This window comes from Aquarana catesbeiana, linkage group LG07 (genome assembly GCF_042186555.1).
Source record: "Aquarana catesbeiana isolate 2022-GZ linkage group LG07, ASM4218655v1, whole genome shotgun sequence".
NCBI lineage: Eukaryota > Metazoa > Chordata > Amphibia > Anura > Ranidae > Aquarana > Aquarana catesbeiana.
The window spans coordinates 343,251,195-343,323,283 of record NC_133330.1 but is presented as its reverse complement, the minus strand read 5'-3'; the positions used below and the strand labels follow the sequence as shown (position 1 = coordinate 343,323,283).

At 49.1% G+C, this 72,089-nt stretch overlaps 1 protein-coding gene across 2 annotated transcripts; it reads right to left on the bottom strand.

Moving 5' to 3' along the window:
• Positions 1 to 33,196: 33,196 nt before the first annotated feature.
• On the bottom strand, positions 33,197 to 60,045 carry LOC141103900 (riboflavin-binding protein-like). Of its 2 annotated transcripts, none has more exons than XM_073593964.1 (6): positions 59,891 to 60,045; positions 53,633 to 53,790; positions 52,823 to 52,922; positions 43,722 to 43,850; positions 43,372 to 43,480; positions 33,197 to 33,830 (listed from the first exon to the last, which is right to left on the bottom strand). In XM_073593964.1, the coding sequence occupies exons 2-6, from the start codon at positions 53,769 to 53,771 to the stop codon at positions 33,603 to 33,605; spliced, it is 705 nt and encodes a 234-aa protein (XP_073450065.1). In that variant the 5' UTR covers positions 53,772 to 53,790; positions 59,891 to 60,045; the 3' UTR covers positions 33,197 to 33,602. The 2 variants fall into 2 exon arrangements, with proteins under 2 accessions (XP_073450065.1, XP_073450066.1); XM_073593965.1 differs by having other exon boundaries at positions 53,633 to 53,787; positions 59,891 to 60,042.
• Between the last annotated feature and the right edge of the window lie 12,044 nt (positions 60,046 to 72,089).

Sequence of the window (72,089 nt, the reverse complement as noted above, 5' to 3'; positions counted from 1 at the left end):
ATGTTAGCGGTGGAATAAAGAATGAAGCGAATGTGTGGAATGTGTGGAATGTTTGTGGAAGAAAATGTTCCCCCAAGAATCTACAGAAGGTAAACTCAGCAACTGATAGAAGACGCAAAGGCAGCGATCACACCTAGGTGTTCCGGATCGCAGGCGCTGATCCGGTGATATTGAAAGTAAAGGGATCGCAAGTGTGTCCCGCGTTTTGCGACGATTCAGGAATCCAGAACACCTAGGTGTGAACAGGTGTAGCGCCCTGTCCATCGTACGACAACAACTTCCTGTACAGACGTTCCCCCAGCAGGAATATTACACCCATACCCCCCCATCAGGAATAATACACCCATACTCCCCCCAGCAGGAATATTACACCCATACTCCCCCCCAGCAGGGATATTACACCCATACTCCCCCCCCAGCAGGAATATTACACCCATACCCCCCCATCAGGAATATTACACCCATACTCCCCCCCAGCAGGAATATTACACCCATACTCCCCCCCCCCCAGCAGGAATATTACACCCATACTCCCCCCGCAGGAATATTACACCAATACTCCCCCCAGCAGGAATATTACACCCATACGACCCCCAGCAGGAAGATTACACCCATACTTGACCCCCAGCAGGAAGATTACACCCATACTTGACCCCCAGCAGGAAGATTACACTCATAATCCCCACCAGCAGGAATATTACACCCATACTCCCCCGCAGAGACCACTGAATCCGCCGCAGAGACCACTTTTCATCTTAAAGAGAAACGCACATCGTTCCTGAAAATACTGGGGTTAGGGTAGCAGATAACCCCAGTATTTAACGTCAAAGTACCGACATACAGTCACGTTAATTTACGTGAAGTGGTTTAGAGTGTCAAGGCGCCAGACACACAGCGATCTATGGGAAGCTTCCCAGCTTGCAATCAGCTGATTTGCCCATGTTTAGGGAGTGTCCGGGGAGCAAGCGATGCGCCCGCAAACACTCCCACTCTCTAATGACTTGTCTCTGGCCTCCTGTGCTTTATTTTTATTGGCAGGGACCAGAGGACGGTGGGCGGTACTTTTTGCGGCACCCCACTTCTGGTTTCCCGGCTCACTGTGCTGTGGACTGTCTGAGTCCGACCGACTGTGCGAGTTTCCAACGCGTGGTGGATTAGGAAAGCCTGAGCTCAGCTGAGTGGCGTGATTCTTGGCAAGGTAAGGCTAATTTAAGTGTGCCGCAGGACTCAGTCTCTCTCTCCTGACAATGTCCGCCTCTGACAGCCGCGATCCGCCCCTCCACTCCGCACACACTTCCCTGATCGACTCGCACTCATTCTCCAGTCTCCACTCAGACAGTGCACACTGAAGACTGGGCCAAGGCCAAGGAGGATGAGTGGTGCCCGGCTGGACTGGGCACTGGAGCAGCAGGGTGTTAGTGAGTACATCTGTCCTGTGTGGTGTATACAGCTATATACACCCACCTTCTTCCTTCCTATATATAGAGACTCTCTACATACAGGAAGGAAGAAAGTGGGTGTATATAGCTGTATACACTACACAGGACAGATGTACTCACAATTTGTAAATATCTGTGTAGCGTATACAGCTATATACACCCACCTTCTTCCTTCCTGTATATAGAGACCTTCCTCCATCACCACTGACGGCAGATATACATCATCTGTTCTGTTACTGTATATATAGCTATATACAAGACAGATGATGTATATCTGCCGTCAGTGATAGAGGAAGGTCTCTACATACAGGAAGGAAGGTGGGTGTATATAGCTAGCTGTATACAGGACAGATGATGTATACCTATATACCCTGATCTGTGAGGCTGAGCTATATATCTTGTCCTGTGATGCCGAGCCGTATACTCTGTTCTGTGATGCTGTATACTCTGTCCTGTGATGCCATATACTTTGTCCTGTGATGCCAAGCTGTATACTCTGTCCTGTGATGCTGTATACTCTGTCCTGTGATGCTGTATACTCTGTCCTGTGATGCCGTATACTTTGTCCTGTGATGCCGAGCTGTATACTCTGTCCTGTGATGCTGTATACTCTGTCCTGTGATGCCGTATACTTTGTCCTGTGATGCCGAGCTGTATACTTTGTCCTGTGATGCCGAGCTGTATACTCTGTTCTGTGATGCCGTATACTTTGTCCTGTGATGCCGAGCTGTATACTTTGTCCTGTGATGCCGAGCTGTATACTCCTGACACTATGGGTGGAAGCAAGTGGAATACAGGGGACGAAGTGGGTGGATTCTATAAGAGGTGGGGGTTATGTAAAGTGGAAAGGGCCAAAAAGGAAGGGTGGGGTCTGGCACCCCCCCATCCTAAAACTTCAGCTGCCACTGTGACCAGGTATTGGTACTTTTCGCAGTGTGGAAGGCGCCAAGCCCTGCTGGAAGATGAAATCAGCATCTCCATAAAGCTGGTCAGCAGAGGGAAGCATGAAGTGCTCTAGAATCTCCTGATAGAGGGCTGCGCTGACTTTGGACTTGATAAAACACAGTGGACCAACACCAGCAGATGACACGACTCCCCAAATCATCACTGACTGTGGAAACTTCACACTGGACCTCATGCAACTTGGATTCTGTGCCTCTCCACTCTTCCTCCAGAGTCAGGAAATTCTAGAGCTCTTCATGCTTCCCTCTGCTGACCAGCTTTATGGAGATGCTGATTTCATTTTCCAGCAGGACTTGGCACCTGCTCAAACTGCCAAAACTACCAATACCTGGTCACATGATCATGGGATCACTGTGCTTCATTGGCCGGCAAACTCGCCTGATCTAAACCCCATAGAGAATTTGTGGTGTATTGTCAAGAGGAAGATGAGAGACACCAGACCCAACGATGCCGATGAGATGAAGGACGCTATCAGAGCAACGTGGACTTCCACAACACCTCAGCAGTTCCACAGGCTGATCGCCTCCATGCCACGCGGCATTGATGCCGTAATTCATGCAGAGCCCTGACCAAGTACTGAGTGCATACTATACTGTACATGGACAGACTTCTCACTAAGACAACATTTCTGTATTAAAAATCCTTTTTTTTATTGGTCTTATGTAATATTCTCATTTTCTGAGATACAGAACTTTGGGGTGTCACTCGCTGTAAGCCAAAAGCCTCAAAATTTAATAATCGATCACTCTGTGTGTTTCACCTTCATCCCCAGGGAATCACTGGACGCATGCTTGTTCTGACTCAGTGACTCCAGTAATGGCAGCTCCCTATTGGAGGACCCAGCACAGATACATCCAATCAGATCAAGCAATCAGAGTATAATGGGGGAAAAGAAACTTTATTCACACAAGTCAGATGTGGGAATACATCAACCAGCCTACTACAGTCAAGCGTCTTCTATATCCAATGAGATCACGCAGAGTCCTGCCCCTAGCGCATTTTCAGTCCAGTAACCCCTCCCCCCCATGCAGAATCAGTATGACCGCCTTCCAGTTGGACCCGTTCACTGCGGTGGGTTTCAGGAAGAAGTGCATTGATGGGCCCGGGGGGGTTGGAAGATACCAAAAGCTCTTGTGAAAAAGGACAAGAACATCTCGCTCACATTAATCATGAATACAGCCACCTCCAAGCCGGGACACCCTCCATCCCACCCCACCCCCCCTCCAGGAGGGAGATCCAGGGGCATAAATACATATATGGCAGGGGGGGAGGGGGATGAACTGTGAAGAGCTGGTAGAAGTAAATGTAGCCGAGGTCTTTGGGAGGCTTCTCGGACGCACAGACCTTCTGGTCATTGTCGATCACCCACCTGGGGAAGACAGGAGGACAGTCAGATGGAATATACAACAAACATCAGGAGTCAGTGAGAGGAGAACGTGTCACAGCTGAGCAGATCTCACCCCGAAATCAGACAAATAATACAGAAAATTTCAATATTTCCAACATTTCTTTGCATAGAGATTTTTTATTCGCTGGCAAAATACTGTGTATGTCTTTACACTTCGACTGCTAAAAAAAAAATGGCCATTTCCTAGCACAGCCCCTCCCACCTTGCATATCATAGCCCCTCCTCTTCTGGGATGGTCCAATTACTGTCTATGCCGGCCCAGCTCCTCCACTCCTCCAATTACTGTCTATGTTTTTTTTTTTTTTTTTTTTTTCTACATTAGTTAGTTCTCTGTGCAGGTTGCCCGGGCCGGCGGCCCCCCCTGCTGGCCGGGCCCGGTACAACAGGGCCAGTTGTACTGGCCTATCAGCGGCCCTGATGCCGGCCCAGCTCCTCCACTCCTCACCTCCCTACATAGACTTATATGGCAGCTGGGGGGGGGGGAGAGTATTGGGGAATAATATAAATTGTCACTTCAGCTCAGAGTCCACTGACATCACATCCAAGATGGCGGCTCCCAGCAGCGGTATCAGGAATTTGGGATGATTACACAAGAGAGGATTTCACGAGTAAGGCCGGCCATACATGGAGCGAATTTCTTTCCTGCAACCATGGGTTGTGCGACTCGGGTTTTTTACCTTCATGTATGGAAACCTTTAGAACCACTTAAAAGACCAACTCTCTTCTGGTGTAGAAAGAGAAAGTGGCGCAGACATAGAAGTCCCTCGTTCTAAAAGTGGAGCAGAATGTAGAAATTCTATGAATTGTGCCCACAATGCCCCACTTCTAGAACACGAGAGACACTTTAGTGAGATCTTTAGGAATTTCAGGGATTGTGTTCTGCACTTGCAATGTTAGTGAAGGGATACATACTGCAAACATGCGCATGTATTGCAGAGATGAGCTGATTATGGGGGTGGGGGGGAGGGGAGGGGTCTATACATGAACATAAAACCCACAGAAATGAAATAAAATCCATCGGATAGGAAATCAGAGAAGGTCGGGGTGCCTCACCTTCCCTCCTTCTTCATATGACACACATGGTGGCTGCGCATGGTGGACGTGCCCATGTGACTGATGAACGCAAATAATTCATATCCTGCCGGGAAATAAAGGAGGAAACGAAATGTTAATAAATTCCTGACTTTTATTATCCTATACACACTTCCTATCCTCTGTCCAAGTCCCTGAGATCAGATACACATCATAACCAGAGAGCATTGGGGGAAATAAGATGCAGTATAAATGCTCCCTAACCTACCTGAATCACCCACTTCCTAGGATTAAGCCCATTGGGTGAAACCATTTAGAAGGGGCGGAGTCACGTGACATGGGAAGAGCATGTCTGCCTGACAAATCTGACATAAAAAAAAAGCAAAGCGGCGTGTAAGTTGTGTGTTCGAATGTGTAGAGGGGAGGAGTATTCCGGTGAACCTGTGCAACCGCCAGGGCCGTTTTTAATATTGATTGGACCATGGGCAAACATTTTCTTGGGCCACCCCCCCCAATTTTGCTTTCTACCTGCTCCAAGTCATACAATTAATAGCAGATCAGTTTACTGAATTAGATCTGGCAGCTAATGCGATTGGTTGCCAGAGGTTACAGTGTATCATTACTGCTCACTGACTGGCTGCTAGAGGTTACAGCACACATTATGACACACTGAATATTTACTAGAGGTTACAGCACATGATTTCTGCTTGCTGATTGGTTTCTAGAGATTACTGTCCAACAATACTGCCCACTGGTTGGTTGCTAGAGGTTACTGGACATCCTTACCACTCAATGATTGGTTGCAAGAGGTTAGTACACATCATTACTGCTCACTGATTGGTTGCTAAAATTTACAGCACATCATCTCCTCACTGCTTGCACCCCATGGACTTCAGGAGGTGTGGGGACCCATCAATAGACAGAAAATTCCTAGGACTCCTGGAATCAGTGGCAATGCTGGGGGAGGGGGGTGTTCAGTGGCAATGCTGGGGGGGAGGGGGGGGGGGGGGTGTGATCAGTGGCAATACTGGGGGGGGGGGGGGGGGGTTGATGGGATCAGTGGCAGTGTTGGGAGATTGGGATTAGTTAGGAGGCAGTACACTGTGGCAAATTCTGAATCATGTTGAGCAAAGCTGGAAATCTTTGGCAAGTATATAGTGGGGGATTCTACACGGACCACCAATGTGAGGGGAAATTTGCATTGACCACCAATGTGAGGGGGAATTTGCACTGACCACCATTTAACGGGGATTTTACACCACCCACCAATATAAAGAGGGGTTTCTACACTGACAAAAATGTAATAGGAACATTTACAGCAACCACCAGTGTAAGGGGGGACATACAATGACCTCCATGTAAGGGGGGGATTTACACTGACCACCAATGTAATAAAGAATTTACACTGACCACAAATGTAAGGGGGACCTTCACACTGGCCATTAGTGTGAATGAAAGGATTGTACACCAAGCCCCAATGTAATGAGACAATTTACACTGACCACCAATGTAAGAAGGGATTTACACTGACCGCCAATGTAAGGGGGACCTTCACACTGGCCACTAGTGTGAATGAAAGGATTGTACACCAAGCCCCAATGTAATGAGACCATTTACACTGACCACCAATGATGTAACTGAGACATTTAGCTTGTCGGGAATGCATGCAAACTCGCTTTCCTGGCACCACAGAAACGTGCTGTCATTTAGCAGATACACAGCAGTGGCATTAATTGTTAATGACACCCTCACACATCTGCTGAGATGTGCGTATTCACATGCACCAAAATTCAGGGTGCTGTGTTTTGAAAAAGTGTTACACCTCCAATTTGCTTAAGGACCACAGTTGTAGGTAGGACTTTCAAGCATGCCCCTCCCCCCCCCCCCCCCAGTGGGCAGCATTCAGCAGAAATGATGGTGGATATGACCTCAGGGGGGCATGATATACATATGAATGCCGCCTCTATTTACATATCAATGGCGCTGGTATGCCGCTATTTACATATCGCTATTTACATATTTTTATTCCTGTGCTGTGTCTCGATATCTCAGTGTGAAGTTCTGTTACTAATGCCATGTACAGATGGCTCACCTGCAGACCCTGTGTTTACATGTAAATAACCTGCATTGAGCAGGTTATTTACATGTAAACACAGGGTCTGCAGGTGAGCCATCTGTACATGGCATTAGTAACAGAATGTCACACTGAGATATCGAGACACAGCACAGGACTAACTTCAAGGGACAAGGGAATTTAAACTGGGATAGTTGGCAAGTAGGAGACAGCTGCTTTGGGCCCCACAATAATGATGGGGCCCAGGGCAGCTGCCCCTTTTGCCCTGCCTTAAAGACGGCCCTGGCAACCGCTGCATGCGCCTGCCTGGAACGCTGCCTTTTATACATGTTCACTACACCACCCCAGTGTTCTCTATACAGCATATATACTCTGTTACTGGCGGGCACATCCTGCTAGAAGATGTATATAAAAAGCGAAAAAGCAGAGTGATAAAAATGTAACAGACATGGGGGGGGATTTACTAAAACTGGAGAGTGCAGAATCTGGTGCAGCTGTGCATGGGAGCCATTAAGCTTCTACCTTCAGCTTCTTCTATTAAAGGGACATAAAATCTTCTTCGTATGGAACGTGTGCTACACACATAGAAAAGATAATGGTACCTCCATCCTATAACTTCACATACAAAAAAAGAACATTTGATGGAGGCACTTAGAACTTTCATGGTACGGTGCAAATATATATTGCATCAAATATATAAAAAATTCACCCATAAATGGGGGGGGGAATAAAGAAACAAAACAACAAACAGATTATCAGTCCATAAAGGACAAAACACAATTCTAGCAAGACGTGGGACCTCTAATACAGATTGGGCAATCGGTGAGGAATCCTCCATTACATGGGGGGCCTCAATCATCAGAATTCCACCATCCTGATAGAATTGTGTCCTTTATGGACCAATTATCTCTTCATTGTTTTGTTTCTTTATCCCCCCCCCCCCCCATTTATGGGTGAATTTTAATATATTTGATGTAATAAATGTTTGCAATTTTAAACCCAAACATTGCGTTAGTGCTTTCATGGTATGGCATGAACTAAGTGCCTCAATCAAATGTTCTTTGAAAGGTGGGTGACAGATGATGACAACAGGCAGCAAGGTGGGTGACAGATGACGAAGCAGCAAACACGGCCATTTCCATCTTTCACATGAGGTCCAGCAGCAGGGAGGCTCTCCGACACCGACTCTGCGGGCAGATCGCCCCTCGGAGAGATCCATGGCGGCTTCAGTATCTAAATCATCAATGTGAGAGATGATCCAATCCAGGGCTCGCTCCAGGCTGTTATTCTGTACAGAGGAGAAGACAATGGAGGTGAGACAAGGGGGAGCAAATGGGGAGAAAGAAAGGGAAGGAACGGGAAAGGGGCCCACATTTCATGTTACACCCATATCTAAGGTGTAGAATAGAGCGTGGTAGTATTCTCCACACCCCCCCCCCCACCCCCCCCCACCACCACCACCACCACCACCACCACCGTTAAAGCTGAATTCCAGCAATACGGCTACTTTGTAAAAACTGCAGGCATATCAAGAGTTTAGTCTGATGAGGTGCCTGCCGCCTCCATAGATTTCTCTCTATTATTCTCATCTGACCGGATTATTGTGCTCCAGGAAGATTATTTCCAGTTCTCCAAAAGACGTTGCTCACTGTGCTCTCAGTTCCTTCACAAGCAGAGTCACTGGAACTGCTAGGCCGGCCCCTCCCCTCCTTCTGCCCATTCACAGAAGCCTTTGTATTATGTGAACCCATTCACAAAATACAAAGGCTTCGTTGAACGGACATCAGGAGGGGAGGGGCAGGCAGAGCTGCTCTGTGTGCTTTACTACTCTCACAGCCAGAGTTTATCCTCCGGGAGTGCAATAAACCGGTTACATATAAGTAAAAGAGATAAATTCCGGAAGTGACATGCACCTCATTGGACTTGACTCATAGTATGCCTGCACTTTTTTCAAAATTGCTCTATTTTTGGAATACAACTTTAAAACCCGGCCATGCCCCAACAGCTGCATGATCCGAACATGTGACAAAACAAAAAATTCAGGAGAAAAAGACCCCTGAAAAGAAGTCACGGGAGGACCAAGCAGCTTATATAGGGAAACATTTTATTGCACAATTAACAAGGACACAAAAAGTAGGTACCCACCACCAACACCTAGATTCTATATTAAGCAGTTCCCGCCTGCCGGTAGAATGGCACGGGTGGGCAAATGGGCGTACCTTAACGTCCCGCCCTCCCTGTGCCTCCCCCTTCCCGTGCCTGCTGCGGTTGGATTCGTTAGGGGGGTGATCAGTCCCCAGGGGCAGACCAATGATTTATGGTCTGGACCTGATGATCAATCCTAACGAATGAAAACCTTCCCCTGTCTGTGTAAGTGTAAACACAGACAGGAGGAAGTGATGTCATCTCTCCTCGTGGAGTCTTTTCGATTCCAGTGAGAGGAGAGACAACATCTAACCGTGAATTGCACCAACAGTTCACTAACACCAGTACACATAGGTACACTTGCCCCACCCCTGATCACCCCCGATCCCCCCCCCCCCCCCAGTTAACCCTTTCACTCCCTGTCACTGTGTCCCCAATTGCAGTTTTCAGATTTTTCACTGATCACTGCATTGGTGTCATTTATGACTGAAATAAGTGTTCGGGCAGTTAGTAGTAGCCCCCGTTAGGTCTAGGTTACCCCCCTAATAAAGGTTTAACCCCTTGATCGCCCCCCAGTTAACCCTTTCACGCCCCTGTCGCCAGTGTCACTAATCGATCGCCATATTTGTGTCACTGGTGACGCTAGTTAGCCAGTTAGATTCACCATCAGGTTTTTATAACCTCAGGTACCCCCATATATTACCTAATAAAGGTTTTAACCCCCTGATTACCCCCTAGTTAACCCTTTCACCCCCTGTCACCAGTGATCACCATATTAGTGATAGGGGTGACGCTGGTTAGTTAGTTTGTTTTTCATAGCATCAGGGCACCCACCATATATTACCCAATAAAGGTTTAACCTCCTGATTGCCCCCTAGTTAACCCTTTCACCACCTGTCACCCCGTGATCACCATATTAGTGTTACGGGTGACGCTGGTTAGTTAGTTTGTTTTTCATAGCATCAGGGCACCCACCATATATTACCCAATTAAGGTTTAACCCCCTGATCACCCGGCGGGTGAGATCGGTTAGGTTTTAGCGTCAGTCAGGGTCTGCGTCGCCCCAGGCAGGGTCTGATTAGTGCCAGTAGCGCTAACACCCATGCATGATACGCCTCCCTTAGTAGTATAGTGTCTGATCAGATCTATACTTGCGTCTCCAGCAGTTTAGAGTTCCCAAAAACGCAGTGTTAGTGGGATCAGCCCAGATACCTGCTAGGACCTGCGTTTAGCCCCTCCGTCTGGCCCGGCCCAGCCCAGCCCACCCAAGCGCAGTATCAATCGATAACTGTCACTTACAAAACACAACACACATAACTGCAGCATTCGCAGAGTCAGGCCTGATCCCTGCGAACGCTAACAGTTTTTTTGGTAGCGTTTGAATCAGTCACCGCTGACAGTCAGGAACTCTTTTTCCTGTGAGTCTCACTAGTTGTACCACTAAATTTAGAGCCCAAAATGGCAAATCGAAGGTACACTAGTGAAGAGGCCTACACGTTTCTGAGCATGACAAATAGTGAAGAGGAAGTCACTCATCTGTCAGATTCAGGCTCAGAATACGATCCTGTAGAGGACAGCGGCTCCATGACAGATAGCTCTGACGACAGAGTTGTGGTCCCTGCTAAGGTCAGGCGTACCAGACCCTGATCATCTTCTTCTGTCGTTGAGGAGCAAGAACCGTAGGTCCCTCGTATGGAGCAGAGCAGTACTAGCGCCGCTATTCCTTCTGGTGAACTGGCAAGCACCAGCGGCCTAGTACACCCTGGTCGTACATCCAGCACTGCAGTATCACATGGTGACGTGGCGAGTCCCATAAGTGCAGTTCAAGCTGGTGAGGTGGCAAGCACAAGTAGTGTCCCGCTGCCACCAAGAAGACAAACACAGGCCCGTCGTGCCCATAGTGCCCTTCCTGCTGCATTCGCCAATCCGAATTGGGTACCCACCACTTCTGCAGCACCTGTACTTCCCCCATTCACTGGCCAACCCGGCATTCAGGTGGAAACAGTTGATTTTTACGTCACTTGATTTTTATTCACTGTTTTTCACAGAAGATCTCTATAGATCTATTGTGGACCAAAGTAATTTATATGCTGGTCAATTCATGGCCGCTAATCCCCATTTGACCCTTGCCAGAGATTGGAAACCTATTACGGTCTCCGAATTTAAGACCTTCCTGGCCCTATTCCTCCTCACGGGCATAACTAAAAAGAGTGAGTTGCGGTCATATTGGTCCACTGACCCGATTCACCATACGCCCGTGTTCTCTGCCTCCATGACCAGGACACGATACGAGCAGATCTTGTGATTTATGCCCTTCAATGACAATGAACTCTGTCATCCTCGGGGTGACCCTGGATACGATCGGCTCTACAAAATTTGGCCCCCCGTAAAATCACTTTAACCAACGGTTTGCAGACTTGTTTAGGGGGTCTGGGCGGTTGGTGATTTGGGGTTTCAGTATAAACTATTACTCACAGAGCCAGTAATAAATTATTACTCACAGAGCCAGGTATAAAAAGATCATAGTTACCATTAGGGAAAGGAGCCACTCTTTTGCCCTGGAGCATCAGATCGAACCCCTTCACAGGCGGGAAGAGGAGTGGGCCTGTACTGCTTTCCCTTTCCCCTGCAGCACCTCGTCGGTTTTCATGTGCAGCCGCCGGTCACCTGGCAACCAGGACGCAAGGAGAGGAGGAGGGACAGAGAAGCCGAGGCCACCACCTTCCCTATATGCGGCCGCAGCACCTTGCTGGCTTTCAAGTGCGGGGGGCGGTCTCATACCTGTCGGAAAGATTTGAAACACGTTCTATTTCTAAGGTCCGTCAGAATTTTCGAAATAGAAAGTCCGATGGAGCCCGCACACGATCGGAATGTCCGACGGAACGATTCCTTCGGACCTTTTCCGCCGGAAAGTCCGGTCGTGTGTACGCGGCATAAGTGGAAAAAAAATCGCGATTCTCATTTTTCCCCAGAATCGTTCAGCTCTAAGTGGCAGTAAAAGGATTAATGACGGTCTCTTTTGTTCTGCGTCGCAGTGCGATCGTTCATATAAACATCGGCTGGTTCAAAGAGGACAACCAGAGCCCAGGCTCCTCCCACCTGAGAGAGAACGCCTGGCTCCCATTGGCCCAGGAGGGGGATTAACCGTCTCCTTCAGCGCCCAGGACGGTGGAATCATTTCACGTGTTTTCTAGTTTTGGCCGGACAGCGTCATTTCTAATTCTCTGATTTGTTTACAGAAAGCAGGCGGAGGCGGCGGAGAGAGGAGAATCCGGAATGTCAGCCTCTCTCTTATTTGCATGTAACTGGAGGGAACTCGTTCTGTGTGCTGTATACAGTATATCCTTTTATTGTAGAATGTGATGCACAACCCCCGTCTATAAACATGCGTTATCCGCACACCGCCCGCCATACACTGACATTGTGCACAGGACGTTCAGACCGGCAGAGACACAAATAGAAGGAGGTTTATAGTTTGCGATGACAACAACTCCGTCTTCAGTGGCTGTAGGCCTCACATACTATGGATGAGGATTATATGATTGTAATTAGACATTTATAGAGAGCAAGTGAGAGATGATTGAGATTTTCAGAATACTTTATTAATCCCAAAGGGAAATGATTAAAATACAATTATACTCAACGAAGAACAAAACTAAAACCCAATAAAAACGTAGCATTGTACTGCAGACAAACGTTCCGGGTTTAGGACGTGAGCGTACCGCCCCCCCGCCAGGCACCCGCTAGGCACCCGCTGTGATTGCACACAGCAGGAGCCTGTCAGCAAGTTCCGGGCCAATGATTCATGGCCGGGACCTGTTGTTCAGCTGTGTCCAATCACAGCCCAGAGCTCTGGGGAACGATGTAGGCATAGGACACACCCCCTGCCACGCCCCCCTTAACCGCTTGCCGACCGCCACACACAGATGTACGTCAGAAGAATGGCACAGGCAGGCGAATGGGCGTACAGGAACGTCCCTATAAATGTTTCCGCCTTTAAGGCGGTGCGTGCACGCGACCACCGCAGCGTGCCCGCGGGTCCCGGGAACTCGATGTTCTCCGGCGGCCCGCGATTGCGGTGTGGAGAGGTAGAATGGGGAGATGTAAACAAGGCATTTCCCTCGTTCTGCCTTGTGATCGGGAGCAGTGATCGCTGTCATGTCCTAGATAGCCCCCCCCCCACAGTTAGAATCACTCCCTAGGACACACTTAACCACTTTATCGCCCCCTAGTGGTTAACCCCTTCCCTGCCAGTGTCATTTACACAGTAACCAGTGCATTTTTATAGCACTGATCGGTGTATAAATGTGAATGTTCCCAAAATAGTGTCAAAAGTGTCCGATGTGTCCGTAATGTCGCAGATAAAAATCTCAGATCGCCGCCATTACTAATAAAAAAAAATAATAATAAAAATGCCATTAAACTATCCCCTATTTGGTAGATGCTATAACTTTTGCGCAAACCAATCAATATACGCTTAAAGCGACACAGTGCCGAATCACAAAAAGTGCTCTGGTCAGGAAGGGGGGGTAAATCCTTCTGGGGCTGAAGTGGTTAAAGGAGAATTATACAAAAAAATAATTAGTTAAACCCACGTGTTATATATATATATTTTTTTTACCACTACTATTCCTTTATACTGGCTCTTGCAATTTAAAAATGCAGCCATTTAGAATTTGGATGAAAGGTTTAGCGCCGGGAGACACTTTTTGAAAGATAAATAGTGCATTTAATATACAACTATAAAGATCAGACCAACATAAGGGACAAACGAGGAGGAAAGAGGGACAAACAGACTTTGTACCAAATCAGGGAGGGTTGGGAGCTATGCCAGTGTAGAGCACAACTCCCAACATTCTGAGATTGGAATGAGGGACACCTACTAACATATGTATGTAGGCATAGGACACGCCCCCTGCCACACCCCCTTCAAGGAGAATTAACCAAAAAAAAGGTTAATTAAATCCACAAGGACTTTTTTTTAACCACTAATATTCCTTTATATTGGCTTTTAAAACATACAAATGCAGCAATTTGGAAATCAGATGAAAAGGTTTAGCTCTGGGGAAACACTTTTTGAAAGATAAAAAGCGCATTTTATATACAATTATAGAGATCAGACCAGAATGAGGGACAAATGAGGGGGAAAGGGGGACAGAGGGACATTGCTCCAAATCAGGGACAGCCCCTCGAAATCAGGGACAGTTGGGAGGTATGGTATAGTATTAGCAGTGATCACTGTATTAGTGTCACTAGTGATGTCAGTTAGTCAGTCCCCCCCACGCGTCAGTTAGTGTCAGATTGCTCGCTGCACTATTGCAGTCCCATTATGACGCTATAACTTTCGTGCAATCACAGTGGTGTAGTGGGCGGCACAGTGGTGGAGTGGGTAGCACTTTCACCTAGCAGTAAAAAGGGTCGCTGATTCAAATCCCGACCACGACACCATCCGCCTGGAGTTTGCATTTTCTCCCTGTGCCTGCGTGGGTTTCCTCCGGGATCTTCGGTTTCCTCCCACACTCCAAAGACATGCTGGTAGGTTAATTGGATCCTGTCTAAATTGTCCCTAGTATGTATGAATGTGAGGTATAGACCTTAGAGTGTAAGCTCCTTGAGGGTAAGGACTGATGTGAGTGTACAATGTATATGTAAAGCTCTGCGTAAATTAACAGCGCTGTATAAGTACCTGGGATAAATAAAATGCGATCCAATCATTATACGCTTATTGGGATTTTTTTTAAATCAAAGACAGAATACATTTTGGCCAAAATTTATGAAGAAATTCGATTTTTTACATTATTTTATTGTCAATGTTTTATAGCAGAAAGTAAAAAATAGTTTATTTTTTCAACATTTTCGGTCCTTTTTCATTTATATTGCAAATAATAAAAACTCCAGAGGTGATCAAATACCACCAAAAGACAGCTTTATTTGTGTGAAAAAAATGACAAAAATTTCATGTGGGTATAGTGATGCATGACAGCGCAATTATCAGTTAAAGTAGTGCAGTGAAGAATAGCGAAAAATGGCCTAGTCATAAAGGAGGCAAAACCTTCCATAGCTGAAGTGGTTAACAAACAAAACTAAAACACAATAACTACTTGCCCTCCGAATAATATTTTTTGCCCTGACGCTTGCTGAGGGTTATTGTTTACCCTGACGCTTGCTGGGGGTTATTGCTTACCCTGACGCTTGCTGGGGGGTTATTGCTTACCCTGACGCTTGCTGGGGGTTATTGCTTACCCTGACACTTGCTGGGGTTATTGCTTACCCTGACACTTGCTGGGGGGTTATTGCTTACCCTGACACTTGCTGGGAGGTTATTGCTTACCCTGACACTTGCTGGGGGTTATTGCTTACCCTGACGCTTGCTGGGGGGTTATTGCTTACCCTGACACTTGCTGGGGGGTTATTGCTTACCCTGACACTTGCTGGGGTTATTGCTTACCCTGACACTTGCAGGGGTTATTGCTTACCCTGACGCTTGCTGGGGGGTTATTGCTTACCCTGACGCTTGCTGGGGGGTTATTGCTTACCCTGACACTTGCTGGGAGGTTATTGGTTACCCTGACACTTGCTGGGGGGTTATTGCTAAAAATTATTATTGCTGGACCTCTCACATACTGGGGGCAATTGCTGGCCCTGACATTTTATGAGGGTTGTTATTGCTGCCACCCAGGGCTTTTCTTCAGCGGGAACGCAGTTCCGGCGCCTCCAGCACTGACTGTAGGTAATGGTAAGGGGGGCAGGGGTGTGCTGCAGGGTCTATTGATGCTGGCTGCTGAGGGATCTATTCTACCTGGAGGGGATCTATTTTTGCAGGGGGGCACTTACTCTTACTGGTGGGGGACCTATTGTTTCTGGGGGTGGGTCTTATATCGCTGAGGGGTCAGTTATGGCTGGGAGAGATCTACTGTTGAGGGAGGGGACTATTATTGCTGGAGAGTCTATTGATGCTGGCTGTGAGGAGCTCTGTTGTTGCTGGAGGGGGATTTTGTTTTGGGTGGCCCATTCTTAATGTTGGGATCTATTGTTGCTAGAGGGGGCTTTATTGTTACTGGCTACAGGGGATCTATTTTACTGCTTTTCTTGTTATCGTTAACAAATTCCATTCAAATTACTTATCACCAAAAAATAATACTTGGTTCTGTATTCTCTAAAAGGGCAGTAATGGGAGGTAGGTAGAGGGTGCTCGGAGGTGGGTAGAGGCGGAGAAAAGGGGTAACTCAGAAAGGGGGAGTTCCTGCACCTATTCTCTGAGAGAAAAAGTCCTGCTGCCACCAACCCCAAAAAGGGGGCTAATTTTACTCTCACAATCTTTTCAGAGTACCCCAAGCCCTATTTTATCTAAACCATAGGAAACGTGGCATAATAGAAGCCCTAAATAGCAGCCAATTTTTTGTCTATGCCCACAAGTGCATGGTAGATGGCTCACTATACACAATGCATATTTCATAACCTTAACCTTTGCCTAACCCTAACCATAACCTTAACCTTTCCCTAACCATAACCCTAGCCCTAACCCTAGCTATAACCCTAACCATAACCCTAGCCATAACCATAACCATAACCCTAGCCATAAGCCTCGCCATAACCATAACCATAACCGTAACCCTAGCCATCACTGCAGCAGGAAAAGGAATTGTGTCACACCATGTATGTTATCATTGGTCAAAGCCAAAGTCGCAACAAAGTTGCACTCATTCAAAGTCGCATCAAGTTGCACAGTAATGTTGTAATTGTTAGCCTTGCCCCCCCCCCCCACATAATTCCGGCCTATGTACCAGGTCCTGCGGCCTCCTGGGATACTTACATCACATCTCCCAGGATGCTGCAGGATCAGCACACAAAGCGGTTGGTGGGGCAGTCCGGAGGGCAGGCTGGAGGTGGGACTGGCACGTCATTGGAGCTGGCTGCTTACACCCGCAAGAGGCAGAAAGCTAAAGAGGACCAAGATGGCAGAGCGGGACTCGCTGTGCGACACCTGAACAGTGGATCATAGCGGGACAACACTGGATTTGCTCTGCAGGTGAGGCTGTGCTTTTAAAAGCAATACAGGTAAAGGAAAGAAAAAAACATGGGGGGTGGGGGGGGTGGGAGGAGTTTAGTTCCACTTTAACCACTTCCCGCCCACCGTCAAATGTGGAGCGGTGCGGCTCTTGTTCTGGGACGACGTCATATGGTGGTGCCCCAGAACGGCCCTCTCGCGCACCCGCCGGGGCGTGCAGCACGACGATCGCATTCACGCCATCTTCCTAGGACATGGCGCAACCCCCGATCTCGGTAAAGAGTAAGTGACGCAGTTCTTTACCCATGTGATCGGGTGTGTCCAATCACATCCGGTCACATGTAAATAAGGAAGTGCCATTGATCGGCTCTCCTCGCCTCACACTGCCAGAGTGTGAGGAGAGGAGAGCCAATAAGAGGCATCTCCTTGCAGGGGAGGACAATATAGGTAATCAGGGCATTGATTACAGTGAAGTCCCAGCAGTGCCCATCAGTGACACCAATCAGTGCCCATCAGTGACACCAATCAGTGCCCATCAGTGACACCAATCAGTGCCCATCAGTGACACAAATCAGTGACGCCAATCAGTGCCTATTAGTGATGCCAGTCAGTGCTGCCTTTCAGTGCCCATTAGTGCCTGATCATCAGTGCTTCCCATTAATGCTCATCAGTGCCGCCCATCAGTTCCGCCTATCCGTGCCACTTATCATCGCCCACCAGTGCTGCCTGTCAGTGCCCATCAGTGCGGCATATTAGTGCCTCCTCATCAGTGCCAATCAGTGAAGGAGAAAAATTACCTATTTACAAAATTTACTGACAGAAACTAAGAAGAACTTTTTTTTTTCCAAATTTTTGGTCTTTTTTCTTTTTTTTTTTGTAAAAAATCAAAAAACCCAGCAGTGATTAAATACCACTAAAATAAAGCTCTATTTGTGTGAAAATAATGATAAAAATTCCATATGTGTACTGTGTTACATGACCAATCACCCGTGGCTCTTTTTTTGTAACACAACTCACTGCAATGCACTACGATCGTTACCATTCATCATAAGCACACATTACCACAATGCGGAAACAATGGGCTCCTAATGTCTGGGAAATGACTTACTACTGCCACCTTGTGGAGGTTTGAAGTTGTATTTTGCTATAAGGGGATCTATAATCCCCCCCCCCCCCCCCCCAATTATCAGGGGTCATGAGTGGGTGGAAGGAACAAACACTTAGCGCTCGCTCTTACAGCCTGTTAGAATGAGGCCTAATCCATTAGCAATTAATGGCCCTGATGGTATCCAGCTGGTTGGGCCCCTGAGCCCAGGATATTCAGGATATTCCGGCCATCGCACCCAGCAAATGGCAGATTAAGCTCCTGGTTAACAGCTGCGATTCTTCAGAATGTGGCAGCATAGTGACAAACCTGCTGCCCGGGCCAAAGTGGCTTCATGCGGCTTGTTTACCAGTCTCATGTCATGTAAGTTGATCCCCATGCATGCGCGGCGCCGAGGTCACACAGAGACTCGAACAATCACAATCCAGGGATGAAAACATCAGGATATTCCATTTTATTATTATTTATTATTTATGGGGAGACAGACTACATGGATTGTAATAGGGCAGCTTCCGTCAGGGCCTCTTATACAGTATCTCACAAAAGTAAGTACACCCCTCAGTCACATTTGTGTAAATCTTTCCTTCTATCTTTTCATGTGACAACACTGAAGAAATGACACTTGTCTACAATGTAAAGTAGTGAGTGTACAGCTTGTATAACAGTGTAAATTTACTGTCCCCTCAAAATAACTCAACACACAGCCATTAATGTCTAAACCGCTGGCAACAAAAGTCAGTACACCCCTAAGTGAAAATCTCCAAATTGGGCCCAAAGTGTCAATATTTTGTGTGGCCACCATTATTTTCCAGCACTGCCTTAACCCTCTTGGGCATGGAGGTCACCAGAGCTTCACAGGTTGTCACTGGAGTCCTCTTCCCCTCCTCCATGATGACATCACAGAGCTGGTGGATGTTAGAGACCTTGCGCTCCTCCACCTTCCGTTTGAGGATGTCCCACAGATGATCAATAGGGTTTAGGTCTGGAGACATGCTTGGCCAGTCCATCACCTTTACCCTCAGCTTCTTTAGCAAGGCAGTGGTCATCTTGGAGGTGTGTTTGGGGTGGTTATCATGTTGGAATACTGCCCTGCGGCCCAGTCTCTGAAGGGAGGGGATCATGCTCTGCTTCAGTATGTCACAGTACATGTTGGCATTCATGGTTCCCTCAATGATCTGTAGCTCCCCAGTGCCGACTCCAGTGACAACCTGTGAAGCTCTGGTGACCTCCATGCCCAAGAGGGTTAAGGCAGTGCTGGAAAATAATGGTGGCCACACAAAATATTGACACTTTGGGCCCAATTTGGACATTTTCCCTTAGGGGTGTACTGACTTTTGTTGCCAGCGGTTTAGACATTAATGGCTGTGTGTTGAGTTATTTTGAGGGGACAGCAAATTTACACTGTTATACAAGCTGTACACTCACTACTTTACATTGTAGACAAGTGTCATTTCTTCAGTGTTGTCACATGAAAAGATACAAGAAAAGATTTACACAAATGTCACTGAGGGGTGTACTTACTTTTGTCAGATACTGTAGGTCTTCATATCACTGACCTTTCTGTAGAACCCTTAGTAATATAATAATCTCTCGTACGTCGGTCGCTTCCATCCCTCCATTCCAATCTTTGCTGTATAAATGACAAATTTAAAAGAGAAATAGAGGAAAAGACGGCATTTCCTGGCTCTGCAGTTTTTATTGTATATAGAATAATGTTGTCATCCACCCCCCCATTCTGGGGGTTCTGCCCCCCCCCAGCCAATAATCGTCCCCAGAAGGTGCCACAGGTCCGAACTCTGCAGCCTTCCCACATTGTTCTTATTCTACAATTGCTGGCCTCAGTTGCAGCCCACCGCCCTGCCCACTACCTGTCAGACCCGGAGCACAGAGCCGGGGAGGAGTCTCAGGGCACATTCCTTGGCTCTGTGCTGCAGGTCTGATAGGTGGTGGAAGGCCGTGACAGAGGCCAGCAACTCCATCATTCATATAGAGAAGAAAAATGACCCAGGCAGGCGGTCACCGCTTCTCCACCCCAGGCACCACCCCAGGCACCGACCAGCAGAATAGCAGATGGGATGCCAAAGTTGCATGAGTACAGTTCAGGCAGGGGGGGGGGATTTGTGGTGGAGGTGGTTTTGCCATGAGGGGTGGGGGGTTGTATTAGAAAGAGGGGATCATTTTCCTTGGGAGGCACTCTGTGCATTACTTACTCATCACCCCTGCGCTCTGTGCATTATCTACTCCTGATCCCTGCGCTCTGTGCATTATCTACTCCTGACCCCTGCGCTCTGTGCATTATCTACTCCTGACCCCTGCGCTCTCTGCATTATCTACTCCTGACCCCTGCGCTCTCTGCATTATCTACTCCTGACCCCTGCGCTCTCTGCATTATCTACTCCTGACCCCTGCGCTCTGTGCATTATCTACTCCTGGCCCCTGCACACTGTGCGTTATCTATCCCTGACCCATGCACTCTGCGGGTTATGTACTCCTGACCCCTGCATTCTCTGAGTTATTTACTCCTGACCCCTGCACACTACGCATTATGTACTCCTGACCCCTGCACACTATGTATTATGTACTCCTGACCTCTGCACACTATGTATTATGTACTCCTGACCCCTGCACTCTGTGTATTAGGCATTCCTGACCACTGTACTCTGTACATTATGTACTCCTGACCCCTGCACTCCATACGTTATGTACTCCTGACCCATGCACTCTGTAAGTTATGTACTCCTGACCCCTGCACTCTGTGTATTAGGGCACTCCTGACCCCTGCACTCTATACATTACACTCTCCTAACCCCTTCACTCTGCGTGTTATGTACTCCTGACCCCTTCACTCTGCGTGTTATGTACTCCTGACCCCTGCACTCTGCGTGTTATGTACTCCTGACCCCTTCACTCTGCGTGTTATGTACTCCTGACCCCTGCACTCTGCGTGTTATGTACTCCTGACCTCTGCACTCTGCGTGTTATGTACTCCTGACACCTTCACTCTGCGTGTTATGTACTCGTGACCCCTGCACTCTGCGTGTTATGTACTCCTGACCCCTTCACTCTGCGTGTTATGTACTCCTGACCCCTTCACTCTGTGTGTTATGTACTCCTGACCCCTTCACTCTGCGTGTTATGTACTCCTGACCCCTTCACTCTGTGTGTTATGTACTCCTGACCCCTTCACTCTGCGTGTTATGTACTCCTGACCCCTTCACTCTGCGTGTTATGCACTCGTGACCCCTGCATTTTGCATGTTATGTACTCCTGACCCCTTCAATCTGCGTGTTATGTACTCCTGACCCCTTCACTCTGCGTGTTATGTACTTGTGACCCCTTCACTCTGCGTGTTATGTACTCCTGACCCCTTCACTCTGCGTGTTATGTACTCGTGACTCCTGCATTTTGTGTGTTATGTACTCCTGACCTCTTCACTCTGTGTGTTATGTACTCCTGACCCCTTCACTCTGCGTGTTATGTACACCTGACCCCTGCACTCTTCGTGTTATGTACTCCTGACCCCTGCACTCTGCGTGTTATGTACTCCTGACCCCTGCACTCTGCGTGTTATGTACTCCTGACCCCTTCACTCTGCGTGTTATGTACTCCTGACCCCTTCACTCTGCGTGTTATGTACACCTGACCCCTGCACTCTGCGTGTTATGTACTCCTGACCCCTTCACTCTGCGTGTTATGTACTCGTGACTCCTGCATTTTGTGTGTTATGTACTCGTGACCTCTTCACTCTGCGTGTTATGTACTCCTGACCCCTTCACTCTGCGTGTTATGTACACCTGACCCCTGCACTCTGCGTGTTATGTACTCCTGACCCCTTCACTCTGCGTGTTATGTACTCGTGACTCCTGCATTTTGTGTGTTATGTACTCGTGACCTCTTCACTCTGCGTGTTATGTACTCCTGACCCCTTCACTCTGCGTGTTATGTACTCCTGACCCCTTCACTCTGCGTGTTATGTACTCGTGACTCCTGCATTTTGTGTGTTATGTACTCCTGACCTCTTCACTCTGCGTGTTATGTACTCCTGACCCCTTCACTCTGCGTGTTATGTACACCTGACCCCTGCACTCTTCGTGTTATGTACTCCTGACCCCTGCACTCTGCGTGTTATGTACTCCTGACCCCTGCACTCTGCGTGTTATGTACTCCTGACCCCTTCACTCTACGTGTTATGTACTCCTGACCCCTTCACTCTGCGTGTTATGTACTTGTGACCCCTTCACTCTGCGTGTTATGTACTCCTGACCCCTTCACTCTGCGTGTTATGTACTCGTGACTCCTGCATTTTGTGTGTTATGTACTCCTGACCTCTTCACTCTGCGTGTTATGTACTCCTGACCCCTTCACTCTGCGTGTTATGTACACCTGACCCCTGCACTCTGCGTGTTATGTACTCCTGACCCCTGCACTCTGCGTGTTATGTACTCCTGACCTCTGCACTCTGCGTGTTATGTACTCCTGACCCCTTCACTCTGCGTGTTATGTACTTGTGACCCCTTCACTCTGCGTGTTATGTACTCCTGACCTCTGCACTCTACGTGTTATGTACTCCTGACCCCTTCACTCTGCGTGTTATGTACTCCTGACCCCTGCACTCTGCGTGTTATGTACTCCTGACCTCTGCACTCTACGTGTTATGTACTCCTGACCCCTTCACTCTGCGTGTTATGTACTTGTGACCCCTTCACTCTGCGTGTTATGTACTCCTGACCCCTTCACTCTGCGTGTTATGTACTCGTGACTCCTGCATTTTGTGTGTTATGTACTCCTGACCTCTTCACTCTGCGTGTTATGTACTCCTGACCCCTTCACTCTGCGTGTTATGTACACCTGACCCCTGCACTCTGCGTGTTATGTACTCCTGACCCCTGCACTCTGCGTGTTATGTACTCCTGACCCCTTCACTCTGCGTGTTATGTACTTGTGACCCCTTCACTCTGCGTGTTATGTACTCCTGACCCCTTCACTCTGCGTGTTATGTACTCGTGACTCCTGCATTTTGTGTGTTATGTACTCCTGACCTCTTCACTCTGTGTGTTATGTACTCCTGACCCCTTCACTCTGCGTGTTATGTACACCTGACCCCTGCACTCTTCGTGTTATGTACTCCTGACCCCTGCACTCTGCGTGTTATGTACTCCTGACCCCTGCACTCTGCGTGTTATGTACTCCTGACCCCTTCACTCTGCGTGTTATGTACTCCTGACCCCTTCACTCTGCGTGTTATGTACACCTGACCCCTGCACTCTGCGTGTTATGTACTCCTGACCCCTTCACTCTGCGTGTTATGTACTCGTGACTCCTGCATTTTGTGTGTTATGTACTCGTGACCTCTTCACTCTGCGTGTTATGTACTCCTGACCCCTTCACTCTGCGTGTTATGTACACCTGACCCCTGCACTCTGCGTGTTATGTACTCCTGACCCCTTCACTCTGCGTGTTATGTACTCGTGACTCCTGCATTTTGTGTGTTATGTACTCGTGACCTCTTCACTCTGCGTGTTATGTACTCCTGACCCCTTCACTCTGCGTGTTATGTACTCCTGACCCCTTCACTCTGCGTGTTATGTACTCGTGACTCCTGCATTTTGTGTGTTATGTACTCCTGACCTCTTCACTCTGCGTGTTATGTACTCCTGACCCCTTCACTCTGCGTGTTATGTACACCTGACCCCTGCACTCTTCGTGTTATGTACTCCTGACCCCTGCACTCTGCGTGTTATGTACTCCTGACCCCTGCACTCTGCGTGTTATGTACTCCTGACCCCTTCACTCTACGTGTTATGTACTCCTGACCCCTTCACTCTGCGTGTTATGTACTTGTGACCCCTTCACTCTGCGTGTTATGTACTCCTGACCCCTTCACTCTGCGTGTTATGTACTCGTGACTCCTGCATTTTGTGTGTTATGTACTCCTGACCTCTTCACTCTGCGTGTTATGTACTCCTGACCCCTTCACTCTGCGTGTTATGTACACCTGACCCCTGCACTCTGCGTGTTATGTACTCCTGACCCCTGCACTCTGCGTGTTATGTACTCCTGACCCCTTCACTCTGCATGTTATGTACTCCTGACCCCTGCACTCTGTACATTATGTACTCCTGACCCCTGTACTGTGTGTTATGTACTTCTGACCTCCTGCACTCTATACATTACACTCTCCTAACCCCTGCACTCTGCGTGTTACTTACTCCTGGCCCTGCACCCTGTTTGCTTTATGTCCTCCGCTTTATAGTGTGTTAAGCCACTCCCTTTAAACAATTTAGCCACGCCCAGCATTCGTGCCACTTCTATCCCACCCTACTAACTCTTCTCCCTGGTTGACATCCAGCTTAAGTCTCAAACCTGGATAAATAGAGTTTACATTTATCACCCCACTGCCAGAGGACAAGGGGGACTCTTCACACCTGGAGGAAAAGAGATTTCACCTCCAAAGGCTTCTTTACAGTAAGAGCTGTGAAAATGTGGAATAGACTCCCTCATAAATAGTTCTGGCCAGCTCAGGAGATTGTTTTACAAAAGTGCTGATTGTATTCATAAATCTAAAAAATATAGTAATATTTATAGGTAATAACACCGGGGGGTGATCGATCGGGTATATCTGATTGTCTCCTGAGGGATCAGGAAGGAACTGGATCATCAACTTCCATATGTAATTGTGTAATTACATTCACTATTGTCGATCCTGTTCACCGATTCCTTTCTCCGGGGCTTGTTGATGTTTTTAATAAATCCCATTTACCGCCATCAGTGTTTCGTTGTGTGTTGGTGGGTCCAACCATAGAAAATGTCACCACTGGAAATGGCGGGAGAACCCCCAGCAGGCTGCCACTCCACACCACATGTGATCGATGTGAGAAGTAATGTGAAGTTTAGATGATGTAGAATCAATCGTTATTTCCAGCATGCATCATATCTCATTCCCCAGCAGGTGGAGCCAGAGAGCCATCGATCTGTCCGAACCGCCGGAGTCTGACGCAGGGATTCTCACAAAGTGACCGATGAGACGTGTGTGTCGTCTTCCAATCATTTTATTTTTTTGTAAATAAAAAAAGAAAATAAATACTTATTATATAATTTGTAACAATTTAGAATGAGGTGGAAATAAAACTGGCAAAATCAGCCTACAAATAAATTCACAACCCCAAATGCCTCCATCACATCCTCCATCACATCCTCCATCACATTCCTTATCCTCCATCACATCCTTCGTCCTCTATCACATCCTTCATCACATTCTCCATCCTCCATCACATCCTTCAGCCTCCATCACATACTCCATCACATTCTCCATCACCTTCTCCATCTTCCATCACATTCCTTATCCCCCATCACATCCTTCATCCTCCATCACATCCTCCATCACATCCTTCGTCCTCCATCACCTTCTCCATCTTCCATCACATCCTTCATCCTCCATCACATCCTCCATCACATCCTTCGTCCTCCATCACCTTCTCCATCTTCCATCACATTCCTTATCCCCCATCACATCCTTCATCCTCCATCACATCCTCCATCACATCCTTCGTCCTCCATCACCTTCTCCATCTTCCATCACATTCCTTATCCCCCATCACATCCTTCATCCTCCATCACATCCTCCATCACATTCTCCATCCTCCATCTCATCCTCCATCACATCCTCCATCACATCCTTCATCACAATCTCCATCCTCCATCACATCCTCCATCACATCCTCCATCCTCCATCACATCCTTCGTCCTCCATCACCTTCTCCATCTTCCATCACATCTTTCATCCTTCCTCTATCACATCCTTCATCCTCCATCACATCCTTCGTCCTCCATCACATCCTCCATCACCTTCTCCATCTTCCATCACATCCTTCATCCTCCATCACATCTTCTATCACATCCTTCATCCTCCATCACATCCTTCATCACATTCTCCATCCTCCATCACATCCTTCATCCTCCATCACCTTCTCCATCTTCCACCATATTCCTTATCCTCCATCATATCCTCCATCCTTCATCACAACCTTCGTCCTCCATCACATCCTCCATCACCTTCTCCATCTTCCATCACATCCTCCGTCCTTCATCACATTCTTTGTCCTCCATTACATTCCTTATTCTCCATTACATCCTCCATCACATCCTTCATCCTCCATCACATCCTCCATCATCTTCTCCATCTTCCATCACATCCTCCATCAGATCCTCCATTACATTCCTTATCCTCCATCACAACCTCCATCCTCCATCACATCCTTTGTCCTTCATTACTTTCTCCATCTTCCATCACATCCTTCATCCTCCATCATATCCTTCATCCTCAATCACACTCTCCATCCTCCATTACATACTTTGTCCTCCATCACATCTTGCATCACACTTTCCATCCTCCATTACATCCTTCATCCTCCATTACCTTCTCCATCTTCCATCACATCCTCCTTCACATCTTCCATCACATTCTTCGTCCTCCATCACAACCACCATCCTCCATCACATCCTCCATCACACACTTCATCCTCCATCACATCCTCTGTCCTCCATCGCATCCTCCGTTTTCCATCGCATCCCCATCCTCCGTAACACCTCCCGTCCTCCATCATATCCTCCATCCTCCATTACACCTCCCATCCTCCATCATATCCTCCCTCCTCCATTACACCTCCTTCCTCCATCATATCCTCCCTCCTCCATTACACCTCCGTCCTCCATCCTATCCTCCGTCCTCCATCATATCCTTTGTCCTCCATTACATTCCTTATTCTCCATCACATCCTCCATCAAATCTTCCTTCCTCCATCACATCCTCCGTCCCCCATCACAACCACCAACCTCCCTCACATCCTCCATCACATACTTCATCCTCCATCACATCCTCTGTCCTCCATCGCATCTTCCGTTTTCCATTGCATCCCCATCCTCCGTAACACCTCCCATTCTCTATCATATCCTCCATCCTCCATTACACCTCCTGTCATCCATCATATCCTCCATCCTCCATCATATCCTCCATCCTCCATTGCATCCTCATCCTCCATCACATCCTCCATCAGATCCCCATCCTTCATTACACCTCCCGTTCTCCATCATATCCTCCGTTTTCCATCACATCCTCCGTCCTCCATCACATCCTCCGTCCTCCATCACATCCTCCATCACATCTTCCATCGCATCCCCATCCTCCATCACATCCTCCATCACATCCTCCATCCTCCATCACATCCTCCATCACATCCTCCTTCAAATCTTCCTTCCTCCATCACATCCTCCATCACAACCACCATCCTCCCTCATATCCTCCATCACATACTTCATCCTCCATCACATCCTCTGTACTCCATCGCATCCTCCGTTTTCCATTGTATCCCCATCCTCCGTAACACCTCCCGTCCTCCATCACATCCTCCGTCCTCCCTCACATCCTCCATCACATCCTCCGTCACATACTTCATCCTCCATCACATCCTCTGTCATCCATCATATCCTCCGTTTTCCATTTCATCCTCATCCTCCGTAACACCTCCCGTCCTCCATCATATCCTCCGTCCTCCATCATATCCTCCGTCCTCCATCATCTCATCCGTCCTCCATTACACCTCCCGTCCTCCATCTTATCCTCCGTCCTCCATCTTATCCTCCGTCCTCCATCATATCCTCCGTCCTCTATCACATGCTTTGTCCTCCATTACATTCCTTATTCTCCAACACATCCTCCATCAAATCCTCCATCATCTTCTCCATCTTCCATCACATCCTCCATCAGATCCTCCAATGCCTCCATTACATTCCTTATCCTCCATCACAACCTCCATCCTCCATCACATCCTTTGTCCTTCATTACCTTCTCCATCTTCCATCACATCCTTCATCCTCCATCATATCCTTCATCCTCCATCATACTCTCCATCCTCCATTACATACTTTGTCCTCCATCACATCCTCCATCACACTTTCCATCCTCCATTACATCCTTCATCCTCCATTACCTTCTCCATCTTCCATCACATCCTTCGTCCTCCATCACAACCACCATCCTCCCTTACATCCTCCATCCTTCGTCACATACTTCATCCTCCATCACATCCTCTGTCCTCCATCACATCCTTCATCACATCCCCATCCTTCATTACACCTCCTGTTCTCCATCATAACCTCTGTCCTCCATTACATCTTCCATCACAACCACCATCCTCCCTCACATCCTCCATCCTATCCTCCGTTTTCCATTGCATCCCCATCCTCCGTAACACCTCCCATCTTCCATCATATCCTCCGTCCTCCATTACACCTCCGTCCTCCATCACAGAGAGGGGTAACAGCGGGCAGCACATTGTAACATCGAATGCTCATAAACGTTTATTATTCCAGAACAAACTTCCCACCTGGAAATAACCAACGCGTTTCACCGAACACAGGTCTAATTCTCTATGATGAAACTTGTTGGTGGGAGGTCCCAGGCCGGGCTTATTGCCATTTGACCTTGTATGTGTCGGCTCTCCCCTCGGATCTTCTGTGACCGCCGTCACATCTCAGTTGCCGTGCCGAGTGCAGCTCACAGCCCCTTCAACAGTGTAGGGATTTCCAGGCCCACCATTGCTCATCCTATTCCCCCTCCTCACCCTCCTCACCCCAGTCCTCCCCCTCCTTACCCCAGTCCTCACCTCAGTCCTCCCCCTACTCACCCCTGTTCTCAACCTTCTCAACCCCTGTCCTCATCCCAGTCCTCCCAGTCCTCATCCCCTGTCCTCAACCTAGTCCTTCTCCTCCTCACTCCAGTCCTCCCCCTCTGTCCTCACCCTAGTCCCCCCCCCCCCTCCTCACCCCCAGTCCTCTCCCTACTCACACCCAGTCCTCCCCCTCCTCACCCCCATTCCTCCCCCTCCTCACCCCCTGTCGTCACCCCAGTCCTCCCCCTCCTCACCCCCTGTCGTCACCCCAGTCCTCCCCCTCCTCACCCCCTGTCCTCCCCCTCCTCACCCCCTGTCGTCACCCCAGTCCTCCCCCTCCTCACCCCCTGTCCTCACCCCAGTCCTCCCACTCCTCACCCCCAGTCCTCCTCCTCCTCACCCCTGTCTTCTGTATATTGGAACTGGGCAGAAATGAGACAGATTTTCCGATATTCGCTCAGAGCGCAGTCCGCAGCCTGGATTGGTGTGACAAGTTGCGACGCCGGGAGACGAGAACATAAATTTTTTTTTTTTTGCCTCATTCTTCTGTAAACAATTCCCATCAGTGGGAATGTGTCCTCTATGATCGGGGTGTCTCAGCAGTGCCCCCCACTGTCCGCTCTGCCTCATTACACAATTATTGATCACTGTCCCTCCAATGGTGCTCCGGGGGTCACAAAGGCGCGGATTGCAGGAACTGACGGCAGGATTTGGCGCCCCTCAGAGGATGGGGTCAGAACAGCTGCCGCAGCTCCGCATTCCTCGTCACGTCTCCATATTCCTCCTCTTAAAGGGGAAATGACACTGGTTATGTGGAAGGATTTTCCTGATCTTGGTTGCAGAGCAAATAATAATAATATAAGAAAACAAAACTACAGAACTCCACCGTTACTATAAATATTTCTCTTCGTGGCGGAGGTCAGTACTGCTGCATTTCATCTGTTTTTAACTACTTCCCACCCAGCAAATTCTGACATTTCTCTGCTACATGTAAAAAATCTGTATTGTTTGCGAGAAAATAACTTAGAACCCCCAAACCCCAATACCGGCAGCAGATAACGCCGGTATTTTTAAAAACGGCGGACGGTCCTCTTTCCGATAAAAGTGGTCTCTGCGGCGGATTCGCCGCAAAATCACTTTTAATCCGGGGGGGTGGGACATCTCCACTGCTTACCGGAGCTGTCGGTAGAGGCGGAGACGATCGGGTCCTTTCCCCTGTGAGGCTGGAAGTCGAGTGAGGGAAAGATGGCCCCCGCTCGGCTCCATACCACTGGATGATGGATGCGACGTCAAAACGTCACTTCCACCCAATGGTCTTAAAGGGGAAAAAAAAATGTATTGAAAAATAAAAAGACTTTTTTTTGTTTTTTTTATTGCATTTAAGTGTAAATGTAAAATCTGAAGTCTTTTTGACCACCCCAGATCTCACATTAAAGAGGACCTGTCATGCTTCTTTTCTATTACAAGGGATGTTTACATTCCTTGTAATAGGAATAAAAGTGACCCAAATAATTTTTTTTTAAATGGACAGTGTAAAAAAATTAAATAAAATGTAAAATAAATAAGAAAAAAAAATGTAAAGCCCCTCCGTCCCGCCGTGCTCGGCGCAGAAGCGAACGCATACGTAAGTCGCGCATATGAAAACGGTGTTCAAACCACACATGTGAGGTATCGTCGCGATCATTAGAGCGAGAGCGATAATTCTAGACTTAGACCTCCTCTGTAATTCAAAACTCGTAGCCTGTCCCAATTTTTAAACGTCGCCTATGGAGATTTTTAAGTGGCAAAGTTTGTCACCATTCCACGAGCGGGTGCAATTTTGAAGCGTGACATTTTGGGTATCGATTTACTCGGCATAACATTATCTTTCACAATATAGAAAAAAATTGGCTAACTTTACAGTTACCTTATTTTTTTAATTTAAAAAAGTGTATTTTTTCCAAAAAAATTGTGCTTGTAAGACTGCTGCCCAAATACGGTGTGACATAAAGTATTGCAATGACCGCCATTTTATTCCCTAGGGCATTTGAAAAAAAAAAAAAAAAAAAATATATATATATATATATATATATATATATATATATATATATATATATAAAGTTTGGGGGTTCTAAGTAATTTTCTAGCAAAAAAAAATATTATTTTAACTTGTAAACAACAGATCTCAAAAAGAGTCTCGTTTTTAAGTGATTAAAATTGCGCATGCTTGAGGAAATTGCGACAAACTACGATACTTAAAAATCTTAAAAATGTCTTAAAAATCTCCATGGTTGACGTTTTAAAAATGTTTACAGGTTACCAGTTTAGAGTTACAGAAGAGGTCTAGCGCTAGAATTATTGCTCTCGCTCTAACGATTGTTACGATACCTCACATGTGTGATGCGAATACTTTTTACAAATGCATATGGGACCTACGAATGCGTTTGTGGGGGGGTTGGGCTTTACATTTTTTTTATTATTATTTAATTTATAAGAATACGCGCACAAGTGGTGACAACGCTGCAGAGGGTAGATGAGCCTGCAGATCGTTGCCACCACTAACAGGAATGAGAAACTTCCTGGCAGGATCAAGTGTTTCCATATACAGTAGATTCAATGCATAAGAAACAATGTTGCAGATATTTCATATACAGATTGTTATAATGAGGGGGGGCGGGGTTGGTTTTTTTGGATTTACTGAGACTCATCCATCATTTCCTATCTATCAGGCCCGGGTGAAGGGGCGTGGCTTAAATCCTGAAACGTGTCGGCTGTTTGCGCAGTTTTCATCTGACTTCACATTTCCATAAATTTGTATCTGAACTGTAAGATCACCGGATGGCGCTACAGTCCCAGAGTTACTATATGCAGCACAGTCCTGTCTGGCAGAGGAGAGGTCCTGAACTTTTTCTGCTACAGTTTCACTTTCACTCACAGCCTGTGACTGGACAGTGAAGCAAAAGCAGCAGACTGATGAGCTCATCTCCCTGTGACTCTGCTCTCTCCTCCAATCAGCATGTCCCTTGCAGACCCAGGAACTCAGCACAGGAATGGTGGGAACCCCTCATAATGGGCACAGCGGGTGTATAGACCCGGGAACTCAGCACAGGGATGGTGGGAACCCGTCATAATGGGCACAGCGGGTGTACAGACCCGGGAACTCAGCACAGGGATGGTGAGAACCCCTCATAATGGGCACAGCGGGTGTATAGACCCGGGAACTCAGCACAGGGATGGTGGGAACACCTCATAATGGGCACAGCGGGTGTACAGACCCGGGAACTCAGCACAGGGATGGTGAGAACCCCTCATAATGGGCACAGCGGGTGTACAGACCCAGGAACTCAGCACAGGGATGGTGGGAACCCCTCATAATGGGCACAGCGGGTGTACAGACCCGGGAACTCAGCACAGGGATGGTGGGAACCCCTCATAATGAGCACAGCGGGTGTACAGACCCGGGAACTCAGCACAGGGATGGTGGGAACCCCTCATAATGGGCACAGCGGGTGTACAGACCCGGGAACTCAGCACAGGGATGGTGAGAACCCCTCATAATGGGCACAGCGGGTGTACAGACCCGGGAACTCAGCACAGGGATGGTGGGAACCCCTCATAATGGGCACAGCGGGTGTATAGACCCGGGAACTCAGCACAGGGATGGTGGGAACCCCTCATAATGGGCACAGCGGGTGTACAGACCCGGGAACTCAGCACAGGGATGGTGGGAACCCCTCATAATGGGCACAGCGGGTGTACAGACCCGGGAACTCAGCACAGGGATGGTGGGAACCCCTCATAATGGGCACAGCGGGTGTACAGACCCGGGAACTCAGCACAGGGATGGTGGGAACCCCTCATAATGGGCACAGCGGGTGTACAGACCCGGGAACTCAGTACAGGGATGGTGGGAACCTCTCATAATGGGCACAGCGGGTGTACAGACCCGGGAACTCAGTACAGGGATGGTGGGAACCTCTCATAATGGGCACAGCGGGTGTACAGACCCCAGAGCAAGTAGTAGTTTTGTATATTTAGGACATTGTGATTTTGTCCATGGATACCCTCTGCACAATAGACTAAAATGCTCTCGTGATTTGATACAATATCATTATTTCCATTCAGTTGTTGCTGATTCCCGTAGTGGAACAAAGGGGAATTCTCAATATATTTCCCAGATCGTAGATTTGCTTCAGCAGGAGATATTGGAGGGGTGTCCACAATATTACATCAAAGGTGACCATCAATAACAAATATGAATTATTTACAGGTAATCATATATAATAATTAATAGGTGTTACATTATTACCATTCATCCTTTGAATCTCAGAGTCTATGGTGGTCTATTAGGTAGATACAAGTCTTGTTATACTGAATTATTTATATATTTTTTTATTCATTTTTTAATTTTTATTGACAGGTGTCCTATGTGATAACAGTGACAGGTACTTTTTATGCAGACATTAGACTGATGATCCCTCCTCAGCTTCTAGTGCAGATTGGGGACACAGAGCCCTCAGTCTGCTCTTTTATGCTCAGAGCTCTTCCGGGTTTATTCAGCCATAGAGAAGGTCAGTGAAGGGCCTTCAGAGGAGCAGAGTAAACCCAGAGACCACCAGGGGGAGCAAGATGTGCAATGTCAACAACGGCATGTTCATCAATCAGCATTATCCAGTCATTTCCCCACCGCCTGTCACAGTCTGGGTGTACATTGCTGAGCTGGGAGTATCCACATTGACTATCACTGTAAATGGAAATACACCACAATGGCCTATGATGCACTCAGTCATCTTCATCATCCTGGTCGGGCCCCTTCTTGCCAGGGGGGCCCTGTAGGCGGGGCTTACAGGTCTGCTCCTCTCCACTCTCCTCTGAGTGCTCGCCCTCCAGTATGTATGTGATGACCTTGGCGTCTATCTCCGTCATGTCCAGACATCGACATGGAGAAGTGCTGACCACGAACGAGGACCCCCAGGAGTTTTCACACAAATCTGTCCCGTTCGCGAACATCTGGAGGGAACAAGAGAGGAAATCACACGGCTGACAACCAGAAATGTTACCGTCTCTATATAATATTATTATTTTATCTCCAAGAAAAGTTGTCAGAGATATCCCCGTCAAATATCTACAAGTGTCAAATATCTATATATGGACCTCTACTGTTCATACAGATTCATTATACTATTAAAAAATAGAATAAAGAAAAGAGGGTGCACCAGCCTTGTGCAATATCCTTAGATAAGTTTATTTAAAAAACAAATTAAAAACTACTCACAAGCATGTCAAAGAAACGGCAATGTAAAAAATGATGGCAATCGGCCTGATAACCGCAGTCTCCAGACGATGAAGGGGAGGACATGAGGACCACTACTGGCTCGAGCCATACATAATTGGTGTCAGTGGGAGGAATAGTGCCCCATCATTGGTTTCAGTGGGAGGACAAGTGCCCCATCATTGTGTCAGTGGGAGGAATAGTGCCCCATCATTGGTGTCTGTGGGAGGAATAGTGTCCCATCATTGGTTTCAGTGGGAGGAATAGTGCCCCATCATTGCTATCAGTGGGAGGAATAGTGCCCCATCATTGGTGTCTGTCTGAAGAATAGTGCCCCATCATTGGTGTCTGTGGGAGGAACAGTGCCCCATCATTGGTGCCAGTGGGAGGAATAGTGCCCCATCATTGGTGCCGGTGGGAGGAATAGTGCCCCATCACTGGTGTCAGTGAGAGGAATAGTGCCCCATAATTGGTTGCTGTGGGAGGAATAGTACCCCATCATTGGTGTCAGTGGATGGCATGGTGCCCCAAGGGCCAGATAAAGGCAAGCAAAGTGCCACATCCAGCCTGTGGGCCGCAGTTTGGAGACCCCTGCTCCAAATGAATTATATACTTTAATGGAATATATTAGCACAGGAGGAGCACAGATATCTGATTGTCCTTCTCTAGACCAGATCCCTTTGATGAAGTTCTGCAGTCGGTTCTAGATCACTTCCAGGTCCTGGTTCTGCCACCACAGAGACCTCATAGACCAGCAACCCAGTCCATAGGCTGCCTCAGGGGCAACGGCCCCCTGAGGCTTGGAACTCTCCTTGCTGGGGAAAGGCAATCTCTCCAGGGCTCCTGACTATCAGCTTCCCAGCCACCATCTGGGCACACCTCCCCACGGATTGGCTACATCCTGATGTCAATATTCTGGCTGGTTATTTGAAATCGTCCCTCTCTAAGCTCTAGAATATTCTTCTAGAGGCAGGGGGAAGCAATCAAACTTCCAGTCTGTGAAACCCTGAACAGACCAGACCAAACAATTACCCCCCCCCCCCAATACCTCTGTGCACTCCTCTTAAGCAGAATTTTTTGGACCTTTTCTCAGTCGCAGCTCCCTTTAAAAGTATCTAAGCGATGCAATGACTGAGAGCTCCCTCACTGCCGCTGACATCTTCGCCCAATCTTCTTCTGCCATCTTCATTGGCCGGGGTGTCAGTACTCCTTTCATGGTGGCTCAGTGTAGAAGAGGAGCTTTCATTGCAGAAGAGTCACAAAGCATCCTATGGAGTCATCATCATAACTGCCAGCAGTTTTGGGCAGAAAAGCTAAAGTTCCACTTTACCAATAAAAACCCGACATGGAGTTCCAGTCCTTCCCGGCTTCATCTACAGCTAAAAAAAGACTTTTGGCTAGAGACAGACTTTAAGCCTCGGGAAGCCGCGTGGCCACCTACAGCAAAAACACGTGGCTGAGGAAGTGACCCCAAACCACAGAGGACAAGAATAAACACCAGAGCACAAATTAATCTCTAAACTAGGAGCGTGCGTCCTTCTCTCCCTGCATCTCTTCACCGCACACCGCCGAGCTGGCCTCCGCATATCGTATTCTGGGCTCCGAGATCTGCCAAATACCACAAACCATTTCCTCTCTGTGATATCCACACCCTGCTCCTTGCCTCTCCCTCCTCTCCCATCATATATCCTCGCCTCTCCCATCATATATCCTCGCCTCTCCCATCATATATCCTCTCCTCTCCCATCATTTATCCTCTCCTCTCCCATCATATATCCTCTCCTCTCCCATCATATATCCTCTCCTCTCCCATCATATATCCTCTCCTCTTCCTCCCCTCCCATCATATATCCTCTCCTCTTCCTCCTCTCCCATCATATATCCTCTCCTCTCCCATCATATATCCTCTCCTCTCCCATCATATATCCTCTCCTCTCCCATCATATATCCTCTCCTCTTCCTCCCCTCCCATCATATATCCTCTCCTCTTCCTCCTCTCCCATCATATATCCTCTCCTCTCCCATCATATATCCTCTTCTTTCCCTCCTCTCCCATCATATATCCTCTCCTCTCCCATCATATATCCTCACCTCTCCCTCCTCTCCCATCATATATCCTCTCCTCTCCCTCCTCTCCCATCATACATCCTCTCCTCTCCCATCATATATCCTCGCCTCTTCCTCCCCTCCCATCATATATCCTCTCCTCTTCCTCCTCTCCCATCATATATCCTCTCCTCTCCCATCATATATCCTCTTCTTTCCCTCCTCTCCCATCATATATCCTCTCCTCTCCCATCATATATCCTCACCTCTCCCTCCTCTCCCATCATATATCCTCTCCTCTCCCTCCTCTCCCATCATACATCCTCTCCCATCATATATCCTCTCCTCTCCCATCATATATCCTCTCCTCTTCCTCCCCTCCCATCATATATCCTCTCCTCTTCCTCCTCTCCCATCATATATCCTCTCCTCTCCCATCATATATCCTCTCCTCTCCCATCATATATCCTCTCCTCTTCCTCCCCTCCCATCATATATCCTCTCCTCTTCCTCCTCTCCCATCATATATCCTCTCCTCTCCCATCATATATCCTCTTCTTTCCCTCCTCTCCCATCATATATCCTCTCCTCTCCCATCATATATCCTCACCTCTCCCTCCTCTCCCATCATATATCCTCTCCTCTCCCTCCTCTCCCATCATACATCCTCTCCTCTCCCATCATATATCCTCGCCTCTCCCTCCTCTCCCATCATATATCCTCTCCTCTCCCTCCTCTCCCATCATACATCCTCTCCTCTCCCATCATATATCCTCGCCTCTCCCATCATATATCCTCTCCTCTCCCATCATATATCCTCGCCTCTCCCTCCTCTCCCATCATATATCCTCTCCCATCATATATCCTCTCCTCTCCCATCATATATCCTCTCCTCACCCATCATATATCCTCTCCTCTCCCTCCTCACCCATCATATATCCTCTCCTCTCCCTTCTCTCCCTCCTCTCCCATCATATATCCTCTCCTTCCTCTCCCATCATATATCCTCTCCTCTCCCTCCTCTCCCATCATATATCCTCTCCTCTCCCATCATATATCCTCTCCTCTCCCATCATATATCCTCTCCTCTCCCTCTTCTCCCATCATATATCCTCTCCTCTCCCATCATATATCCTCTCCTCTCCCATCATATATCCTCTCCTCTCCCATCATATATCCTCTCCTCTCCCTCCTCTCCCATCATATATCCTCTCCTCTCCCATCATATATCCTCTCCTCTCCCTCCTCTCCCATCATATATCCTCTCCTCTCCCATCATATATCCTCTCCTCTCCCTCCTCTCCCATCATATATCCTCTCCTCTCCCATCATATATCCTCTCCTCTCCCTCCTCTCCCATCATATATCCTCTCCTCTCTGTCCTGTGCTGTGGAATCCATTTTCAGGTTGTTCCTCCTCTTTAAATTCTTTTTATCTTTTCTACAGTGCAGATCAGTAAAGTGCAGCATACAGAAGAAGTCACAGATTACAATGATCATTATACACATGATCTCTTCTCCCGGAACTCCCCATACACTGCGGACATTCTATTCACTTCCCTGCCAGATAAAAGGTGACAGTCATGGTGGACACATCCCTATAATGGATTTCCAGTTGGTTGGATATCGGTAGTTCTGTTTCCAGCGTCTCTTCTTGTACAAATCGCCGGATCACTTACAAAGTAACGAGCGCCGGTGACACAGAATCACTAAATCTCTTAATTAGCAGCTAACACCTGCTTGGCTGCACTTCAGATTTTCACTAAGACTCTAATCATCTCTACAAGTTAATTGAATGAATTTAACACACACAGTGCAGATCCGGCAATCCCTGGAATACGTTCTCTGGAGACCCGGAACGTTCCAGTGTAGTCAGCTGTCCCCTGGAGAACACACTGCCAACACCGACCCAGCACAGTCCTAACAGTATCCAGCACCTACCCGGCAATTACCCAATGACTGCCCAGCATCTACCCAACAACTGCCCAACACTTACCCAACTACCTACCTGCACCTACCAAACAATGGCAAAGCATCTACAACAACTGTCCAATGACTGCCCAATGACTGCCCAGCACCTACCCAACAACTGCCCAATGACTGCCCAGCATCTACCTAACAACTGCCCAATGACTGCCCAGCACCTACCCAACAACTGCCCAGAATCTACCCAACAACTGCTCAATGACTGTCCAGCACCTACCCAACAACTGCGCAGCATCTATCTAACAACTGCCCAATGACTGCCCAGTACCTACCCAACAACTGCCCAGAATCTATCCAACTGCCCAATGTCTGCCCAGCACCTACCCAACAACTGCCCAATGACTGCCCAGCATCTATCTAACAACTGCCCAATGACTGCCCAGCACCTACCCAACAACTGCCCAGAATCTACCCAACAACTGCCCAATGACTGCCCAGCACCTACCCAACAACTGCTCAGCATCTATCCAACTACTGCTCAATGACTGCCCAGCACCTACCCAACAACTGCCCAACACCTACCCAACTACTGCCCAATGGCTGCCAGCGCCTACCCAACAACTGCCCAGAATATACCCAACAACTGCTCAATGACTGTCCAGCACCTACCCAACAACTGCCCAGAATCTACCCAACAACTGCCCAATGACTGCCCAGCACCTACCCAACAACTGCTCAGCATCTATCCAACTACTGCTCAATGACTGCCCAGCACCTACCCAACAACTGCCCAACACCTACCCAACTACTGCCCAATGACTGCCAGCGCCTACCCAACAACTGCCCAGAATATACCCAACAACTGCTCAATGACTGTCCAGCACCTACCCAACAACTGCGCAGCATCTATCTAACAACTGCCCAATGACTGCCCAGCACCTACACAACAACTGCCCAGAATCTACCCAACAACTGCCCAATGACTGCCCAGCACCTACCCAACAACTGCCCAGCATCTACCCAACTACTGCTCAATGACTGCCCAGCACCTACCCAACAACTGCCCAACACCTACCCAACTACTGCCCAATGACTGCCAGCGCCTACCCAACAACTGCAAGGCATCTACCCAACAATTGCCCCCTAACTGCCAGGACCTACCCAACAACTGCCCATCATCTACTTGACAACTGCCCAATGACTGCCCAGCCCCTACCCAGCAACTGACCAACACCTACCTAACAACTGTCCAGCAACTGCCCATCATCTACATAACAACTGACTAGCACCTTCCCAACAACTGCCCAGTGAATACCCAGAACCTACCCAATCACTGCCCAGCACCAAACAGCAATTGCCAAGCACTTACCCAACAACTGTCCAGCACCTACAGAAGAACCGCCCCCAACAACTATATAACAACTGCTCAATAACTGCCCAGTACATACCCAACATCTGTCAAATGAATGCCAAGTAGGTACCCAAAACTGCCCAGCAACCACAGAAGAACTGCCTAATAACTGCTAGTCACCTACCCTACAACTGCCCAATGCCTATCCAACTGCTGCCCAGCACTTACCAAACAACTTCTAAACAAATACCCAGCATGTACCCAACCACTGCCTAGCAACTACCCAACCACTGCCAAGCAACTACCCAACCACTGCCAAGCACCTATCCAACAACTGCCCAATAGTATTCAATGCCTTCCCTGTACCCTCTGAAATGATGTACAATGATTAAGGAATACTCATTCTCCCGAAGATTAAAAAGGGAGATGGGGCAGATAAATGTACTGCAGATCTTCAGAGAAAGCATCGATTAAATCATCTGCAGAATACACTATATTGCCAAAAATATGTGCACTCTCCTCTAAATAACAGAGTTCAGGTGTTTCCAGTGAAGAGTATGGGTAATACTACATTATACAAAGAGATTGTAGTCAATTGTGGATGGACCCTGCTGACTTCCTGTACCAGTGACCACATAAGAAATGTGGATGAATTTCGCCAGTGGGGACACAGAGAACAATATACTGTAAGCCAGACAATGGTTCTAACCCCTTACCACTCCATTGAAAACTAAATGAAAACGCATTTGTGTAAACTATCAGCAGCCACCAACAAGTGATCTCTCCATCCCTGTCTCAACTCAGACATTTGGCTGAGATGAACCTTTGTGTTTATTGATCCGCCAGCAGAGGCCTCTCAGGAGAGGTGCAGTGGTGCATAAACCTAACAATATTTTGTTAGGTTTATGCATCCTGGATCCTAGGATACACTGACAAGTCCACATTTTGTCTGCCCAATTTTTCGGATGGTTGCACCCAAACCCCCCCCCCCCTATTTATGGGTTTGTTATGGCCAAACCCCACTCCTAAATATCCATGAATCCCTTACTCATGGCCTTAATCCCTGAAATTGACTACTTTTTGAGTTACCGGTGCATATGTGTAGTAACATAAATAAGGGGAATGCTGGCAAATCCAGGACAGTTGACATGTATGGTGATGTCCTATGAGGGCAAAGCAGTGGTGTCTCCTAAGACCAGAGCAGAGGTGCCTCCAGAGAACAAAGCAGTGGTGCCTTCTAAGGGTGGAGCAGTGGTGCCTAATAAGGGCGGAGCAGTGGTGCCTCCTAACGGTGGAATAGTGATGCCCCCTGAAGGTAGAGCAGTGGTGCCTCCTAACGGTGGAATAGTGATGCCCCCTGAAGGTAGAGCAGTGGTGCCTCCTAACGGTGGAATAGTGATGCCCCCTGAAGGTAGAGCAGTGGTGCCTCCTAACGGTGGAATAGTGATGCCCCTGAAGGTAGAGCAGTGGTGCCTCCTAACGGTGGAATAGTGATGCCCCCTGAAAGTAGAGCAGTGGTGCCTCCTAACGGTGGAATAGTGATGCCCCCTGAAGGTAGAGCAGTGGTGCCTCCTAACGGTGGAATAGTGATGCCCCCTGAAGGTAGAGCAGTGGTGCCTCCTAAGGGTGGAGCAGTAGTGCCACCTAAGAGCGGAGCAGTGGTGCCACCTAAAGGCGGAGCAGTGGTGCCTCCTAAGGGCGGAGCAGTGGTGCCGCCTAAGGGCGGAGCAGTGGTACCTCCGGAGGGTGGAGAAGTAGTAACTCTTAAGATTGGAGCAGTAGTGGCTCCTAAAGGCAAAGCAGTGGTGCCCTTTTAAGATTGGAGCAGTGGTGCCTCTTGAAGGTGGAGCAGTAGTGCCTCCTAAGGGTGGAGCAGTGGTGCCTCCTGAGGGCAGAGCAGTAGTGCCTCCTGAAGGTGGAGCAGTGGTACCTCCTAAGGGCGTAGTAGTGGAGCCTCCTAAGGGTGGAGCAATTGTGCCTCCTGAGGGTAGAGCCGTGGTGGCTCAAAGCAATGGTGTCTTGTAAGGGGGAAGCAGTGGAGCCTGGTAAATATGGAGCAGTGGTGGCTCCTGAGGGTGGAGCAGTGGTGGATCCTGAGGGTAAAGCAATGGTGCCTCCTAAGGGTGGAGCAGTGGAGCCTGGTAAATGTGGAGCAGTGGTGGCTCCTGGCGGCGGAGCAGCGGTGGCTCCTGAGGGTGGATGAGCAGTGCCTCCTGTATAGGTACTGAGCCCCTCTACCCCCACACATAGCAGTGTGTCAGTATCTATGTGGTGATCACACAGTCAGCGACGCGCTCCGCCATGTATAGCAGTACTGAGCCCCTGACTCAGGATGGCACTCCCATACACCATGGCTGAGTCAGGGTTCCGTTATTCCCGGCGTGGACAGAAGACTCCCCATAAGGACGATGTTTATTCTGGAGCCGTCCTCTGTATATGATGAGAAATGCCGAGACCGTCCGATGATCTGCGTGCCAAATCTCACAGCTGAGACCAGCCCACCCACCGACCAATCTTCTCCTATGATGTCATGTGATAAATATAAAATGTGATTCTGATCCGGGTTACAGCCGGACTCGTCGCCCAATCACATCGCTGCACATCATTGTGCATTGCAATAGAAAGCACGATCTTCTACAATACGCCACAACGCACGTAAATGCGCCATTTTATTAACACAACGCATGACAACGCTAGTGCAAGTGTTTTGTTCGTTGCTGTGTGTTGGAGTGACAATCAGTAAAATGTGCGCATATATATATATACCCCTTGTGTAACCGGTGTGAACCGAGGAGAGTGACGAAAGCTGGCCATACACTATACAATCTGATTGTACAAATTCCTTTAGATCTGTGTAATATGAGGGCAGGGCACGCCTAGACAACCTATTCAATATGAATCCAATCAGGAAGGACCCTACACTACATACTGTAGTTGATAATGGATCTAAAGGAGATTGTACAATCAGATTGTATAGTGAATGGTCACCTGTACTTTGCTGAAGAGCAAAGATCAGATCATTCTCAGCACCAAGAACGTCATAATAAGGAAAGACCCACCAGAGCTGTACATGGCACCGCCACACCGCCTGGATATATTTACTAAGATGTCTTCAGACGTTCACACCGGGGAGGGGAGGGGGGGTGTCACTTTGTATTTTAGTCATTATGGAGTCTCAGGAATGATTCACTACGGCAGAGTGACAACCCCAGATGTGCCGGTGTGAGAGTGGAAGATATGAGGTCACCGATATCTACAGAACAACCCCCAGAGTTCCCGAGGATCCCAGAGATCCGACCACCGCTGATGGAATCCACACAGAACAATGTATCTGAGAAGGGGGGGGGGGACCAATTTATGGGGTCTATGTTATTACCTCCTATGTATAGTGCCAACATATACCGCAGTGCTGTACAGAGAACACTGAGCCAGTCAGATCAGAGGAGCTTACACTCTAATGTCCCCTCCCCCCACACAGTCACATCAGTCTCTATACAGAGGAGCTTACACTCTAATGTCCCCTCCCCCCACAGTCACATCAGTCTCTGTACAGAGGAGCTTACACTCTAATGTCCCCTCCCCCCACAGTCACATCAGTCTCTGTACAGAGGAGCTTACACTCTAATGTCCCCTCCCCCACAGTCACATCAGTCTCTATACAGAGGAGCTTACACTCTAATGTCCCCTCCCCCACAGTCACATCAGTCTCTGTACAGAGGAGCTTACACTCTAATGTCCCCTCCCCCCACACAGTCACATCAGTCTCTATACAGAGGAGCTTACACTCTAATGTCCCCTCCCCCCACAGTCACATCAGTCTCTGTACAGAGGAGCTTACACTCTAATGTCCCCTCCCCCCACAGTCACATCAGTCTCTGTACAGAGGAGCTTACACTCTAATTCCCCCTCCCCCCACGGTCACACAGTATACTCAGTGTCCTCCATCTCTCATGGTACCTTGTTGTAGGGGATGCAGTCATTCTTACAATGGTTTCCGCTCTCGTCATACGTCCAATCGGTGAGGAAGTTGTGCGCACAGACCAGATCTGACCGACAAGCTTCAAACCTGAGTGTGAGAAAAAGGGAACACCTCTGTCAGGTTTTTATTTCTTCTCTCTGACCCCCCCCATTGAAGAGATTTTCCCTCACTTCCTGTCCCTGTGACAACCATAACAGAAGTGTGTGTGTGTGTGTGGGGGGGGGGTTGTCACCAGGATAGGAAGTTACTGGCAGCATTAAAAACATTTTCAGAAGTTGGTCTCTCACCCTCCCCCCGCCCCCTTTGCAGGTCTCCGGTTTGCACTCACCAGCCGTCACAGAAGGTCTGGCACAGCGGCACTCTCTGGATGGCGACGGAGATGTTGGGGTGACCCCAGTGTGCGGTCAGTGGGGAGCACTGATAGAAGCATTCGATCTTCTTCATATAATCCTCACAGCTGTAACATCAAACCCATATATATATATATATATATACACATTAATAATAATATATAATAATTAATAATAAATAAATTAATCAATTTGCAACATGTTATAAAACATATGAAATACACAATAACAGAGGGACATTAGAGATATTAGCCCCCCCCGGAAATGAAGGGCAGGGGGGGGGGGGGGGCGGCGCTCTTCTTCATTAAACAAACAGTGGCGGGGAGATCACACTATGCAGCTCTCATCCACATCTGACATCCCTCTTAAAGGGCCAGTGCACAAAGATTAGTTCAGCTTCTGAGGGACTATATTTCCCGTCAGTCCTCTTAGGGGTTCTAGTGCTGAGATCGCCTCCACTAGAGCTCATTGCTCTCCCCCCCCCCCCCCCAATTCTTAGGTCTGCTGCACCCGGAGTCTCACTTCTCCTGCTGGATTCTCCATAATGTAACACATGCAGTAAAGTGAGTGATGTATAAGAGCCTCAGCATCTGACTGGGGATTACAAAGATCTCACCATCGGTGTCCCCCGGGAAAATGGCTGATCCAACCTGCACATTGATCCTGATCATGGAAATGTCATACTTGTGTATTGATCGATGTGAAACGTTCGGTGTAGAAGGAATGGAATATGGAGCCATGGTTTGTTATCGCCGGCGAAAGACAAACAAGTTGGTAATCTGGGATCAGACCGGAGCAAGGTTAGGAGGAGGACGAAGCTTCAATCGGAGCTTGCAGCACAGTCCAGAGTCCGGCCCGGGGGGTCACCAGCACCAGAGAGCAAACAAAATCCAGAGGAGGGAGCAAAGGTCAAAAACCATCCACCAAATTCAATAAAAAAACAGGCACTGAACTTTGATCATCCCTGTCCACATCATCGAAGAGGACATTGGGGTATGAAGGGGGTAGCAGTGCCAATACATGCCCTCTGCCCGGGGGCCCCCAGACCCAGAGAACTCCATCACTACCGGTGTTAGCATGCTGTTTATACAGACATAGGTGCAACAACCGTTGTCATATATTATACTGCGATTACTCATTCTGCCACTAGGTGGTAGTATTACATTTAATGTATACATAATGTAATGTTCCTTCTAGTGGAACTACATGGTTATGATGTCATTTCCTGTCTCTGTGTTCCAATAAAACAAGAAGGGCTCTGCCATGTGTCCAGCACTAAGAGTCAAATCTGCAGCGACTTTCCAGCGGCTGACCCCCTGGACCGGCTTCTCTGTTATTTCCGGCCCCGGTGAGAACTCTGCTGGGCCAAGCTACACTAAACCTGAGAGAGCAAGGAGGTGGCCATTAATGACCTTCTGGGTCTAAAAACGCTAACTGTCTGGCTGTCATACTGATACTCTGGCTCCAAGACCTGAAACAAATATCCAGGTCAGGAATTATGGCTTCATTGCTCGCATGCTTCTTCTGTGTCGGATACTCAGACACTATTTAAATAGGTGTTGGTGTAGAGCTGGACCCAAAGGTAAGTATAATCTGGTGGGTACCCAAAACTTAAAAGGCGCCTTTCCATCGTACGGGGGGTCCCCAGAGCAGTCAAAGAATGTGGGAAGGATGAGGGCAACAAATGAGTTTCTAACAAGACCAATATAGATTTATTCATTTTGATAAAAGATCGATCAGTGGAAGCCAACATGTTTCGGGGACTCGCACCCCCTTCATCAGGGCTCAATGGAGAGATCTCGCAGGTCTTGTTTCCTCGGACTTGATGAAGGAGGTTGCGAGTCCCTGAAAAGTGTTGGATTTTACCCTCTGATCTGTTATCAATAATAATGAATATATTCTGGAATTATTATGAACTTCTATGGTGCTCCCATCCTTCCCTTCTTCTTCAGGTAGTATTAGAGGCAGAGGAAAATTACAGCCAGATATGCAGCATTTTCAGGCAGAGATCGGCCTTCATATTCTTCTCCTCTGCTCTCCGATATCGAATGACCTGCTGCGTCTGTCAGGCTTTGTATTTTAGTACATCAGTCCTTCTCTGCATCTGAATAGACTTTCCTCTCATACAAGCAGAGTTCGATCAATGTGTGCTAGACGGGAGCCTAGGGGCCCGGTGAAAGTCCAGGTGTCCCCGGGAAAATGGCTGATCCAACCTGCACGTTGATCCTGATCATGGAAATGTCGTATTTGTGTACTGATGATCGATGTGAAACGTTCGGTGTAGAAGGAATGGAATATGGAGCCATGGTTTGTTATCGCCGGGGAAAGACAAGTTGGTAATCTGGGATCAGACCGGAGCAAGGTTAGGAGGAGGACGAAGCTTCAATCGGAGCTTGCAGCACAGTCCAGAGTCCGGCCCGGGGGGTCACCAGCACCAGAGAGCAAACAAAATCCAGAGGAGGGAGCAAAGGTCAAAAACCATCCACCAAATTCAGTAAAAAAACAGGCACTGAACTTTGATCATCCCTGTCCACATCATCGAAGAGGACCTGTCTCCAGACATTGGGGTATGAAGGGGGTAGCAGTGCCAATACATGCCCTCAGCCCGGGGGCCCCTATACACCGGAGAGCTCCATGACTACCGGTGTTAGCATGCTGTTTATACAGACATAGGTGCAACAACCGTTGTCATATATTATACTGCGATTACTCATTCTGCCACTAGGTGGTAGTATTACATTTAATGTATACATAATGTAATGTTCCTTCTAGTGGAACTACATGGTTATGATGTCATTTCCTGTCTCTGTGTTCCAATAAAACAAGAAGGGCTCTGCCATGTGTCCAGCACTAAGAGTCAAATCTGCAGCGACTTTCCAGCGGCTGACCCCCTGGACCGGCTTCTCTGTTATTTCCGGCCCCGGTGAGAACTCTGCTGGGCCAAGCTACACTAAACCTGAGAGAGCAAGGAGGTGGCCATTAATGACCTTCTGGGTCTAAAAACGCTAACTGTCTGGCTGTCATACTGATACTCTGGCTCCAAGACCTGGAACAAATATCCAGGTCAGGAATTATGGCTTCACTGCTCGCATGCTTCTTCTGTGTCGGATACTCAGACACTATTTAAATAGGTGTTGGTGTAGAGCTGGACCCAAAGGTAAGTATAATCTGGTGGGTACCCAAACTTAAAAGGCGCCTTTCCATCGTACGGGGGGTCCCCAGAGCAGTCAAAGAATGTGGGAAGGATGAGGGCAACAAATTAGTTTCTAACAAGACCAATATAGATTTATTCATTTTGATAAAAGATCGATCAGTGGAAGCCAACATGTTTCGGGGACTCGCACCCCCTTCATCAGGGCTCAATGGAGAGCTCTCGCGGGTCTTGTTTCCTCGGACTTGATGAAGGAGGTTGTGGGTCCCTGAAAAGTGTTGGATTTTACCATCTGATCTTTTATCAATAATAAGGAATATATTCTGGGATTATTATGAACTTCTATGGTGCTCCCATCCTTCCCTTCTTCTTCAGGTAGTATTAGAGGCAGAGGAAAATTACAGCCAGATATGCAGCATTTTCAGGCAGAGATCGGCCTTCATATTCTTCTCCTCTGCTCTCCGATATCGAATGACCGGCTGCATCTGTCAGGCTTTGTATTTTAGTACATCAGTCCTTCTCTGCATCTGAATAGACTTTCCTCTCATACAAGCAGAGTTCGATCAATGTGTGCTAGACGGGAGCCTAGGGGCCCGGTGAAAGTCCAGGGGCCCCAGCTAGAACCATCGTGCTGAAGGGGGGGGGGGTGTTGTAGGCAGGGTGTGTCTGATGGGACCAGTACAGAAGGGGGGGGGGGGCTATGGCAATCCTTATTAATGTCAGTCGAAGGGATAGAGGGCCACAGCTACTACCCTGCCTAGGGCCCCATTCTGCACCTGGCTGTCCATTCACAAGACAGGCGTAAAAATCTATCCTTGGAATTGGGATGTTTGGATTGGCAGCTGCTCGGGGGCCTCTGCACACAGGCTGAGGTGTTGTATTAATTACTGGAGGGGGCTGCTCGCTCTGGGGACCCCGTCCATCCAGCTCTGTCATTGTTTATCCGGTCCTCCTGCTCTGCACAATATTTATGTCTTCCAGATCCAAGCTGGGGGATGCTGAGAGAGAGGTTGTGTCTGTCGCCCGGATACACTTCATTAATATCTGATGGGAGAGATTATTCCGCCAGCAGAAACGCCATTAACCCAACCGCTGCCAGATACTGCAAAGCCCTGTGACTGGGGGATACCCAGGAGCTAACAATCAGATCCATCCGTCTGTGAGCTGGCCATACACACAGCACACCAACCCTGGCTCCATGACGGTTTTGTGGAGATGGGATAGGCTTCTCTGAAGGGAAAGGTTTTCAGGGATCGCCTAAAGTGGACAGAGTAGGAGATAGTTGGACAGATTGGGGTCGGGCGTTCCATAGGATAGGATAGGCTCAGGGAAAAGTCCTGGAGGCGAGCATGGGAGGAAGTGACAAGGGAGCTAGAGAGCTGGAGGTCTTGGGAGGAACGAAGAGGACGATTAGGTTGAGACTTGGTTTTGAGACTAGGCTAGTGATGTAGCTGGGGCCGAGTTGTGGATGGCTTTGTAAGTTCTTGTTAGTATTTTGAATTGAATTAGTTGGATGAGTGGCAGCCACTGTTGGGATTGGCAGAGGGGGGTGGAGGACACTGAATGGAGGCCAGTGGAAGGACTGGCAGAGAGGAGTGGAGGACACTGAATGGATACCAGTGGAGGGATCGGCAGAGAGGGGTGGAGGACACTGAATGGAGACCAGTGGAGGGATTGGCAGAGAGGGGTGGAGGACACTGAATGGAGACCAGTGGAGGGATTGGCAGAAAGGGGTGGAGGACACTGAATGGAGACCAGTGGAGGAATTGGCAGAGAGGGGTGGAGGACAATGAATGGAGGCCAGTGGAGGGACTGGCCAAAAGGGGTGGAGGACACTGAATGGAAACCAGTGGAGGGATTGGCAGAGAGGGGTGAAGGACACGGAGTGGAAGCCAATAGAGGGATTGGCAGAGAGGGGGGGGCACTGAATGGAGGCCAGTGGAGGGATTGGCAGAAAGGGGTGGAGGACACTGAATGGAAACCAGTGGAGGGATTGGCAGAGAGGGGTGGAGGACACTGAATGGAGACCAGTGAAGGGATTGGCAGAGAGGGGTGGAGGACACTGAATGGAGACCAGTGGATGGATTGGCAGAGAGGGGTGAGGGACGTTAAATGGAGACCAGTGGAGGGATTGGCAGAAAGAGGTGGAGGACACTGAATGGCAACCAGTGGAGGGATTGGCAGAGAAGAGTGGAGGATACTGAATGGAGACCAGTGGATGGATTGGCAGAGAGGGGTGGAGGACACTGAATGAAGGCCAGTGGAGGGGTTGGCAGAGAGGGGTGGAGGACATTGAATGGAGGCCAGTGGAGGGGTTGGCAGAGAGGGGGGGGGGGGTGACACTGAATGAAGGCCAGTGGATGGATTGGCAGAGAGGGGGGTGACACTGAATGAAGGCCAGTGGATGGATTGGCAGAGAGGGGTGGAGGACACGGAGTGGAAGCCAATGGATGGATTGGCAGAGAGGGGTAGCAGATGCTGAGCGGTCGGTAAGGTGGATGAGTCTGGCAGCATTCATGATGGACTGAAGGGGGGATAGCCTATGTGAAAGATAAGCCAATGAGGAGGGAGTTGCAGTAGTTGAGGTGAGAGATGACCAGGGAGTGGATTAAGAGCTTTTGGTGTCGTTGGTTAGGAAGGGCCGTATTTTTGAGATATTGCGGCGGTTGAGTTGACAAGCTTTGGAAAGTGATTGGATGTGGGACCAAAAGGAGAGTTTACAGCCCAGGATTACACCTAGTACCCTGGAAAGTGGGGATAGGTTGATGGTTCTGCCATTGCTCTTGACAGATAAATCAGGGCAGGGCATGTGGGGAAATAAGGAAATATTATGAGCTTGGTTTTGGATAGATTGAGTTTGAGGAAGTGATGTGACATCCAGGCTGATATGTCTGTTAGTAAGCTGGTGATACGTGAGGAAACTAATGGAGTAAGCTAAGGGGTGGAGAAATAGATTTTGGTGTCGTCAGCATAGAAATTATATTGAAAGCCGTGGGAGGCAATCAGCTGACCCAGGGAGGAGGTGTGGATTGAAAATAGAAGAGGTCCAAGAACAGAACCCTGAGGAACCCCAACAGAGAAAGGAAGAGGAGTGGAGGAAGTAGAATTGCAAGTGACACTGAAGGTGCGGTGGGATAGGTAGGATGAGAGCCAGCGAAGAGCGCAGTCACGGGTGGTCATCCGTATCAAAGGCAGCCGAAAAGTCCAGAAGTGGGAGTACAGAAAGGTGTCCATTGGTTTTTGCTTTTAGTAAGTCATTTGTGAGTTTTAAAAGAGTAGTGACGCATTCCTAGGAACAGGACAAAGTCCGAGAGATGCATTTCCATCATGACATCACATCTGAGGATGGAGGCCCATACAGGAGCAGACTGGTTGCAGATCTGGTTACCTTTTTTTGGCGATCACTAGAAATGCGTATGGGGTGCACCGCATAGTGACTGCTCAAGCGCAGAGTCTGATTCACACTTTAGATTGTAAGCTCTACAGAACGTTTATCATCCCGAGGCTGGGCTATGAAGATCCTCCGTTCCGGTTTTGCTGCACTTCCCAATTTTGGCAGTTGGTCAGATCTTTGTACCAGGCTGTCACCTCACAATGGAGGGTGTCTGGTCTGAGCCGGTACAGACAGATGGAGGTCTCTGTGCCTACTGCAATCCTTACCAATGGGATAGGAGGGCCAATGTTGAGACCTTTCCTGGGGCCCCATTCCGTCTCTGCCTTCAAGTCATCAGATATCCAGATCAAAGCATCATAGATCCCAGACGTATCCCGGACAGATCCCAGACAGATCCCAGACAGATCTCAGACAGATCTCAGACAGATCCCAGACAGATCCCAGGCAGATCTCAGGCAGATCTCAGACAGATCCCAGGCAGATCCCAGACAGATCCCAGACAGATTCCAGACAGATCTCAGACAGATCTCAGACAGATCTCAGACAGATCCCAGGCAGATCTCAGACAGATCCCAGGCAGATCCCAGACAGATCCCAGGCAGATCTCAGACAGATCCCAGGCAGATCCCAGACAGATTCCAGACAGATCTCGCTCAAAAGTAATTTCCAATTGGCTCCCTCCTGATTTGACCCTCAGGTTTGGTGAACCTCACACCGCCCCAAACCATCCAATTCAGATTTAGGTCCTTCAAAAGACACAGATCAGGAACAAAACATCTTTCCGTTTACATCACCTATTTTATCTTGTAAGATCTGGCTACATGTTATAGAATGATCCAACAGATCCCGTATCTTTTCTATATGACTGATCCAACGGATCCCGTATCTTTTCTATATGACTGATCCAGCGGATCCCATATCTTTTCTATATGACTGATCCAACGGATCCCGTATGTGTTCTCTATGACTGATCCAATGGATCCCGTATCTGTTCTATACGACTGATCCAATGGATCCCGTATCTGTTCTATACGACTGATCCAGCGGATCCCGTATCTTTTCTATATGACTGATCCAATGGATCCCGTATCTGTTCTATCTGACTGATCCAGGGGATCCCGTATCTGTTCTATCTGACTGATCCAGGGGATCCCGTATCTGTTCTATCTGACTGATCCGACGGATCTCGTATCTGTTCTCTATGATTGACCCAGCGGATCCCACATCTGTTCTCTATGACTGACCCCGCGGATGCCGTATCTGTTCTGTATGACTGATCCAGCGGATCCCCTATCTTTTCTAGATGACTGATCCAGCGGATCCCGTATCTGTTCTGTATGACTGATCCAGCGGATCCCGTATCTGTTCTATATGACTGATCCAGTGGATCCCGTATGTGTTCTATATGACTGATCCAGCAGATCCCTATCTGTTCTGTATGACTGATCCAGCGGATCCTGTATCTGTTCTCTATGACTGATCCAGCGGATCCTGTATCTGTTCTATATGACTGATCCAGTGGATCCCATATCTGTTCTCTATGACTGACCCAGCGGATCCTGTATTTTTTCTATATGACTGATCCAGCGGATCCCGTATCTGTTCTCTATGACTGATCCCGCGGATCCTGTATCTGTTCTCTATGACTGATCCAGCGGATCCCATATCTGTTCTCAATGACTGATCCAGCGGATCCCATATCTGTTCTCTATGACTGACTCAGTGGATCCCGTATCTGTTCTCTATGACTGACCCAGTGGATCCCGTATCTGTTCTCTATGACTGATCCAGTGAATCCCGTATCTGTTCTCTATAACTGACCCAGTGGATCCCGTATCTGTTCTCTATGACTGACCCAGTGGATCCCGTATCTGTTCTCTATGACTGACCCAGTGGATCCCGTATCTGTTCTCTATGACTGACCCAGTGAATCCCGTATCTGTTCTCTATGACTGACCCAGTGAATCCCGTATATCTGTTCTCTATGACTGACCCAGTGGATCCCGTATCTGTTCTCTATAACTGACCCAGTGGATCCCGTATCTGTTCTCTATGACTGACCCAGCGGATCCCGTATCTGTTCTCTATGACTGACCCAGTGGATCCCGTATCTGTTCTCTATAACTGACCCAGTGGATCCTGTATCTGTTCTCTATGACTGACCCAGTGGATCCCGTATCTGTTCTCTATGACTGACCCAGTGGATCCCGTATCTGTTCTCTATAACTGACCCAGTGGATCCTGTATCTGTTCTCTATGACTGACCCAGTGGATCCCGTATCTGTTCTCTATAACTGACCCAGCGGGTCCCGTATGTGTTCTATATGACTGATCCAGCGGGTCCCGTATCTGTTCTCTATGACTGACCCAGCGGGTCCCGTATGTGTTCTATATGACTGACCCAGCGGATCCCGTATGTGTTCTATATGACTGACCCAGCGGATCCTGTATCTGTTCTATATGACTGACCCAGTGGATCCCGTATGTGTTCTATATGACTGACCCAGTGGATCCCGTATCTGTTCTATACTCACGGTTTGCTGAGGTTCCCACATCTGTTCCAGTAGAAATTATCCACTTGGATCAGCGGAGACGGCGATATCTTCTCGGTGACGTTGGCATGACAGCAGGAGGCTGCAGGAGGAGAGAAGAGATGTCACCATACACAGTACAGATATAAGGAATGGATTCTATAGGATAATATTTCATGTGCCGCTCGATCACTATAAATCAATGAACTGATGATCGGTGATGGGGACACAGTGAGCAAGAAATTCCCGGGACTGGTTTTTAGTTTAGGGATATCAGGAGCTCAACTAATATCCAAACCAAAGGGAGGAACGGCACCTGGTCTCTGTTCTTCTATATGTCGGTATTTCTTTTCCGGCTTCCATACAAGGCATAGAAGAGATGCAGCAGAAGAGCACAGAGACCGGGGGGGCCATTGATTTCCTTTTGTTGGGATGATTGAGGAGCCTGAACAAGCAGTGTATCCCCTGCAGATGACACCTGATCTATAGGTGGAGGAGGCCGAGCGCTAGGACCCCTGTTGTGTGGCTCTAGACTTTACAAAGTATAAAAAGTCAGAATGTTTTTTGTTTTTAATTCTGGATGTAATAGGTTCCAATAAATGGAGGAGCTGTCTGCAGAGTGAGATTGCAGTTCCTCGCAGTGGCCCATATCATGAAAAGGTGCCGCCCAGTGAATAGATCCTCAGGGGCGGGACTGTGACAGACTTCTGTGTCACCTCCCCGCCTCCTTATGCACCAATAGCATCCTCCCGCTGGTGGGGTCACCTCAGCACATCTCCATCTGATCATTATCTTTTCCCCAATTCTACTTACAGTTGGCGTAGAGGTGACACTCCTGCATGCCAGTCTCGGGGCCCGGGGCCACCTTGTGTTGGGCCCCCTTCAGGCAGGCATGCTTGCAGTATACAGCAGACAGGAGGGCCAGAAACAACGAGACCACCAGAGACCTCATCTTCTTCTTCTTCTACCTGCTGGGGGGACAATTGGAGCTCAGGTAATGGGGGAGGAAACAAATGCTGAACTATATACAGACACTGTGGGCCAGATTTACTATCCTCACGATCCTCACAATCCCGGATATTCAGAGAGTCGCCCCTCCCCCTCCCGACATGCTCCCCACTATAAGAAATCCGATTAATTCTGATTTCTCTTCCTATACGGTGCGCTATTGGAATGTACACGCCGATACGAGAGACTACTGCCAGTGGTTCACTGGGTGATACCCCCCAAATGTGATACCCCCCAATGTGATACCCCCAATGTGATACCCCCAAATGTGATACCCCCAATGTGATACCCCCCAATGTGATACCCCCAATGTGATACCCCCAATGTGATACCCCCCAATGTGATACCCCCAAATGTGATACCCCAGAATGTGATACCCCCAATGTGATACCCCCCAATGTGATACCCCCCCCAATGTGACACCCCCAATGTGATACCCTCCCCCAATGTGATACCCCCCCCCAATGTGACACCCCCAATTTGATACCCTCCAATGTGATACCCCCAAATGTGACACCCCCAATGTGATACCCCCAATGTGATACCCCCCAATGTGATACCCCCAAATGTGACACCCCCAATGTGATACCCCCCAATGTGACACCCCCAAATGTGATACCCCCCAATGTGATACCCACTAATGTAATGTCCCCCAATGTGATACCCCCAAATGTGATACCCCCAAGGTGATATCCCCAAATGAGATACCCCCCAATGTGATACCCCCAATGTGATACCCCCAAATGTGATACCCCCAAATGTGATACCCCCAATGTGATACCCCCCAATGTGATACCCCCAATGTGATACCCCCAATGTGATACCCCCCAATGTGATACCCCCAAATGTGATACCCCAGAATGTGATACCCCCAATGTGATACCCCCCAATGTGATACCCCCCCCCAATGTGACACCCCCAATGTGATACCCTCCCCCAATGTGATACCCCCCCCCAATGTGACACCCCCAATTTGATACCCTCCAATGTGATACCCCCAAATGTGACACCCCCAATGTGATACCCCCAATGTGATACCCTCCAATGTGATACCCCCAAATGTGACACCCCCAATGTGATACCCCCAATGTGATACCCCCCAATGTGATACCCCCAAATGTGACACCCCCAATGTGATACCCCCCAATGTGACACCCCCAAATGTGATACCCCCCAATGTGATACCCACTAATGTAATGTCCCCCAATGTGATACCCCCAAATGTGATACCCCCAAGGTGATATCCCCAAATGAGATACCCCCCAATGTAATACCCCCAATATGATATCCCCCAATGTAATACACCACAATGTGATATCCCCCAATGTGATCCCCCCCCAATATGATACCCCCCAATGTGCTACAGCATAATGTGATACCCCCCAATGTGATACCCCTGTCAGCAGTACTGCTCCCCTCTCTGGTCTCCCAGACCACAAGCTGTTCCGTGGTTGCAGCACCCTGCTGTACGGGCCTCACTCCTGACCACCAGATAGGGTTCCCCCAACACCGCAGGTTCTCCCACCTCTCAGGAACACGGGACTTCCTCCAGCGTCCTCTGTGGACTTGCTAGTCACCTCAGCTTAATTGGTCTCTGCGGACCCGCATAACTGTCCTGACTCCCCCAGTATGTTTGCCACCTTGATTCACCCGGACAGTCCAGGTTTTGAATTATGTGTCCGGGTTTCAGTCTGCCTGACCGGGCTGTGGCCCCTCCCCCCAAGTAACCAAGATAGTCACATACAAATCTGTTGTCGTCAGGGATCTGCGGGTGGCTGTCTGGGGGGGCAGGTTTGGAATCACTGGGGAGCAGGGTGATGATGTCAGCAAAATAAATTTGTCCACACCCACTGTTCGATGCGGCACACTATAAGCGGCACATTATTACTCTTCTTGGGGCAACCAAAGGTGTCTAAAGTGTTCGGGTTTGGCTTGAAGAGAAGGTGGCAACCCCATCCCCCAGCCCTATGGGCAAGAAGTCCCCCCAACATAGGGTTTTGCCTCCCGAGAACATCACCCCCCCTCCCCCGGGTGGAGCACACTGAGCTCCTCTCAGACCTGGCTTATACACACCTCCATACCCACCCTACACTCCTCCATACCCACCCTACACACCTCCATACCAACCCTACACACCTCCATACCAACCCTACACACCTCCATACCCACCCTACACACCTCCATACCCACCCTACACACCTCCATACCAACCCTACACACCTCCATACCCACCCTACACACCTCCATACCCACCCTACACACCTCCATACCAACCCTACACACCTCCATACCCACCCTACACACCTCCATACCCACCCTACACACCTCCATACCAACCCTACACACCTCCATACCAACCCTACACACCTCCATACCCACCCTACACACCTCCATACCCACCCTACACACCTCCATACCAACCCTACACACCTCCATACCCACCCTACACACCTCCATACCCACCCTACACACCTCCATACCCACCCTACACACCTCCATACCAACCCTACACACCTCCATACTCACCCTACACACCTCCATACCCACCCTACACACCTCCATACCAACCCTACACACCTCCATACCCACCCTACACACCTCCATACCCACCCTACACACCTCCATACCCACCCTACACACCTCCATACCAACCCTACACACCTCCATACCCACCCTACACACCTCCATACCAACCCTACACACCTCCATACCCACCCTACACACCTCCATACCCACCCTACACACCTCCATACCAACCCTACACACCTCCATACCCACCCTACACACCTCCATACCCACCCTACACACCTCCATACCCACCCTACACACCTCCATACCAACCCTACACACCTCCATACCCACCCTACACACCTCCATACCCACCCTACACACCTCCATACCCACCCTACACACCTCCATACCCACCCTACACACCTCCATACCAACCCTACACACCTCCATACCAACCCTACACACCTCCATACCCACCCTACACACCTCCATACCCACCCTACACACCTCCATACCAAACGTACACAACTCCATACCAACCCTACACACCTCCATACCCACCCTACACACCTCCATACCAACCCTACACACCTCCATACCAACCCTACACACCTCCATACCAACCCTACACACCTCCATACCCACCCTACACACCTCTATACCCACCCTACACACCTCCATACCAACCCTACACACCTCCATACCCACCCTACACACCTCCATACCCACCCTACACACCTCCATGCCGACCCTACACACCTCCATACCCACCCTACACACCTCCATACCAACCCTACACACCTCCATACCCACCCTACACACCTCCATACCCACCCTACACACCTCCATACCAACCCAACACAAATCAATACCAACCCTACACACCTCCATACCAACCCTACACACCTCCATACCAACCCTACACACCTCCATACCCACCTTACACACCTCCATACCCACCCTACACACCTCCATACCAACCCTACACACCTCCATACCCACCCTACACACCTCCATACCCACCCTACACACCTCCATACTAACCCTACACACCTCCATACCCACCCTACACACCTCCATACCCACCTTACACACCTCCATACCCACCCTACACACCTCCATACCCACCCTACACACCTCCATACCCACCCTACACACCTCCATACCAACCCTACACACCTCCATACCCACCCTACACACCTCCATACCCACCTTACACACCTCCATACCCACCCTACACACCTCCATACCCACTCTACACACCTCCATACCAACCCTACACACCTCCATACCAACCCTACACACCTCCATACCCATCCTACACACCTCCATACCCACCCTACACACCTCCATACCAACCCTACACACCTCCATACCAACCCTACACACCTCCATACCAACCCTACACACCTCAATACCAACCCTACACTCCTCCATACCCACCTTACACTCCTCCATACCCACCCTACACACCTCCATACCAACCCTACACACCTCCATACCAACCATTCACACCTCCATACCCACCCTACACACCTCCATACCAACCCAACACACCTCCATACCAACCCTACACACCTCCATACCAACCCTACACACCTCCATACCCACCTTACACACCTCCATACCCACCCTACACACCTCCATACCAACCCTACACACCTCCATACCCACCCTACACACCTCCATACTAACCCTACACACCTCCATACCCACCCTACACACCTCCATACCCACCTTACACACCTCCATACCCACCCTACACACCTCCATACCCACCCTACACACCTCCATACCAACCCTACACACCTCCATACCCACCCTACACACCTCCATACCCACCTTACACACCTCCATACCCACCCTACACACCTCCATACCCACTCTACACACCTCCATACCAACCCTACACACCTCCATACCAACCCTACACACCTCCATACCCATCCTACACACCTCCATACCCACCCTACACACCTCCATACCAACCCTACACACCTCCATACCAACCCTACACACCTCCATACCAACCCTACACACCTCCATACCAACCCTACACACCTCAATACCAACCCTACACTCCTCCATACCCACCTTACACTCCTCCATACCCACCCTACACACCTCCATACCAACCCTACACACCTCCATACCAACCATTCACACCTCCATACCCATCCTACACACCTCCATACCCATCCTACACACCTCCATACCCATCCTACACTCCTCCATACCCACCCTACACACCTCCATACCAACCATACACACCTCCATACCAACCCAACACACCTCAATACCCACCCTACACACCTCCATACCCACCCTACACACCTCCATACCCACCCTACACACCTCCATACCCACCCAACACATCTCAATACCCACCCAACACACCTCCATACCAACCCTACACACCTCCATACCAACCCTACACACCTCCATACCAACAGTACACACCTCCATACCCACCCTACACACCTCCATACCCACCCTACACACCTCCATACCCACCCTACACACCTCCATACCAACACTACACACCTCCATACCCACCCTACACACCTCCATACCAACCCTACACACCTCCATACCCACCCTACACACCTCCATACCCACCCTACACACCTCCATACCAACCCAACACACCTCCATACCAACCCAACACACCTCAATACCAACCCTACACACCTCCATACCAACCCTACACACCTCCATACCTACCCTACACACCTCCATACCCACCCTACACACCTCCATACCAACCCTACACACCTCCATACCAACCCTACACACCTCCATACCAACCCTACACACCTCCATACCCATCCTACACACCTCCATACCCACCCTACACACCTCCATACCAACCCTACACACCTCCATACCAACCCTACACACCTCCATACTCACCCTACACACCTCCATACCAACCCTACACACCTCCATACCAACCCTACACACCTCCATACCCACCCTACACACCTCCATACCCACCCTACACACCTCCATACCCATCCTACACACCTCCATACCAACCCAGGCTGCAGGCATCCAGCAAAGCCCGGATCACCAGATCCAAGGTTTCGGTCCCACCCAAGGCACTCTGGAACCTTCAAACTCCCAACCCCCCCGATCCGGGATCACACATTTCTCCGCTCACTACAGACACGCTGGAGCCTCTCAAACCGGAACTTTGGGAATCCTGTGTCCTTTCTACCTAAATCCACCTATCGGCACAGGGCCTCACATCGTCAGATAAGATATAGATATATATATATATAAAAAAAAAATAATGGGCTAAAACTAGAATGTAGAATGGCATAAAAATATAACCCAAAAACACAATGAAAAATGCCAAAAATTATAAATCCTAAACAGTGATATGAGGATTTGCATCTGGCTGTTTAATGTCTGGCAACACAGACAGTTCTTATTTCAGACTGTTAAGGCTCAAAGAGAGGAAGAACGGGATTGGCTGCTTTGGAAAGTGTTTATCTTCCCGGTGAATGAGCCCCTTTCTATGCATTCTCTATGTATTGAGTCTCTTACCTTTGCCGCTCATGTGCCGAGTGTCAGCTCTCCGGCTCCTCTCAGTATTTATATCTCTTGTTGTGCTCAGTGTGTTTGTTCTCCTTATCATCTCACCTCATCCAAGGCTATCTGAGCGGTCTCATTTCACCTGTCCCCAGCCAAGGACCTCGCCCCCTCAACCTCAGGACAATCTGATTGGAACATGTTCAGATTTTCATGGTGTTTGGTCTTCTGTAGGTCTACAAATCTCCCTTATCCTCTGTATTGTATCCTCTTATTACTCTTCTATGGAGATGGGAAGCAGATGGACCATTGGTTAGGATTTGGGCCCCCGTGGTCCTCTCTGGGGGCCCCAGGGTCATATAAAAGGTACCTGGGAAATAATTTCAGTTTCTGCTGCATCTGTGCAGCTCCTCCTGGGATGTCCCGCAGCTCTGGTGTGTCGTCCCGCAGTTCTGGTGTGTCGTCCCCCAGCTCTGGTGTGTCGTCCTGCAGTTCTGATGTGTCGTCCCGCAGTTCTGGTGTGTCGTCCCCCAGTTCTGGTGTGTCGTCCCGCAGTTCTGGTGTGTCGTCCCGCAGTTCTGGTGTGACGTCCCCCAGTTCTGGTGTGTCGTCCCCCAGTTCTGGTGTGTCCTCCCCCAGTTCTGGTGTGTCGTCCCGCAGTTCTGGTGTGTCGTCCCGCAATTCTGGTGTGTCGTCCCGCAGTTCTGGTGTGTCGTCCCGCAGTTCTGGTGTGTCGTCCCCCAGTTCTGGTGTGTCGTCCCGCAGTTCTGGTGTGACGTCCCCCAGTTCTGGTGTGTCCTCCCCCAGTTCTGGTGTGTCGTCCCCCAGTTCTGGTGTGTCGTCCCGCAGTTCTGGTGTGACGTCCCCCAGTTCTGGTGTGTCGTCCCCCAGTTCTGGTGTGTCGTCCCCCAGTTCTGGTGTGTCGTCCCGCAATTCTGGTGTGTCGTCCCGCAGTTCTGGTGTGTCATCCCGCAGTTCTGGTGTGTCGTCCCGCAGTTCTGGTGTGTCGTCCCGCAGTTCTGGTGTGTCGTCCCCCAGCTCTGGTGTGTCGTCCCGCAGTTCTGGTGTGTCGTCCCGCAGTTCTGGTGTGTCGTCCCGCAATTCTGGTGTGTCGTCCCGCAGTTCTGGTGTGTCGTCCCGCAGTTCTGGTGTGTCGTCCCGCAGTTCTGGTGTGTCGTCCCGCAGTTCTGGTGTGTCGTCCCGCAGTTCTGGTGTGTCGTCCCGCAGTTCTGGTGTGTCGTCCCGCAGTTCTGGTGTGACGTCCCCCAGTTCTGGTGTGTCGTCCCCCAGTTCTGGTGTGTCCTCCCCCAGTTCTGGTGTGTCGTCCCCCAGTTCTGGTGTGTCGTCCCGCAATTCTGGTGTGTCGTCCCGCAGTTCTGGTGTGTCATCCCGCAGTTCTGGTGTGTCGTCCCGCAGTTCTGGTGTGTCGTCCCGCAGTTCTGGTGTGTCGTCCCCCAGCTCTGGTGTGTCGTCCCGCAGTTCTGGTGTGTCGTCCCACAGTTCTGGTGTGTCGTCCCCCAGTTCTGGTGTGTCGTCCCGCAGTTCTGGTGTGACGTCCCCCAGTTCTGGTGTGACGTCCCCCAGTTCTGGTGTGTCTTCCCCCAGTTCTGGTGTGTCGTCCCGCAGTTCTGGTGTGTCGTCCCCCAGTTCTGGTGTGTCGTCCCGCAGTTCTGGTGTGTCGTCCCGCAGTTCTGGTGTGTCGTCCCCCAGCTCTGGTGTGTCGTCCCGCAGTTCTGGTGTGTCGTCCCCCAGTTCTGGTGTGTCGTCCCGCAGTTCTGGTGTGTCGTCCCGCAGTTCTGGTGTGTCGTCCCCCAGCTCTGGTGTGTCGTCCCCCAGTTCCCTGTGTGTCGTCCGCCAGTTCTGGTGTGTCGTCCCGCAGTTCTGGTGTGTCGTCCCGCAGTTCTGGTGTGTCGTCCCGCAGTTCTGGTGTGTCGTCCCCCAGTTCTGGTGTGTCGTCCCCCAGTTCTGGTGTGTCGTCCCCCAGTTCTGGTGTGTCGTCCCGCAGTTCTGGTGTGTCGTCCTGCAGTTCTGGTGTGTCGTCCCGCAGTTCTGGTGTGTCGTCCCGCAGTTCTGGTGTGTTGTCCCCCAGTTCTGGTGTGTTGTCCCCCAGTTCCCTGTGTGTCGTCCGCCAGCTCTGGTGTGTCGTCCCGCAGTTCTGGTGTGTCGTCCGCCAGCTCTGGTGTGTCGTCCCGCAGTTCTGGTGTGTCGTCCGCCAGCTCTGGTGTGTCGTCCCGCAGTTCTGGTGTGTCATCCCGCAGTTCTGGTGTGTCATCCCGCAGTTCTGGTGTGTCGTCCGCCAGCTCTGGTGTGTCGTCCCCCAGCTCTGGTGTGTCGCCCTGCAGCTCTGGTGTGTCGTCCCGCAGCTCTGGTGTGTCCTCCCGCAGTTCTGGTGTGTCGTCCGCCAGCTCTGGTGTGTCGTCCCCCAGCTCTGGTGTGTCGCCCTGCAGCTCTGGTGTGTCGTCCCGCAGCTCTGGTGTGTCCTCCCGCAGCTCTGGTGTGTCCTCCCGCAGTTCTGGTGTGTCGTCCCGCAGCTCTGGTGTGTCGTCCCGCAGTTCTGGTGTGTCGTCCCCCAGCTCTGGTGTGTCGTCCCGCAGTTCTGGTGTGTCGTCCCGCAGTTCTGGCGTGTCGTCCCACAGCTCTGGTGTGTCGTCCCACAGCTCTGGTGTGTCGTCCCGCAGTTCTGGTGTGTCGTCCCGCAGTTCTGGTGTGTCGTCCCCCAGCTCTGGTGTGTCGTCCCCCAGCTCTGGTGTTTCGTCCCCCAGCTCTGGTGTGTCGTCCCCCAGCTCTGGTGTTTCGTCCCCCAGCTCTGGTATGTCGTCCCCCAGTCCTGGTGTGTCGTCCCCCAGCTCTGGTGTGTTGTCCCGCAGTTCTGGTGTGTCGTCCTGCAGTCCTGGTGTGTCGTCCCCCAGCTCTGGTGTGTCGCCCTGCAGCTCTGGTGTGTCCTCCCGCAGTTCTGGCGTGTCGTCCCACAGCTCTGGTGTGTCGTCCCGCAGCTCTGGTGTGTCGTCCCGCAGTTCTGGCGTGTCGTCCCACAGCTCTGGTGTGTCGTCCCGCAGCTCTGGTGTGTCATCCCCCAGCTCTGGTGTGTCGTCCCGCAGTTCTGGTGTGTCGTCCCGCAGTTCTGGTGTGTCGTCCCCCAGCTCTGGTGTGTTGTCCCGCAGTTCTGGTGTGTCGTCCTGCAGTTCTGGTGTGTCGTCCCCCAGCTCTGGTGTGTCGCCCTGCAGCTCTGGTGTGTCCTCCCGCAGTTCTGGTGTGTCGTCCCGCAGTTCTGGTGTGTCGTCCCGCAGCTCTGGTGTGTCGTCCCGCAGCTCTGGTGTGTCATCCCCCAGCTCTGGTGTGTCGTCCTGCAGTTCTGGTGTGCGTTTAAAGGGATAATCTTCTTCCTCAGAGTGGCTCAGTCAGCCAAGTCATAACGGGCGCCACCTGGAGGAGACTTGTCTTTAATTTGTTTTGATATGTGTGTAATCATCATGCGTTTGTAGGTATTATGAGCTACTTTATCTTTTAATAAATGTTTATAATGAAATGGCACTAGGTCTGTGCACCCTTCTCTTGTTTTTGTTGTCTTTCAGTATATTTGGATACTCATGGTGTGGAGAGGGCAGCAAGACCCCAGGCTTTGACTAGGAGGACTAAACGCACCTTTTTCCTTCGAGCACAACACCTCTGTGCAGGAGAGTTACTTTCTAGGGCATCAGTGTAACCTCACCAGTCCTCATTGGTGCACATCAGTGTAGGCCCATCAGTGCAGTCTCATCAGTGCCCATCAGTGCAGTCTCATCAGTGCCCATCAGTGCAGTCTCATCAGTGCCCATCAGTGCAGTCTCAGCAATGCCCATCAGTGTAGCCTCCTCAGTGCCCATTAGTGCAGCCTCATCAGTGCAGTCTCATCAGCGCCCATTATTGCATATCAGTGTAGGCTCATCAGTACAGCCTCATCAGTGCCCATCAGTGCAGTCTCATCAGCGCCCATTATTGCACATCAGTGTAGGCTCATCAGTGCCCATCAGTGCAGTTTATCAGCGCCCATTATTGCACATCAGTGCAGCCTCATCAGTGCCCATCAGTGTAGCCTCCTCAGTGCCCATTAGTGCAGTCTCATCAGTGCAGTCTCATCAGCGCCCATTATTGCACATCAGTGTAGGCTCATCAGTGCCCATCAGTGCAGTCTCATCAATGCCCATCAGTGTAGACTCCTCAGTGCCCATCAGTGCAGTCTCATCAGCACCCATTATTGCACATCAGTGCAGCCTCATCAGTGCCCATCAGTGCAGTCTCATCAGTGCAGTCTCATCAGCGCCCATTATTGCACATCAGTGTAGGCTTATTAGTGCAGCCTAATTAGTGCCCATCAATGCAGTCTCATCAGTGCCCATCAGTGCAGTCTCATCAGTGCCCATCAGTGCAGTCTCATCAGTGCCCATCAGTGCAGTCTCATCAGTGCCCATCAGTGCAGTCTCATCAGTGCCCATCAGTGCAGCCTCATCAGTGCCCATCAGTGCAGTCTCATCAGTGCCCATTAGTGCAGTCTCATCAGTGCCCATTAGTGCAGTCTCATCAGTGCCCATCAGTGTAGCCTCATCAGTGCCCATCAGTGCAGTCTCATCAGTGCCCATCAGTGTAGCCTCATCAGTGCCCATCAGTGCAGTCTCATCAGTGCCCATCAGTGTAGCCTCATCAGTGCCCATCAGTGCAGTCTCATCAGTGCCCATCAGTGTAGCCTCATCAGTGCCCATCAGTGTAGCCTCATCAGTGCCCATCAGTGCAGTCTCATCAGTGCCCATCAGTGTAGCCTCATCAGTGCCCATCAGTGCAGTCTCATCAGTGCCCATCAGTGTAGCCTCATCAGTGCCCATCAGTGCAGTCTCATCAGTGCCCATCAGTGTAGCCTCATCAGTGCCCATCAGTGCAGTCTCATCAGTGCCCATCAGTGTAGCCTCATCAGTGCCCATCAGTGCAGTCTCATCAGTGCCCATCAGTGCAGTCTCATCATCGCCCGTTAGTGAATAAGAAAAATTACTTATTTGCAAAATTTTATAACAGAAACAAAGAAAAACCTTTTTTTTTTTTTTCAAAAAATGTTGGTCCTTTTTCCTTTATATTGCAAAAAAATAAAACCCCCCAGAGGTGATTAAATAGCACCAAAATAAAACTCTATCGGTGTGAAAAAAAATGATAAAAATGTAATTTGGTTACAGTGTTGTATGACGGCGCAATTGTCATTCTAAGGGTGACAGAGCTGATAGCTGACCATTGGCCTGGGCAGGAACGGGGGGGGGGGGGGACGGGGGTATTGAAGGGTCCCCTTTCTCATGTGGCCCCCTTGGGAAAATGAATTGGTGACCCCTGGTATAGAATATAAGATGGATGTGTATATAAAGGCTGCAGCCGTGGGATCCGGGAACATGAGAATATCAGAAATATGAGGATAGTGGGAGGGAATGTCTCCATATATACAGACATGATATAAAATACGGGGTGATGGTGACAAGTTTTGGGGTCTCCATATATACAGACATGATATAAAATACGGGGTGATGGTGACAAGTTATGGGGTCTCCATATATACAGACATGATATAAAATACGGGGTGATGGTGACAAGTTTTGGGGTCTCCATATATACAGACATGATATAAAATACGGGGTGATGGTGACAAGTTATGGGGTCTCCATATATACAGACATGATATAAAATACGGGGTGATGGTGACAAGTTATGGGGTCTCCATATATACAGACATGATATAAAATACGGGGTGATGGTGACAAGTTTTGGGGTCTCCATATATACAGACATGATATAAAATACGGGGTGATGGTGACAAGTTATGGGGTCTCCATATATACAGACATGATATAAAATACGGGGTGATGGTGACAAGTTATGGGGTCTCCATATATACAGACATGATATAAAATACGGGGTGATGGTGACAAGTTATGGGGTCTCCATATATACAGACATGATATAAAATACGGGGTGATGGTGACAAGTTATGGGGTCTCCATATATACAGACATGATATAAAATACGGGGTGATGGTGACAAGTTATGGGGTCTCCATATATACAGACATGATATAAAATACGGGGTGATGGTGACAAGTTTTGGGGTCTCCATACTTTGTCTGCTTCAGGCAGTAAAATCTTTTAATTGCGGATTCTTCTTCTTCCACTCCGGGATCCTTTTATTATCATAATACGGGATTCTCCTTATCAGAGGAAAAGGAGCCGATATTTCACATCCTCCCTTCCCCCGATCTGATGAAGACTCGTCATCTCTCATGTCATCCTTCATTTCCTATTTCCACAATCAATCTCTCTGCTGTGACTTTGTCTCATCTATTCGCAGAATTTCCACCCCGGCCGGCCGGTGTCACAGCCATGAAATATTCCCCACTTCCTGGAGTACAAAGTTTGGTTGGGGTATGGGGGGGGGGGGGGGGGGGGGGGGTATAAATCTATTTCCAACAGAAATGTCTTTTCATTCCAATGAGCAGACAGACCCACATTTCACAGATTCCACAATAAAGAAAACAATGAGAATAATTATTTCCATGTGAGATGTTATTATTAGAGAGTTCACATCAGAAATCATTATTATTAAATCCCAACCCCTTCTATACCGGGCACTTTTACCCCCCTCCTGCCCAGGCCAATTTTCACACTTTAACTGACATGGGCCTGCACTGATGTGTGCTGATGAGGCTGCACTGATGGGCCTGCACTGATGTGTGCTAATGAGGCTGCACTGATGGGCCTGCACTGATGTGTGCTGATGGTGCTGCACTGATGTGTGCTGATGGTGCTGCATTGATGTGTGCTGATGGGGCTGCATTGATGTAAACAAATGAGGCTGCACTGATGTGTGCTGATGAGGCTGCATTGATGTGTGCTGATGGGGCTGCACTGATGTAAACAAATGAGGCTGCACTGATGAAGTTGCACTGATGTGCGCTGATGGGGCTGCACTGATGTGTGCTGATGAGGCTGTACTGATGGGCCTGCACTGATGTGTGCTAATGAGGCTGTACTGATGGGCCTGTACTGATGTGTGCTAATGAGGCTGCACTGATGGGCCTGCACTGATGTGTGCTGATAGGGCTGCACTGATGTGTGCTGATGAGGCTGCACTGATGTGCGCTGATGAGGCTGCACTGATGTGTGCTGATGGGGCTGCACTGATGAAGTTGCACTGATGTGCGCTGATGGAGCTGAACTGATGTGTGCTGATGGGGCTGAACTGATGTGTGCTGATGGGGCTGCACTGATGTGTGCTAATGGGGCTGAACTGATGTGTGCTGATGGGGCTGCACTGATGTGTGCTGATGGGGCTGCACTGATGTGTGCTGATGGGGCTGCACTGATGTGTGCTGATGGGGCTCCACTGATGTAAACAAATGAGGCTGCACTGATGAAGTTGCACTGATGTGCGCTGATGGGGCTGCACTGATGTATGCTGATGGGGCTGCACTGATGTATGCTGATGGGGCTGCACTGATGTATGCTGATGGGGCTGCACTGATGTGTGCTGATGAGGCTGCACTGATGGGCCTGCACTGATGTGTGCTAATGAGGCTGCACTGATGGGTGCTGATGGGGCTGCACTGATGGGCCTGCACTGATGTGTGCTGATGAGGCTGCACTGATGTAAACAAATGAGGCTGAACTGATGTGTGCTGATGGGGCTGCACTAATGACGCTGCGCTGATGGGCCTGCACTGATGGGGTGACACTGAAGTACGCAGATGAGGCTGCACTAATAATCAGGGCACTGATTATCAGTGTACACAATGCAGCGTGTGAGGAAAGTACTGCCAGCAAGTTTGTTTACATGTGACCGGCTGTGATTGGCCCTTTACTGCGATCACGGCGGTCACAGAACACGCCTGATGCATGCCTCAGAGGGCGCACAGGAAGTGAGGTCCTGTATGAGGAGCCAGGATTGGATCATTGGGGTGATGATGTCAGCAGAACCACCAGCCAAAGACAATGGCGGGTTTAGGTCATGTGACCCGGAAATGGAAATCAGCAGGATCACCTAGCGGTGAGGTTATGCCGGATCTCCCATCCCTACCCGGGACTTACCTTTTTATGAAGTCTCATCCTATAGTTTAAAGTGAAATTAAATGTAGGATTGCGTTTATTTTTCTCTGCATCAAAAACACATTGGAAAGTAGATCATATGGTTTTCTATGGTGTAGTTCCCACCAGTGCGGTCAGTTCCAGAAAAAAAAAAAGTAGAACATGCTGCATTTTTTCTGCACTGGCATCAAAAATGTACCGGACCCCCCCCCCCCCCCCAAAAAAAAATAAAAAAAAAACAGGAAAAAAGAAGAAAAAAAGCACATAGAATGCATCCAGAAATGCCTCAAAAACACACTGAATGCATCAAAAAGGGTGCATGCAGGAATGGATCTGGAATGGACCTGGAATGGATCTGGAATGGACCTGGAATGGATCTGGAATGGATCCGGAATGGATATGGAATGGATCCGGAATGGATCTGGAATGGACCTGGAATGGATCTGGAATGGACCTGGAATGGATCTGGAATGGACCTGGAATGGACCTGGAATGGATCTGGAATGGACCTGGAATGGATCTGGAATGGACCTGGAATGGATCTGGAGTGCGTTTTTGCTGTGTAATACCTCCGGGAAAGATCACTTGTACACGCAGCCGTTCACCAATCCCATTAACCACTCACCGCAAACCGCCGCCCTTATACCTCGGTACTTTGGCGTTGAATACCGTCGTTACGGCTGCAGACAGCGGCCACAACCCCGGTATTTTCTGAAACGGCGGAGCGGTCCGCTATAGGACAAAAGTGGTCTCTGTGGCGGCGGGTAAGGTGCCCACCACCCCCCCCCCCCCCTGCTCCCGCCGCGTTCCGGTCGTCTCCGCCGCTTACCGGAGCCATCGGTAGTGGCAGAGACGATCTGATCCTCTCCCCTCAGAGGCTGCGAGTCGAGTGAATGACGTTGGATGACGGAAGCGACATCAAACGTCACTTCCGCCCAACGGCCTTAAAGGGGAAATTATTATTATTATTTTTTTTTTTAAATAACAAGACATTTTTTTTATTGCATTTGTATTTAAAAGTGATCCAATTTTTTTTAAAGGACAGTGTAAAAAAAAAAAAAAAAAAAAAAAGGAAGAGTAAAATAAATAAAAAAAAAACATAAATAAAAAATTTTAAGCGCACTGTCCCACCGCGCTCGCGCGCAGAAGCAAACGCATACGCAAGTCGTGCCTGCATATGTAAACAGTGTTCAAACCACACACATGCGAGGTATCGCCACGACCAGAGACTGGACCGCAGGGCAGTATTCCAACATGATAACCACCCCAAACACACCTCCAAGATGACCACTGCCTTGCTAAAGAAGCTGAGGGTAAAGGTGATGGACTGGCCAAGCATGTCTCCAGACCTAAACCCTATTGATCATCTGTGGGACATCCTCAAACGGAAGGTGGAGGAGCACAAGGTCTCTAACATCCACCAGCTCTGTGATGTCATCATGGAGGAGGGGAAGAGGACTCCAGTGACAACCTGTGAAGCTCTGGTGACCTCCATGCCCAAGAGGGTTAAGGCAGTGCTGGAAAATAATGGAGGCCACACAAAATATTGACACTTTGGGCCCAATTTGGACATTTTCACTTAGGGGTGTACTGACTTTTGTTGCCAGCGGTTTAGACATTAATGGCTGTGTGTTGAGTTATTTTGAGGGGACAGCAAATTTACACTGTTATACAAGCTGTACACTCACTACTTTACATTGTAGACAAGTGTCATTTCTTCAGTGTTGTCACATGAAAAGATAGAGAAAAGATTTACAAAAATGTGACTGGGGGGTGTACTTACTTTTGTGAGATACTGTAGGTATTGGAATTTTCTTTGAAATTTGGCTGTTAGTGAAAGTAACGAATATGAATTATCCGAAATAACGAATACTGCTTCTAAACTAACGGAATGTAACAAATTAATAATAATAAAAAATAACAATAATAATAAAAACTTGTTATTTATATTATTAATTTGTTCACACATGGGCAACACGACTTTAGCGCGACTTTGCACGGCGGCTTCGACGCGACCTCGACGCGACTTCGACGCAACTCCGACGCGACTTCGGCAAATTACGAGGCGACTTGAAGTCGCCTCCATGACAGGCGACTTCGCCTGTGGCCAATCAGCTCTCTGGGAGGGAGGGGGGGGGAGGGAGGGGTTTTCCCTGCAAAGTCGCTTGACTTTACAGAGAGATCCGACTTGGAGGCGACTTCCATTGATTTCTATGGTACAGGTCGCCTACCAAGTCGGATCAAAGTAATACAGGGAGTACGCTCTGAAGTCGGAGCGACTTCAGTAGTGTCTATTAAGACGCTAGCGTTAACTCCCATCAAAACTATTTCTGGGGCGACTTGGGGCGACTTGAGGGCGTACAAGTCGGATCCCAAGTCGCCCCCAGTGTGAACCGAGCCTTACGTTCCATTTGTTTAGATGTGACATTCGTTATTTTGGATAATTTGTATTCGTTACTTTCACCAACAGCCAAATTTGAAGGAAAATTCAATACCTACAGTATGTGACAAAAGTAAGTACACCCCTCAGTGACATTTGTGTAAATCTTTTCTTCTCTCTTTTCATGTGACAACACTGAAGAAATGACACTTGTCTACAATGTAAAGTACGTGAGTGTACAGCTTGTATAACAGTGTAAATTTGCTGTCCCCTCAAAATAACTCAACACACAGCCAATAATGTCTAAACCGCTGGCAACAAAAGTCAGTACACCCCTAAGTGAAAATCTCCAAATACCTATCATTTAACAGTTAGTTATTTACATTTTCGGATTTTTTGTTCTTTTGAACTTTCGGATTTTCTTTCTTAATTTTCGGAGTTCCGAATTTTCACATCTCAGAATTTCTATCATAACGAATGACCTGAAAAACGAAAATAAACAAAAAATAACGCACGCATTTTCCGGCAGCGCGCACGTCTAGCTCACAGCTCCGCAGAATTCTCTGTCATAAAGCTGCTTTTCCACTGCTGATTACTTGGCGACGTCCGGCTTGGAGATAAAAGAACAATTTCCCCGGATCCTGGGATTTCACACCCCGGCTGATTACTAACGATCGATTTCTGGGGGACATTCCGTAGCTTTTCTTCCCCTCCTCTGCGACTTGTAGTCCCTCATCAGGGGATGGGGGTGGGGAATACAGCCGTGACGTTACATGTGGATACATAGTGACAGATCAGCGCGGGGGGGAGGGGAGATCAGCGCGGGGGGAGGGGCGGCGTGCTCATTCATTCGCTGTGCCGGGCGCGGAGTCTTGCTGACAAATGTCTGGCAGGGTTCCCGACACACAGAGGAGACGCCGTCCGCCCAGAACAATTTCTGTAGATTTTAATTAGAGTGAAAAAAAAAAAAAAAAAGGAAAGTTTGTGTTTCGTGTCTCAGCAGGCGCGGCGCGTGTAATGAACCGCCACATTAATGCCGGCCCAGCTCCTCTGCGCTGAGCACAAAGACCGTCCTCATTTCACTGACAGCGCCGGGGGCTCCCCTCCTCCTCACAGGATATTGTAGAATTTAATGTGAATGAGGAGCTGTCATCGGGTACTTTTCATAATAAATCCTCCCCTCCCCCCCCCCTGTACAGGTGTAGCGGCTCCTCTCCTGGACTAAAACGGCTTCCTCTGATTTCTCCGCACACTGTGAGCTTCTCACAACGTGCATTAGAAGGTGAAGAATGTCAGAGAGAGCCCGCCTCCTTTCCTGGCTGGAGGACGTCCAACATCATCTCCCTGTGGGGGGAGGGGGGGTTTATATCACTTTTCCATATTTCACACAGGATTGTACATTCAGCCTATAGCGGCTCTCTGCATATTAGGAATTGTGGGCAGAGATCAGGGGAGGAGCAGAGATGGGGGAGGAGCAGAGATCGGGGGAGGAGCAGAGATGGCATTTCCAATACCCAATGAGGTGTGAGGGAAATGACAACAGGATCTCTGCCAGCACACGATTGGTTGATTGAAGTGCACTTCACTTTATTTCCAGAAGCCCGCCTCCAGCCTGCATATGTAATGAGCCAATGTGGGGTGGAGTCAGGCCCATGGCTTCTAGAGCAGGGAATTATGGGAGCAGCCATGGCATCCTATCCATGTGATCAGAGCCAAAAACCCCGGAGCAGAGGATTATGGGAAAGAA

Excerpts from the sequence above, each read along its gene's own strand:
- LOC141103900 (XM_073593964.1), bottom strand. The coding sequence starts at position 53,771 with ATGAGGTCTCTGGTGGTCTCGTTGTTTCTGGCCCTCCTGTCTGCTGTA. Across the intron at positions 52,923-53,632 it reads GTGTCACCTCTACGCCAACT|CCTCCTGCTGTCATGCCAAC; the intron begins GTAAGTAGAATT and ends CTCCTCCTGCAG. Across the intron at positions 33,831-43,371 it reads ACTGCATCCCCTACAACAAG|ATGTTCGCGAACGGGACAGA; the intron begins GTACCATGAGAG and ends TGTTCCCTCCAG.